Source organism: Aulostomus chinensis, chromosome 10, assembly GCF_037954235.1.
Source record: "Aulostomus chinensis isolate RoL2024-O1b breed Wild chromosome 10, RoL_Achi_v1.0, whole genome shotgun sequence".
In the NCBI taxonomy this organism is placed as follows: Eukaryota; Metazoa; Chordata; class Actinopteri; order Syngnathiformes; family Aulostomidae; genus Aulostomus; species Aulostomus chinensis.
Window position 1 is genome coordinate 107,213 of NC_141329.1, and position 72,089 is coordinate 179,301.

The 72,089-nt window shown below is 43.2% G+C and overlaps 1 protein-coding gene and 2 pseudogenes across 2 annotated transcripts; 1 reads left to right on the top strand and 2 right to left on the bottom strand.

Moving 5' to 3' along the window:
* Positions 1–1,284: 1,284 nt before the first annotated feature.
* LOC147253966 (D(2)-like dopamine receptor) lies at positions 1,285–57,976 on the bottom strand. The gene is made up of 8 exons (XM_086215310.1): positions 57,695–57,976; positions 46,483–46,791; positions 17,882–17,991; positions 9,325–9,461; positions 7,835–8,043; positions 4,539–4,625; positions 2,705–3,089; positions 1,285–2,315 (listed from the first exon to the last, which is right to left on the bottom strand). The coding sequence occupies exons 1-8, from the start codon at positions 57,815–57,817 to the stop codon at positions 2,119–2,121; spliced, it is 1,557 nt and encodes a 518-aa protein (XP_086071436.1). The 5' UTR covers positions 57,818–57,976; the 3' UTR covers positions 1,285–2,118.
* Positions 21,573–22,726, top strand: LOC147253967 (uncharacterized; annotated as a pseudogene).
* LOC147253968 (uncharacterized) lies at positions 22,224–28,132 on the bottom strand (annotated as a pseudogene). Its single transcript, XR_015118092.1, has 6 exons — positions 27,992–28,132; positions 26,213–26,906; positions 25,925–25,985; positions 25,728–25,813; positions 25,229–25,348; positions 22,224–25,025 (listed from the first exon to the last, which is right to left on the bottom strand). The product of XR_015118092.1 is annotated as an uncharacterized LOC147253968 (transcript).
* Positions 57,977–72,089: the final 14,113 nt, after the last annotated feature.

Genomic DNA, 72,089 nt, shown 5'->3' on the forward strand with positions numbered 1-72,089 from the left:
AAGAAGAGAAAGAGAATAGAAGAAAAGGATAGAGGGAGGACATTGGATGGAAATAATTAAACCAAATTAAACTCAAATAAGAGATAAATAAAAGTAAATTAAGAAAAATCCTCCCAAATAGGTAGAGGTCCAATAAATCCTCCCAAGTAGGTAGAGGTTGGTAAATAAATATAAAAGAAAAAGAAAGAAGAAAAATATAAATATATAAACTCAAACAAGAGACCAAATTAAACTCAAATAAGAGAGAAGGGAAAGAGGTTAAGAACAGTAAAGGGAAAGTATAAGAAGGGAAAAGGAAAGCAAGAGGGACAGCCAAGGGATATAAGTGTGTGAAGCCAAGTAGGAGCACCGCACTTACCCACTGGCAGCCACCTGATGAAGGCCAAGCTTGGCCGAAACATTGTGGCATAGGCCAGTCACCACAGACCTATAAGGTCCAATTTTTTGAACCCCCACCACCTACGGGTGGTGGGACCCTGCCTCCAGGAAGGACCGTGCACTTTTTCCTTCCCACTTAGGTGGGAAGGAACTCTATTATCTAACCTAACCCTACTCTTACCTTATACCTAACCTTACCTTAACCCTTCTCTAGTTCCTATTCCTAACCCTTAATAAATAAATAAATATATATAAATAACATAAATATACAAATAACCAATAATAAAGATCATTATAATTATTATTCAAATTCATGATTATTAAAAGTTATTAAAAACAAACTAAGATAACATCAAAGTTAATATAATTCATAGTAATATTGTAAATATCGTTGGTTTAATTCATTACATTTTATTTGGTTAATTTATATGGGATTGTAAGGGTAATATATGATTTCATGGAAGGACATTGATAGTCAAGGGTTTACAAAGCCTTTTTCTTTTGGATGAAAGTTTGCCCCCAGGAAGGACCGTGCACTTCCCCTTCCCACTAAGGTGGGATAGGGCATAAACCCTAAAACCTAACCCTAACCCTTGTTTGCTCCTTTACCTCTTTACTTGAAGTCAATCAGTCTAACCCTAATTCAATCAAAACTTACTTTATATAAGGCAGATGAGCAATGACATTGAGACTCCTTATAAACATAATTTAAATAGTGAAAAATTACAGCAAATAATTCTTAAGTTATTCTTAAGTAATTTATGGATAATCGACATACACAAAAATGATATTCATGTGGAACTCAACATTGTCACTAACTTTATTGGGAATCTTTTATTATTTTTTGCATAAAAAGCAGAGTAGAGGAGCAGTGTAACATGCAAACCTTTGCCATTGTAGGCATATAATCACAGTTGTGTTTACAAAAATTAAATACATTCAACAACAATAATTACAAGATTGATTTGTTTTCTTTTTCAATTCATAAAATTGTAAATATGTGGCAAAGGCCACATTATACAGCAAGTTGGCTACCTTCAACTTTTGCCATTAACACACATTCCAATTCAGTTCACAGTTCGGTTCAGTTCACAATCTTTATTTGTCACAAAGGGGCAAATTAGGTCCCACACCTAATTACTTTACACAGATATAAAAAATAATCACAATTATTACTGGTTGAACATAATAATGGCATAATTATACAAAGCACATATACATTTGATTGTGTATGTACACTAAACTTGAGCAGTCCGTTGTCCAAATAGAGGCAGAGTGAGTGCGGGGCTTTAGGGTTAGCCACCGAACCTGGGGTGAAGGGAGGAGGGTAGGCTATTTAGTGAAAGATTGAGATTATGAGCTCTTGTCAGTTTCAACACAGCAATTGACACTGATTTCATATCTACAGGAAGTGTCCATATTCAAACCATAAAATACACACAAACACACACACTGAATATGATGAATGAAGAAAACATTACATTTCTCTTCCCTCCATAAAACAAGTAATTCTTACAGACATTACTTGTTTTACATTCAGTTATTTAGAGAACATGATTCAGAAAACAATTCATATGTACAACCAAAATGGCGTCTTAAATTCAGATTTTCCAGTCTCAGCAACACAACTTTAAAGAGTAGCCTCCAATGTGTTTCCTTTATGGGACAAAGTATTTTCTAGAAAATCTGAATATATTCATAAACCCCCTCAGTCTGACCCAGACCAGTGAGACTGGCCTTTTAGCAGTGCAAGATCTTAATAAAGGCCTTTCTAAATTCAACATTAAAGGTTGTGTATATGATTGGATTTACTGCACTATTCACATAGCCTAGCCAAGTGAAAGCATCATACATCTCTGCAGGAACCTTGCATTTTGTGCAGTGGGTGTTCAGAATATGCGTAATGAAAAATGGCAGCCAGCATATGATGAATACTCCTGTGGAGAAAGAGGGAGAAGGACAGATATTCAACAATGTGGAGAGAAAGGAGGATCTTTAATTAGACATCCAAATGCAGGTGACATATGAAGGACTTACATCTAAAATGTATTAGTAAAGTTTCTTGTCATCGAATTACTGCCACCATTGTTTTAGGTCACATGTGTTTTACATAGGAATAAGAAAAAACAAACAAACAATGGTAACTTGAAATAACATGTAAGAGAAGGAAATATTCCTTTTCATTTTACATTGTCAATTACACCACAACAAATATTTAATATAGGATAAGTTGTATACAATCTCCCACTGGTTAGATATCATCAATGTTTTACAATACACATTAAATTCATGGAACAGGTTGCACTCAAGTAAAAAGTGAACCAACCTAGGACAATGGCCAACATCTGAGTGGCCTTCTTCTCCTTCTGCTGGGAGAGCTTCCTCTTGCTCATGGTTTTCACAGATGTCAGACTCTTGCCATTGGGTAAGGCCTGTGTCTGGAAGGCTTTTGCTACAGTGTGTCCTGGATCCCGCAAGACGTTTTTTGTTGGGTCTCCATTCTTTTCTGCTGTCAGCGTCTCCTCAGGTGGTGTTAGTGGTGAGGTGCTGGGGTTACCATTGGCCTTGATGGGCATCAATAGCTGGTGGCTGGTGGCTGGAGTGCCTCCAAGAGTACACTGTGTCTGCTTCTTACGTTTATGGCTGCTGCAGCTGTTAAGCTCATCCAGCTCCAGGTCCTCCCTCTCACTGGTGACATCTTTTATAAGTATCTAAGCAATGTCAGGAGGAGCAGAAAACAATGGATTTACATCAGAAGTTTAGAGTCAGGTTTTTGGAAAATACTTATTATGAACACCTTAAAAAACACTTCAAAGATTACCATGCCTTCATTATTAATGCTGGGTTTGCTGGGTTCAAAGAGGCACACATGTACCATGACAAGCTTTAGTTCCCCTTGATGAAGGAAAACACACAAAGTGATACCTCACATTTAATGTGCCAAAAAACTACGTTCTTTACAATCATTGTGATTTTAAGCTCTTTTGTCATTTTTAGACAACACAGGGCTCACAAATGGCAAACAAACACTGACTGCCCAGGATGTACACATAAACATCACAAACCACGTTCCAGCCAATCACCAACAAAATGGTTGGGGATGGGAGGTTAGTGTGTGTGCATGCATTGGGGAATAAGCAGAGTTAGGGTTAGGGTTAGTGTTTATTGAGTAAGGTAGTAACAATGACACTTGTAAGCCATTTTTCAATGTAATACTTTGTTATTCCTAGCCTAGTCTATAAGTCCTACCTAGCACTAGCATTGTTTCCAGGAAGAGTAAATTCTACAAGAAGTGTGTCTTTCGCAGAAGCTCATCCAATAATTGTCAATATATTAGCAGTAACTCATAACCTAACAAATTTGTTTAAAATATATCAGCTGTAATTCATAACTTACAATATAAATCTACTCACAAAAATTAGAGTTGGTCACTCATTCTAGCGACGTTGGCACAGCACAGGTCCATTTTCCATGTCGATGCGCGTTCATGACATTTACAGAATCACAAGGGGGAGGAGCGACTTTGTTCTGTTTTTGTTTGGTATGCAACAAACGTTAATGGAAGTGTCATCAGGCAACAACACTTAGTGCACCTTAAACTAGGCTGTTCATAATTGGCTTTTTATCATCTATCCCTCCCCTGCACTCCACCTTGTTGCAACGAATACTTTGAGTAACACAATAGGAGGGATTTTAATTTGGTTGTGATGTTACAGGTTCACTTAAATTTTTTTTGTCAAGCCTCAAGTAATGCATTTCTGTCACATTCAGGCCAATCAACATCCTTTCACAAGACAGGAGCTAGGTTTAGATGTGGCAATAATGGGACAATTAATTCAAAACAATAATGGTGGCTCCTGAAGAGTTAAGTATAGTTGTTGCTAAAACATTTCTTTTATCAAAACTGGAGAGAGAGGCAGCAATGAAGTATTTTCTCATTTGAAACAATGTCTCCATTTTTCTACAGTCTGGCTTCTGCTTCTATGTCAGTTTGCTGAGCTGATTGGTTGAAGACAGTGATAGTCAGTTCATCCAATTGCCTGCACTAAGCAGGTAATTGGATCTTCATCCATGGGTTACTTCCCACATGTACATATGAAACAATTAGACAAAAAATAAAAGCATGAGGAAAATATAGCAAACCAAATATTACAACCCACCACTTTCTTCTTGTTGACAGGAAATCTCCCACCAGATTTCACAATCATGGTACATAACCTCACCTCCTTTGGATGAGTGCCCTTATCCTGAAATGAAAACAGCTGTGTTAAGCAAGGAGATGCCAAACTGTCAACACACAACTGTAAATTTGCCTGCTAAAGCTCTACTCCTGCATTATGGCACAGAAAGACTTGAGCAAGAATTTGATCAGCAGTTTCAACTGCTACTAAAAGTCACATTTATTAACATGATAGGCTAATTAACTACTGGCTTGGATAGTTTTAATTGGATAGAATCAACATTGTTCAATCACCATTAATACCAGCATCTAGAAATGTTAATGGACTCCATTTGTAATTTATCAACATGCTACCACATAATGACTTTACATATATCTGAATTCTATGTAGGTTTAGGGTTCTCTGTGACAACAAAAAAGCCATGTATTAACATGTGTTATGTAAACAGTGCTTGAGCTCTCCTACAGAACCCAGTGAGTCCCAATATTACAGTGGAATTTATCAACAAAAGGTCACATTCTGGTCATCATAATTGTTGTTGAAAGATGTCTTTTGACACTAATGCGATAAATGTAACATTAAGATTAAATTAGTGTCATGGATGGAACCAGTTGTGGAATCATTTCATTTATATACTGGTGCAAAAAGATATGATGTCAAGGGCAGGAAAGCTTATCACTGCTGTGGTCACTGGGTGACTGCCGAGTAGACAAGTTGAATAAATGCACCTAAGCAGTAGCTAGGCAAGGCAAGGCAAGGCAATTTTATTTGTAGAGCCCATTTTCACAAACAGTTTGTCTCCAGGCTTCATGGCATCATAACAACATCCTCGGCCCTCAGAGCCTCACATCGACTGAGGAGAAACTCCATAGAAAACATTTAACAGGGAAAAATCTGAGAAACCTCAGGGTGAGCAACAGAGGAGGATCCCTCACCAGGAGGGACAGACGTGCAGGAGATGTTGGTACAGACAAGAAAACAGTTTATAACACAGAATGTAGGAAACATGGAAATGTTAATAACAGTTGAAGAAGGAAGCTTCTGGAAGGGGAGGCGGGGAGAGCAAGCCAGCTTGATGGGGGACTGGATGGTAGACTGGTTCATTGGAGGGGAGGCAGGGAGAGCAAGCCAGCTTGATGGGGGACTGGATGGTAGACTGGTTCATGGAAGGGAAGCGCAGGCCGGTGTAACAGTAGGGAATAAGAGGGGGGGGGGGGCGATGCAGGCAGCGGTTGGAGGAGAGAGATGGAGCTCCGGTGGATCTGTGGAAACACAGAGAGTCTGAGAGACACCAAGGCCAAACTACAAAGTGCAACAAGTAGTGGTAGTGACAGTTCCAAAAATGTGCGGGGAGGAGAGGAGGAGGGGAGAGGAGAGGAGAGGAGAGCAGGGGAGGGCTCCATGTAACCTGATGTCTCCCCCAGCAGTCTAAGCCTGTAGCAGCATAGCTATCAATGGTTCAGAGCTACCTGAACCAGTCCTAACTGAAGGCTCTGTCATAGAGGAAGGTCTTAAGCCTGGACTTAAACGTAGTTAAAGTGTCTGCCTCTCTGACCCATGGAGAGATGCTGGTTCCACAGTAGAGGAACCGGAACCTGAAGGCTCTACCTCCCAGTCTGTTTTAGAGATACTGGGAGTCACTAACAGACCTGCATTCTGGGAGCGGAGTGCTCTGGTAGGACAGGAGGGACTAATGAGTTCTTTCAGAGAGGATGGAGCTTCATCATTGAGAGCCTGATGAGTCAGCAGAAGGATTTTGAAGTGGATTCTAGATCCTACAGGAAGGAGAGAAGCTAAAGTGGAGAGATGTGTTCTCTCTTCTAACTCCTGTCAGAACCCTGGCTGCAGCGTTCTGGACCAGCTGGAGACTCTTTAGAGAGTTGTTGGGACATCCTGACAGGAGAGAGTTGCAGTGGTCCAGCCTAGAAGTGATAAATGCATGCACCAGTTTCTCAGCATCACTCTGACAAAGGATGTTCCTAATCTTAGTGATACTGCAGGTGGAAGAAGGCGGTCCTAGTCACATGCTTTATGTGGGAGCTGAAGGAAAGGTCCTGGTCAAAAATGACTCCAAGGTTCCTTGCAGCTGTCCTCAGGGTCAGGGTGAGGCCATCTAGAGTAGTGATCTGGTTAGAGAGGTGTCCCTGAGGGGTTCAGGTCCAAACATGATGACCTCAGTTTGATCTGAATTTAGCAGTAAGAAGTTAGAGGACATCCAGGATTTAATGTCTTTTAGGCAGTCTTGCAGATTAGTAAACTGGCTTGTGTCGTCTGGCTCCATCGACAAGCAACAGGGGAGTTGTCTCCCACATCCAATTGGACCAATTCAGCACAACAGAAGAAGAGAGTTGCTCATTAACTTTTCCCACACACTAAAGGAGATCGAAAGTGCAGGGGGGGGGGGGGTTGTATATTATATATATACGCTAGCATCAAGAAAACAATGAGTGAAACTGTTGACACACTGCAAGTAACATCATTTGTGGTTGCATTGAGAATAATAAATCACAGTCCACTGTACTATTAATCATGCTTTTAATTCCTTCACTATATAGTGCTGTTAGCTTTATTCTCAAATCCATATTGCTTTCAGGGAGAAAAAGGACGTTTTTAAACTGTGGTGAGGTCTCGTACCACTGATTTAAATGGTGTCTACTTCAAGAAACATCTGTATTACCCCACTTTAATACAAAAATCCAACCTCTTCACTTGAAAAACTGTTTGTTCTTCTACTATCATTTAAACCATCTCTAGCTGAACCATGCTATGTGTCAGATCTGTTCAGAGACTAATATTACTGACTAATATTACTGAACCACAGAGAGCAGACTACAGACTACAGAGAGCATAGAATAGAATGTCCAGGAATACACAACAAGGAGGCTCCAGCCCCCGCAACCTTTCACAGATAAGCGGCATAGAAAATGGATGGATGGATGGATGGATACATACCATGGACACAAATACAAAGTTATCTGTATAACAATTAGCCCACATTTTGGTTCTTTCACCGTCATCAAGCAGATCTTAGGTGAGACCTGCTCTGTTTTTTTTATTCTTTTTTTTTCTTGAGAAAATCAATCCTCTGCTTGTCTAGGTTATTTCTATTCACAGCATGATTCTCCATAATAAAACACCAGTCCATAAAATAGGTTTGGGAGATGTTTTTTTTCAGCTTATTAAAACAAAACATTATATCAGGTGTTGTTTAGCGTTTACCCTAACAGTGACAAGTGTTAGTTGTAAACAGAAAACATATTGCTACCAGAGCTCACCTTCAGTGAAGTGGCCATGTCAGGCTCAGCAGCCTGACAGACACTCTGCTTTGGTTTTGTGTTGACTCGTTTTCTGCGCTTCCTTAGGACCACATAAATTTGCACATAAACCAGCAGAGTGATGATGAACGGAACATAGAAGGACACAATGGAAGAGTACACCACAAAGGCTGGATTGGCGATCACACAAAGAGACTCATCACGAGTAGCTGTGGAGATAGGCAGAAGGGGAATAAATGCTGCAGAATGCACATCATGTTGTAGCAAACTGTAACTCCTGAAAATCTTGCTTCAGCATGTAGCTGAAGGTTGTCAGTCATCCAGTTCAAGGTACAGTATATCTAATACAAGGTATCTTGACTTGCTTTGAGGTTCTAAAACAGCTTTCATATTTCAGGTGTCCATTTCTATCATATGAAAACTCATCCAAAGTCACTCCCAAAATGTCTCCTTCATTCCTACAATTCTACAATTTAATTTAGCAGATGATTATGTTCAAAGTGACAAACAGCACAGGCAACAATTAAGACTGGAGGGAAAAACCTTAGTAATTACAACAAAGTGCTTCAAGTTTGATTGGGTGCAGGTGCCGCCATCTAGTGGCAGAAAAAGTGCAGGTTATTTGTTAGTATAATGTAACCACAACTGACCACAACAAATAATTCAACATCAACAATGTCAGTGCTGAGTATCCAAGAAGAGCCAGGTTTTTAACCTTTGGACTCATTCTACCCCTGAGGACAAAGAGGAGAAGTTGTGTCTTCTGGTGGAAAAGACAGGAAGAGCTGAGTGTCGTCAGCATATAAGTGGTAAGAGAAGCCGTGTGAGCAGATTATAGCACTGAGTGCATTGGTGTATCAGGAGAAGTGTAGGTGACTGAGCACTGACCCCTGATGTACCCGTCAATAAGCCATGTGATTGAGACACTTCTCCTTGCAATGAAACTCTGAAGGATCTACCTGTGACGTAGGACTTGAGCCACAACAGTACAGATCCTGAGATGCTGATTTCAGAGAGTGAGGAGAGAATTAACCTACCTTCCCATTCACTTTGAACACAACAATTTTTTAAATTCCCTTCACACCTTTGGCTTCAAACAGACAACTGAAAAGTGGTAAAAAAAAAAAAAATAATTAATTAATTTAAAAGTCTAAATTTGGCCAATTTAAGTGTCAGATTACGACACTTAAATTGGCCAAATTTATAGCAGTTGTGAATAGCTTCTTATTTTATAGGTGAGTGCCACAAAACTTCAGCTTCTGTGGTTCCTGCTGACAACATCTCTACTTATATTTTATGGATTCCCCATCCCATTTATCTGAAGTCACTGCTCTCTTTAAAAGCTCCAAGTCTGAATCCCAGCTGAATTGATATTACATCTAGGCAGTACATTAGTTCAAAGGGACAAAAAGGGAGCAGAAGAGGAGTCAGTCAGCATCAAACCAATAAAATCATAACACTGAATTGTAGAAGGGTATGGTCTGTCTTACCTGTGTTGTTCAGGCCAAACAACAGAGGACATGATATGGCAAAAGACAGAACCCACACCACGGAGATCATTACTGTGACACGTCTCCTGGAGCTGTAGTGAGTGTTGTACAGCATTGGCATTGCAACTGCTGTATAACTGAGAGGGAAGAAAAGAAAGAGTTTCTTAGTTGGAATATAAGAATTTAGGAGTTCTGCTAAACTCTGTGGTATGCTTTTATGATGCTAGTATGAACATTTGATGGATGGGCGAAGGTTTTTCTGCTTGCATGTTTTGTTACTTATCAGCTGACAGATTTAACATAGAAGGGGGAAAGATGTAGAAATCTTGTCATCAAAAAATTAGATACTTTTTGATTATGAACTGGAGAAAATACTAGGTAAGCTGTTTTTTTTTTCTTCAAGCCTTAAAGGAAAGACCTTATGTCAGATCAGTAAATCTGGTTACTTTATGAGTCAGGCTGCTGTAATGAACAGGAAATACATGGCTTTCACGAGGATTAAGGTTAGCACTTTGCTAGTCAAAGATCAAGGGTTAGGGTTTAGGGTTAGGATTAGAATTAGTAATTAAAGCTGCAAGCAGCGTTGTGAGGGCCTGAGCCCTGGCCTGAACCCCAGGGTGTCCTGGTCCAGGGTGGAGGCCTTGTAGTTGAGGAGTTAGAAGCCTGAGTCTGATCAGAGAGTGAGAGCAGAGCTGAGAGCTGGCCCTTTAAGAACCCCTCCCCCACTGCTCTGTCTTTGATCTGTGCTAGAGTGAGAGCAGAGCTGAGAGCTGGCCCTTTAAGAACCCCTCCCCCACTGCTCTGTCTCTGATCTGTGCTAGAGTGAGAGCAGAGCTGAGAGCTGGCCCTTTAAGAACCCCTCCCCCACTGCTCTGTCTTTGATCTGAGCTAGAGTGAGAGCAGAGCTGAGAGCTGGCCCTTTAAGAACCCCTCCCCCACTGCTCTGTCTCTGATCTGTGCTAGAGTGAGAGCAGAGCTGAGAGCTGGCCCTTTAAGAAGCCCTCCCCCACTGCTCTGTCTTTGATCTGTGCTAGAGTGAGAGCAGAGCTGAGAGCTGGCCCTTTAAGAAGCCCTCCCCCACTGCTCTGTCTCTGATCTGTGCTAGAGTGAGAGCAGAGCTGAGAGCTGGCCCTTTAAGAAGCCCTCCTCCACTGCTCTGTCTTTGATCTGTGCTAGAGTGAGAGCAGAGCTGAGAGCTGGCCCTTTAAGAACCCCTCCCCCACTGCTCTGTCTTTGATCTGTGCTAGAGTGAGAGCAGAGCTGAGAGCTGGCCCTTTAAGAACCCCTCCCCCACTGCTCTGTCTCTGATCTGTGCTAGAGTGAGAGCAGAGCTGAGAGCTGGCCCTTTAAGAAGCCCTCCCCCACTGCTCTGTCTTTGATCTGTGCTAGAGCTGAGAGCAGAGCTGAGAGCTGGCCCTTTAAGAACCCCTCCCCCACTGCTCTGTCTTTGATCTGTGCTAGAGTGAGAGCAGAGCTGAGAGCTGGCCCTTTAAGAACCCCTCCCCCACTGCTCTGTCTCTGATCTGTGCTAGAGTGAGAGCAGAGCTGAGAGCTGGCCCTTTAAGAAGCCCTCCCCCACTGCTCTGTCTTTGATCTGTGCTAGAGTGGAGAGAGAGGAGGAGCACCAGGACTGGAGTGGGACAAGAGGAAGAAGTCAGCATACGCTGGTCAAGAGGGACACAGAACACCATGTTCTTGGAGGGGTTTTTGTCAGAAATGCAGTGGTGTGGTTGGTAGAGCTGTGGGATGGATGGTGTAGACGTGAGAAGCGTTTGTTTGACAGTATGTACCCTGAGAGGACACCGTCTCCCCATAGACTTCCATTGGAAGCGTAAAATGTGTCTCCTCAACTTTGATGGCTTGTAAAATGGACAGCGAGTGACTTATGACAACAAAAATTTATATTGTTTAATCAACACATTTGGGAGAGTAATCTGTCAAAGTTTGGAGGCAATACCATCAATGGCTTAGGAGGAGATAAATTTTGTCTGGGGGCCAAAAAAAAGTATTCATTTTGACAGTTTTGTCCAAATTGTGGACATTCTGTTGTAGACAGGTGAGGGGTCAGAGTGTATGATTTTTTTGTCTTCATGAGACGAGTCCAACGGTGTTGGTCCCATGTTTGTGGGACATTCGTGGGAGGAGTTATAGCGCTTCAAATTATCTTTAAATTATCTTTTAGTTGTGTGGCTCGGTGGGTGGCGCGATAGAGTTTTTGGGTTTTGTTTGTTTTTTTCCATTAGTGGGTTTGTCGGACAATTGTGGCGAATTTCATGCATGTTCAGGGGGTGAAATTAGATTATTGACATTGACTCATTGACAGCAAGAACAGTCCAGGACCAGGTTTTGAATGGGTGTGTATGTGAAAACCAGATCCAGGCCGTTTGGCTAAGCTGCCTCATGGGTGTTGGGGGGGCTGGGACACTGTTTAGTGTGTGTTTGTACTGTTTTTAGTGCTGCTAATGTGTTGATCTGCCGAGCAAACATAATAGGGTCTCCGCCTGAAGTACCTTCAGGCTCAGGACCTAATTAGCTATTAATGTAGCTAAAACTACTGTAGCTATATTTTAAATTGGCATCTTCTGGCCAGAGATAAGAAGAACAGGGTCACTGCATTGCAAGCCATGCCCACTGTTTTCCAGTTGGACTTGTAGTCAGAGTGCAAATTGTGAGTATAAACTAATGCTGATCGTCCATGACTAATTCACACACTGCATAGGCTCTACAATGTCTCCAGTTACTTGGTGCTACACTGTAAATATTTTTTTTGTTTTAGAGTCCCTTTTATCTCTTTGTCATGTTCATATATCGAACAGTTAACATTTTAGTAACATCTCCTTGTATGCCACCTTGTTTTATTTCGTAATGAACTTGATGGCACAAGATTTTTCTTTATGAAGAATATAGTTGTGATAAAGGTTAACCTCCCAGTTGACTCCTATCTGCACCATCACAGATCTAGAGGTGGGAGGATTAACTGCAGTAATTACTGGTTTTACAGTATGAGATTACTTTTTGGGTAAATGATATTGAAGTACAAGTCTTATAGGGAGTTAAAATCAGTTGTGGGTCAGGTAGTGTCAGCATACAACCATCATCATCAAAGGCAACACAATAGAATCACAGGAAACTGAATCTGGAATCTGGTAAAGACAGTAATTCAGTATTTCAACCCCCTCCCCCAATAGAAATCAGTATTTCTCTAACACAGTATAAAGTATGCAATAGTGGGGAAAAAAAACTCTGCAACATAAATTTAGAGTTTTCCATCCAATCGTCCATTTTCTTCCGCTTATCATGTTAAGGGTCATGGGGGTGGAGCCTATCCTAGCAGCCTTCACCCTGGATGGGTCTCCAGTCCATGGCAGGGCCAACACATAGAGACAGACAACCATTGGCTCTCCCAGCCACGCCTACGGTCAATTTAGAGTCTGGATTAACCTGGTCCCCTCTTGATGTCTTTGGACTGTGGGAGGAAGCTGGAGTACCGGAGAGAACCCAGCAGGAACAGGGAGAACATGGAGACTCACCCAGAAAGACCCCGTGCTGCAGCCGGGGCTCCACCCACAACCTTCTTGCTGTGAGGCAACAGTGCTAACCACTGCACCACCGTGCCACCAATTTAGAGCTTTAATCTTAAAAAATACAAACAATTGACCAAAAAAAAATGTGTAGTGTGCTGGCTCAGGTGAAACTGGTCACAATGCATCTTCAGCATCTACAGTCTCCCATCAGGGAGCTCTGATGGCCTGGAAAACATGGGCTGGCAATACAAGGCTGTAAGATCCATGCCATGAAATAACATGAGGGCGTTTGGTAACGTCGTCTACAAAACAATGAGCACAACATTAGTGGTGCAAGCTAATTCATCCCTGCAGTAGCCTCTCCAGCACAAAATGTGAAATGAACTCAAATGGGTACAAACATTGTCCCCATTGAGCACTTACAAACTGAACTAACTTTAGGACTCTGGGGCCTCATGTATCAACGCTGTTTACGCAAGAAAAACTTAGGTACACCAGGATCGACACTCACGTTCAGATGTATCAACGCGAAAAGTTCGTCGATTCTTGTGCTGTTTCAAGCTAACTCCAGAGGGGCTATAGAAGTTGGTGGAAAGCCGATTCTTGCGTTGACTGCACTTTGGTCCGTTGGCGACACCCTGTGGTGTTTGGTGACTGACATTATTTGACAACCGCACATACATCTGGCACAAAAAAAACCATCAACACAAACACAGACACAAACACCTGTTGGCATTACTTAAGGGGCTATAAAAGAGCCTTCACGATTGTGCTGAATGTGCAACTTTCAACAATGGCAGGACTTGCACTGTTGGAAGACCTGGCAAATAGTGCAATAAGATGGGACCAACATTTCAGGGAGCGGGAGGATCTGCTCCACAATTCTGAAGAGTGGCTGATGAGCTGGTTCCAGCTACCACAAGCCATCCTCCTGCAAATTTGTGTAAAGCTGTGACCAGCACTCCAGCGCAGAACCACCAGGAGCCGAGGAGTCCTTCACAATGTGGCCAACCTGCATGGCAACCCCCCAGGCCGAGCAGCATGTCCCTCCACGAGATGACCCAGAGGCTGGAGGGATGGACGCCGATCCTGGCCGGGCAGCCGTCCTCGCATGCCAGAATTTCATTTCCACAACGTGAATGGGTAAGAAGCGATTACGCGATTCATGAAGCCAGATTAATTAATATTGTCCACTAAACGTTCCAGAACATTTATCAGGCGGTTGGCCGGGGGATGCGCCGCTGGTTTCGGGTGGGCTGGAGGACCGTCCGCCGCTTGTCGGCCTGGTGCTGGGGCCAGGGGATGGGCTGGGGTGCTGCACATCGGCGGCATTCAGATTCAGATTCAGATTCAGATTACTTTATTTATCCCCGAGGGGCAATTAAAGTACGGTACAACTGAGCAGCATGACATTAAAAAACAATAAAAAAATACAAAAAAAAACACAAAAAACAAAACAAAAAATAAAACAAAACAAAAACAAAAAAACAAAAAACAGGGACATGACAGTGGGAATAAATAAGAGAATAAAAATAAGATTAAAGATAAAAATACAATAAATATACTACATACAGTATGTACACAATGTAAAATGAAGAGTAAGGTGACTGGAGTGAGTGAATAAAGTGCAGACAATGTAAACAGTATAAACAGTGTAACAGTGAAGACAGGATATTGAGTAGTCCGGGGAGAGTATGTAGGTGTGTGTGTGTGTAGGGTGTTGGTGTGGGGAAGGTGTTAGCAGCTGGAGTTAAAGAAAAGAATGGCTTTGGGGACAAAGGTGGCTTCCCTCCTCTCAGTTCTGCAGGCCACACAGCGGAGGCGTCGCCCAGAGGGGAGCCATTCAAATGCAGAGTGGAGTATGTGTGAGGGGTCTTTGATGATCTTGGCTGCCTGTCTCAGGGCCTGTTGGCTGTAAACGTGTGAAAGAGTTCTGACAGGCAGGCCGATGATTTTGGAGCACACTGATGCAGTGCGCTGCAGTCTGTTCTGGTTCTGGAGGCTGTGATGATGCTTTCCACAAAGGCGTAGTAGAAAGTCATCATGATGGGCGCGCTGACTCCAAAGGAATTGAGTTTCCTGAGGAGGAACAGTCGTTGGTGACACCTCCTGAGAATCTCCTCTGTGTTGGCAGAAAAGTTCAGGAGGTTGTCAAAGATTGTGCCCAGGTATTTGTACTCCTCGTCCACCTCCACTGGCTTCCCGTGGATGGTGGTGATGACAGCAGAAGCCAGATCCCTCTGCTTGCTGGAGAAGGTCACCACCATCTCTTTGGTCTTGCTGACGTTCAGTTCTAGTTTGGAGCTGTCACACCACTCTACAAACTCCTGAAGAGCGGGTCCATGATGTTATGCTGGGCCTGACAGCAGTGACAGGAGAACTGTGTCGTCAGCATATTTCACCAGGTGGCAGTTGGGCTGTGTGGATCGGCAGTCATCTGTGTAGAGGATGAAGAGCAGGGGGGAGAGCACACAGCCTTGGGGGGAGCCAGTTGAGGTGAAGCGGAGGTCCGAAAGGGAGTTGTTAACCCGAACTTTCTGAGTCCTGTTGGTCAGAAAGTCCAGAATCCACAGTATAAGCTGGTCGTCCAGATGGAAGTAGGAGGAGAGTTTGGTGGCCAGGATGTGGGGCTGCAGTGTGTTAAATGCTGATGAGAAATCAGCGAACAGAAGTCTGGCAGAGGAGTTAGGAAGCTCCAGGTGCTTGTGGATGGAGTCCAAGATGAAGATTTTTGCATCCTCGACGCCTCTGCGTGCGTGATAAGCAAACTGGAGTGGGTCCATCAGGGGGTCGGTTGCTCTGATGATGTGCTGTTTTATGATCTTCTCCATGGCCTTCATCACCAGGGAGGTGAGGGCCACGGGGCGGAGATCGTTCAGAGACTTAGGGTTGGTTTTTTTGGGGATGGGGATGACTGTGGAGTGTTTCCACAGCTGGGGAACTGTGTGTCTGTCCATGGAGTGTTGAAATAGAGTCCGGAAAACACTGCCTAGTTGCCCCGCACAGTGCCTCAGGACTCTGCTGCTGATGTTGTCGGGGCCGGGTGAGCTCCTTTCCCTGGTCCTCCTGAGGGCTCTCACCACGTCCTCCGTCGTGAAGGTGAGTGTGGAGCTGCCAGGTTTGAATGAAGATGGCTGACAGATCAATTTCTGTTTAACATTAAACATATTGGTTCATTTAAATGTCTGATTGTGTGTATTTGTTGCATTTACATCTGTGGCAAAGCATGTGGAAATGTTGCGTAAGGAATGGAGTAGGCACTTACCCCCCAAGCTCTACGAGCCATTGTGGGTGGTGGTGGCGACAATGCCCCCCCACAGAGGTGCTGCCCATGACTACCGCCACCCGCTGCTCAAATTCCGTCAGGTGCCCCTCTCCCTGACCCCCAGCTGTCTTGCTGGCACTCCTCCACAGGGCAACTGTACACCCCTTGACCTCCACCTTGAGGTCCGACCACTTTTTTATCATCTCCGCGAGGGGTGCGTTGCTCCGAAACCACCGCGTTCATCCTCTCGCACACCTTATCCCACTCACAACGGGGTTTTTCTGTACTGACACTCCTGAACAGGTTGCCAAACAAAATCTGCTGTCTCTCCTCCACCTCCCCGACCAGCACCTCCAGCTCACACGCTGGAAAACTCTGTCTTTGACATTGTTTTGCGAGTGCGGACAGCGGAGACCCTATTTAAATACATTTTTGTATTTATAGGTGGGCATAATAGGGGAGGGCCCGGTCAATCCAACATCTGCCCTCAATTCCACGCTGATTGGGATGTATCAAGGAAACGTGCATGGATTCCGGCGCTCGCACAGATTGATACATCCAGATTTTTTTCTGCGTGCACAACTTATGGGATTCTTGCGACCGCTGTTTTTTTAGTATGAGATCCACGCAATTATTGATACATGAGGCCCCAGAACTGTGTTTTGCAATTCACTTGAAAATGACTACAGTGGTAACAAAAAAAACCTTACTCTAAGCTCAGACATATGGATCTCCCAGAAGTCATTGGTTGGCATTACAAAAATTGCCCCTTCCACAGCAGATTCAATGGTTTCTCCTAGCAGAAGTTGACATTCCGGAAATTTACTGCAGCACAGGGACTCAATTTCTGTTTCCATCGATGAATAATGCAAGCATTGGTACTACCACGCACATGTCATGCCACCTCAAGCCTTGAATGATGCTCTTCATCCTCACCAATTGGCAGGTCTTGCCTCTCAGCTCTTCCTCACTTCATTCCTGTCCGTACAGGGGGCCATGTACATCCAATTTCAGCAGAAGACTTTCAAATTCCATTTCTTGCATATGAGCCTGAAAGCTGTCCTCTGTCATGGTTGTATGCATGAAAGCTTCTCAGGTTTCTCTGCTCAGCAATGAAGTTGGTAGGCATTCTGTTTTCATTCTAGGGAGGGAGGTCCTGCCCCTTTTCTCTTTCCTAATTGGTGGGCTTAGAAAAAGCACAACTACTAATCTGTAGTTTTCAGCCTTAGCAACCAGGCAAAAATCTCCTCTGATGACATCAAATGATGTGTTTCACATCAGAGGAGATGTTCTCTCTGAAGAAGAAAGAAGATATTGGATAACTGGGCCCGGGAAAGACTGAGGGAATAAAAAATGCATACATTGTATTATACTGACAATTTTGTAACACTAAAAAACCTGGTTGATATTCAGTGGAGTAGGCCTTTAGTAAGTGCATGTGTATGACTTTGCTTTATCTTTCATTCGAATTTTCATTCATTTGAATAGAGATTTTGCTGTATTCATATATTCACTTATGTAACCTAGAACTTATCTGATATCTAGCAATTAGTACTGGTATGACTTCTGCACAAACATAAATAAAATACAGTGTTGTGGTGTCACACTTTGAGAATTAGAAAAAGCATCCAGTATTTAAATAGATGTTTAGACTTTGATGGTCATGCTCTTTAGAATGTACCACTTCACTTCTGTTATTCAGAAGCTTATGATTTTATTTGCAAAACTGTCAAGCAGGACCAAACTGTCTCTGAGGTGGCAAACTCACCGGTCAATACTGATGGCACAGAGATTGAGGATGCTGGCTGTACACATCATCACATCCAGAGTAACAAAGATGTCACAGTGGATCTTGCTAAAACGCCACTCTCCCACAACCTGGAAGACAAAATATTAGCAAGTGGAAGTTCAAAGCAACAGTCAACAGAACAAATCCAGTCCATTCATCTAGGAAACAGCTCCACGGCAGAAATTACATGTTTGCCTTCTGCAACAAGCGGTAATCTTCATGTTGTCTGAACTCCCATTTTGGAGATGTCGCAGCGAAAGACACTGTAGCTGCATTTCAAAGCCCATTATGTAATACACTGCATTTACGATTTTCTGTTGTGAATCTCACTGCTCCCACTGTGTGTCTGGTTCTAAAACAGACACACAGTAGTAAATATTTTATTTGATAAGAATTTCAGACTAGTTTGAATGCTCATCACAGTGTTGTCAATGAACAACACACCTGAGCAATTCACACAACCTTACACTATCACCATTAAAGCTTTCTGCCATATACATTAAAATCACTATTTCCATTGAGAATTTTTTTATGCCATAATTTATATGTTGTGATGTTTGCACCCCCATGTCTAGACAGCTGCCAATATCAATACCAAGTAAATACTTACAATAGAAATACAAAATGCTGGTCACATTGGTCTGTGCTTGGACCAGTCCTCTTCACCCTGTACCTGCTTCCTCTACATCACATGATTAGGAAACACTCAATTAATTTTCACTATTATGCAGACGATACGCAGCTGTACTTATCAATGATCCACATGAAACAACTAAGTCAGCTGACTAAACTGGAGGCCTGTCTAAAGGATATAAAAACTTGGAGGACCCATAATTTCCTTTTATTAAACTCTGACAAAACTGAAGTTATTGTGCTGGGCCCAAAACACCTTAGAGACCCCTATCTAAGAGATACACTGTAATAAAAGGCTATAATTATAAAGGTACAAATTACCGTATTCTTGTCAAGTAATTTTCTGTAATATCATTTTACGGATGCTTTACCTGTACTTTGGAGGGCGCAATGCATTGTGGGAGAAACAGATCTACTGTTAGGAACACCACCCGCTGCTCTCTCTCTCTGCTGCCAGGCATCAAAGTCGCATAAAAGTCTTGAGTTGGATGGGAATTGCACTTTTGTGGTAAATGCTATAATTAATAACACAGTTTTTCTTAATTAATCAGTTCTCAGTTAATCGAATTGTCTTTGTATATAGTTTATTTTAATCAGTAGCATGTATTAAGTTTTAGCAGTTTTGTATACACAGCGACATGTTCACTGAAAATTAGCATGAGAAGCTAGGCTGGGCATTGGTGAGAGAGAGTCTTGCTAACTCGTATTACCTGGCTATGACAAATGGCTAAATTTCGGGCGACACCTTGTGGCTGCTAATTAAGTGACTACAGAATATGACAACCAATTCAAGGAAATATAAACAAAAATACAACATATGATATAACTCAACACAAAGTTGATAACCTACATTTACTCCAATTTACTAAAATTACTATGATTATGAAATTAGTATTCTTGGCAGCTCTGGTTGTCACAGTCACAGCGGTGAGGTTGTCTTGTCTGGGTTTATTGTCTTGTGTTTAGCATAAAGATTGTGGAAGAAAGTTTTCTTTATTCAACTGCCTTGCTGATCATATGTCACAAACACATCCAGACAGAGGGATCAGGCAAACCTGGAACCAAAAGGTGCCCGTGCAGTTAAAGTGTTCCTTCAATTTTCACAGCAGAGAATACGTAAATTTGAAACAGCTCGTGTCTCACTTAAGTGACTACATACAGGAGGGTCTGACTTTAACGTGTCCCTTTGATGGATGTGGCAAGCGTTTTAATGTAAAGACATTTCTGTCGTCTCACATTTCCAGATACCACCGAGGGTGGAGTGCAACTCAAACAGCACCTGTTCATCTATGTACAGATCAGTCATTTGCAGACAACAGTTCACATATTGATGTAGATCAAGGTAACACAGGTGAAAATGACAAAGTGCAAGATGGCTTCCTTGAAAATCTAGCTCTTTTTTGCTTGGGTTTGCAAACCAAGTATTTAGTCCCAGCCTCCACAATTATAGACATAGTAAATGAGATAAAAACTCTGCAAGATATCCAACAAGAGTACACAATGGATGTTTTAGGGCAAAAAATTGAACAGTATGGTGTCCCACCTGATACATTAAGATGTCTGGGACAGAATGTATATCAGCACAGCCCTATGCATGAGGCCTTACAGGCAAGTGGGCCTTTAACTACATACCACTGCAGGCTGCAGTATTTCAAGTCACACTTTAATTATGTTCAGCTTATCGAAGTGACACTTGGCTACGATGAAAGAGGGTAGAGGTGGCACTATCATTAATGATCCATTACTGGACAGCCTCAGGGCAATGCTCAAAAATCAGCACAGTCTTAACCTCCTTGTTGAAACTGGTAGGCCTATTCATTGTGATTTCACTGATGGGCATGTCATCGGAATAAACTGCAATGTTTGTCGCAGACCCAGATGCTTCGAAGTAGCTAATTCTCTTGGATAGATCTGCCAAGCAAAAGCACAAAGTTTTAGCCGTGTATTTCACTCTTGGAAATTTCATCCACATCTCAAATCAACAGTTGATCAAATCCAGTTGGTTTTGCTTGGTACAGAGTGACTAAATATTTTGGAGTGGATAAAGTTTTTGGTGAGCTTGTGTCAGATTTGTGTGAACTGGAGGAAAAGGGCATTTCTTTTGAGGATAGGTATTGAAAGGCACTGTTGCATGCATAGTGGGAGATAATCTGGGCTCCCACATGATTGGAGGTTTTAATGAAAATTTCAGTTGTGCGGAGTATTTCTGTAGGTACTGTCTAGTCATGAGACCTGCATTTCTGTCCAATCCTCTAAAAGTTTTCACTCCTAGAGATCCTACTTATTATAATGAGTCTGTGCAGTTTCTGGAGAGTCATCCTGAAGTGACCACACATCAGGGCATTAAAGGCAACAGTGTTTTCAACAAACTGTCACATTTTCATGTCTGCCAGCTTGGACTGCCACCCTGTTTAATGCATGACTTGTTCGAGGGTGTTGTGGACTATGCCCTGGGAATGTATTTGCAGTGCTTAATTAAGAACGACAAGTGGCTTAGTTACAAGACACTACATGACAGACTCATTAATTTTAATATCAGAGGTAGGGATTTGATATTCTGTAATTTCTTCAGTCAAAGCTTTTTTAGCAGCACTACCTGCTTTCTCATTGCCACTCTACGGAGCCCCTGAGGGGACATAGGGGAGGGGAAAAAATCGGACGAAATTTTGCGGGATCTCGCAAAAAGATTGCGAGATCCCGCAAAAAAACGTTGCGAGATCTCGCAACGTTTTCTACTTGATAACAGCGTACATCCGGGTCAGTGAACTGGAACTAAAACAGAGACATAACAATGGAGTATACGTATCATCCGTGGGAGAAGTTTATTGAGTTTTATTTTGGTGTTGGCCTCACATATAAAGACATTAAATCAGTTCTTGGCAGTAGGCACGGCTTTGACATAAGCGAGAGACATCTGAAAAGATTACTCAGCGCGAGGGGACTTTCTCGTCGTACAGGGTACTCTGATCTTGCGGTCCTGGTTGAATTCATCAGCAACCAGCTACAGTACTCTGGCCAGCTTCACGGGTACCGGTGGATGTATGCAAAATGTAGAGAACATGGACTTCGAGCGAGGAAAGAGGATGTGCGGTTGGTGTTGAAGGAGCTGGATCCGAGAGGAGTGTCACTAAGGCAAATAAGACGCTTAAGACGACGGAGCTACTTTTCGAGAGGGTCGGACTTCATTTGGCACATTGACACCTATGATAAACTGAAGCCCTATGGCTTTTGTATAAACGGAAGCATCGACGGGTTTTCCAGGAAAATCATCTGGCTTAATGCCTACACCACGAATAGTGACCCAAAGTTAATTTGAGGCTATTACGTAGAAGCGGTGCAGCGTTTAGGAGGGTGTCCGAGGATTGTGAGAGGCGATCTTGGGACAGAAAATGGCTACGTTCGAGGCTTTCAGCGGCTCCTCGTCCCCATTCATCCAGGCGGCTCTGTGGATAGTTACTTGGAGGGAGCGAGCACCGCCAATCAACGAATCGAATATTGGTGGGGTTTTCTACGCAGCCAGTGTGTTGAGTTCTGGCTGTCCCTATTTCAGACATCAGAGACAATGGGTTCTTTGACAGCGGGTATCTGGACAAGGCCATCCTTCAGTTTTGTTGCATGGGACTCATCCAGGTGAGTTATTGCGTGTGTGAAGAAAAAAAGTCTGAGAGGAAAAAAGGGACGGAGAGGAGAATTGTATACACATGTATTATGCTCTATTTAAGTGTATGTATGTACAGTTCTTCCTAAATGCTTTTGTATTCTTTATTACAGGATGAGTTGGATGACACTGCACAGGTCTGGAATGCACATACCATCAGACCTTCAAAAAACATCAATGTCCCCAGTGGTCAGCCCAATGTGATGTACATATTACCTCAACTGTATGGGACCAGAGACTTCATTTCCCCTGTTGAAGATGAACATATTCAACTGTGCAAAGAGGAATGTGTCTTTCGCAAGGTGATACCATGCGATTTAGATGTGTATGAACTATGCAACATCATAATGGCGGAGTCCCATCTGACTCTACCCACAGATCCCTATCAGGCTGTGAACTTATATAGACACCTGAGAGAGGCCATCACTGCATCTCTGTAAGTCAGAGGCATCTTATTGTGTCCTGTAGGGGCCAATGTGTCAAGCTGTGGAGTAAAATGGTGTTTCTTTACTTACTATACTCTGATTTGGAGTTATGCCCTTTTTCGTATCATTTTCATAATGACAGCATGATCAACATCTTTTGTGTCAGTACATTCAATGCCTTGGTGTGGATTAGCTAAGCACAGTTCATTGCATTCTTTTCTTTTACTCTGTAAAACTGAACAAAACAAACCTTACAGAAACCCTGAAGCTGGTGTTTTTGCACTTGCATTTAAAATAAAGATTTTAAACGATAAATTGAAAAACGAGTCCTTAGTTGTTTGATACATAAAACTATAGTGTACTGTAATGTACTGTACCTGTAGCAAACACAGAAGACCCACTCAATTTACATGTATCAGACTTTTTTCTCAGTGAGCAGCAAACTAATGACAAATAAATAAATGAAATTCCACCTGTGATGGTCAACTCTGTCAATTAAATAACAGTAATCTTTGAAACCGAAAAAAAGAATGCTGCAGTAATTTTAAAAAATAAATTCAAAATATAAAATCCATGTGAAAACAATGGTGGTATACTATTGCAGTAATATTAAAAATATATAATTACAGGCAATGAAATGAAAGACTGAATACCACACAGTTCAGAGCATCAGATGTTTCAATGACAAAAAAAACCACATGAAAATAAAAATTAAATAAAATAGAATCAACTATACAATGAGGCCTGTTACTATTTTACCTTTTCTTTTACTCTGTAAAACTGAACAAAACAAACCTTACAGAAACCCTGAAGCTGGTGTTTTTGCACTTGCATTTAAAATAAACATTTTTAAATGTTAATTGAAAAACTAGTCCTTAGTTGTTTGATACATAAAACTGTAGTGTACTGTACTGTACCTGTAGCAAACACGGAAGACACTATTTACATGTATTAGACTTCTTTCTGAGTGAGCAGCAAACTGTCATGACAACAATTAACAATTTATAAATGAAATTCCACCTGTGATGGTCAACTCTGTAAATTAAATAACAGTAAACTTTGAATCTGAAAAAAAAGAATGCTGCAGTAATTTTCAAAGTTAAATTAAAAATATAAAATCCATGTGGTGGTATACTATTGCAGTAATATTAAAAAATATATATTTGCAGGCTGTATATAAAATGAAATGAAAGACTGCTCACCACACAGTTCAGTGCATCAGATGTTTCAATGACAAAATAAAATAAATGAAAATAAAAATAATTAAATAAAATCGAACCAACTGTACAATGAGGCCTGTTACTATTTGACCTGACCAGGATTGCACTCAAGTTCAGAGAATGTCCATTTCTAAGAAGTTGCTGGACAGGATATTGTCAAACTCTGTGCAAAACTCCAGATAAGAACTGTAAGTACATGGCACTTCGAGTGTAGCTCCACAAGTATGAGCAACAGGCCTTCTGTTGAGCCCAGTTTCAACATTAAAACAAATTATAATTTTGTCCACACATATAACAGAGGAACCTGTGCAGAAGCGCAGGATTTTCTCAGCTTTGGCTTGATCGGCATTTTTCACGTAGCGTTGGAGATGGTTAAAAGTCGCTTGTTCTCTTTGAGACAGCACCACCTGTGTTGTTTCAAGCAGCTGCACCACTCTTTTGCCTGTGGCTTTCTTTGACTCATACAGACTCAACACACTTTCCTTGTCTGGTAGTTTCAGCTTCACAAGTGACATGGGTGTGGAGAAGCAATCGATTATATACTTTGGCTCTTGAAGAATGGCTTTGTAAGCCACTGTTTCTATGGCAGACTTCATGGTGCTCCTTGGAGGTAGGAAATGGGAACCCATCCGTGTAAAAAGGTCGAGCAAGTCCTCTTCATCACTTTCCTCCATTGTGCCCTGGAGAGCCTTCTCAACAGCTGATCTCTCAATGGGAGGTAGGTCGTTGAGAAATGATGTCATCAAGATGTCTGTATCAACAGAGTCAATTCCACTGATGCATGCTAAAATGAAAGCCATTGATAGCTTCACTGGCATGACACCATGGTCAACAAATCCTTTCACCCAGATGTGCCCAACCGCTTGCCATTCAATCTCTGAAAAATCTGGCCTAAGCCTTGGAACTCGCTCTGTTTCCCCTTCACATTGTTCAAGAAATTGCTCCCAAAAGGCTGTGTACACCTCCCTTGAAACTCCGGCATCATCGATGGCTTTTTCATTAACAAAGTCCATCTTTAAAGTTACATTCATGATGCTGCTGTCCATAAATACAGTCAAAAGATCATCTACAACCTTTATCCTTGTAACTGAAGCACGTTGTGTGCTCTGTGGATTTCCTGGGTTGCTGGCTGATGATGAAAGCTGGCTGCTTGAATCTGAGGGCAAATCGAAATTCAGCCCACTGTCCTGCCAAAAGAACAAACGACACACATGACAAAAACAGTAGTCAGTGAAAAAAGCTAAGGTCAAAGTATCCTTTGTTTGTGCCAAGGTCAAAATAGTACTGGATCCTATGTTTCTCATAAAGCAGCTCTCAACTCAAGCATCTTTTCATGAAGCCCCTAGTTAACCCTGACAACATTAGAGTTGCTTGCAGTGGTGTGTCTTACCTGTGTAGTTTGCACTGCCTCCTTATGTATGGACTGCTGCTCATCCAGTGTAGGCAGGCCATCATATGAAGGCAATAAGAGCTGTACATCCTGCATAGGTGCTCCACTCACCTCCACGCTCTTAAGAATAAAATAAGTTTAAACATTAGCTGACAGACACAGTGACGCTAAAATCTATGATGCGATTGCAGGCTATTATTTATAAAAGTATTTCTAAAAGAATTTTCTAATTAGCCTGACTAGGCAAAATCGGGAACACTCCAGAGATAGTGTATAAAAAGCCCACTTAGGTTTTGAGAAATGTAAAAAATAAATAAAAAAACAGGAATTAGGTCAAAAGAACTCCACAATCACCACACTCCACAACTATTCTGCACCTTGCTAAACCTAACAATTGCTATTTGTCTTAAACACAAACTGTGCATGACACAACACTATACATTGTAAATTGAAGTTCAAGAAAAGTATTTTTATATAGAACCTCAAAATAAAATGTTACCTCTGTGACATCCTCGACATAATTCCATTTTATAACCACTGTCTCCTCCTCACCAAGGTCTTCATCTGGATCCCATACAACTGTGTCTGCGTCGTCAAACAAGTAGTCTGGTAAACTATCCTCACTTGTGTTCTGCCTTTGGCCAATGTGACTATTTATAATGTTTGTTGGGGTTGAATGAAAAGGATGTGATGGACCTGGACCTTGTGATGTCTCAGACTTGGATATTTCCCTTTTCTTTTTTGCTATTGGTTGCATCTGAAATTTAAAAAAAAGGACAAAAGGCTTTAATGTTGCTGTCAGCAGTAACAGAAGAACCCTTGTTGCCTTGTACAGACAAACTGATCCAAAAATGTAAAAAAAAAAAAAGTATTAAGCTGCAACACACAAAGTTTATTACCTGAAGAGTAATCTTTGCGCAAATAATTTACATCTGTCCCTGTTAGTCTCTTTATTTCATTTATTACAAATATACTTCTACAAACCTGGGTGCTTTTGTCGCTGTCAGATGAATGTGAGTTATCCGGCAGATCTGTAATCAAATCATCTGAGTCACTGTGTGATCCATCTTCAAGCAGATCATTTTCTTCAGATGAGGAGTGATCTGTTAAAATTCCCTCTTTTGTGCAAATGTAAAATCTGAGTAGCTTCAGTTTGGTTTGTTCATACATTTGGCCAATAGTGCTATCCATGGGGATCTTGTTTCTTTTAAAATCACAGACATCAAATATGAAGTTATCAGCTGGCCCTTTCGTGGAGTGCCCATCTGGAAAAAATAGGTTCTTTCCTAATTCCATGACCTGAGCAACAGTTGTTGTTTTTTTCCAATGTGGCATGTCTTGTTCCACCACCATTGCTGGTCCGTACTTGACTGTATCCATTACTGCCAAAATGAAGCCATCCAATTTCAACCTTTCTTGAAGTCTTCTCGCCTGCAGTATTTCTTTGTCTGGCCATAGTCTTTTGGGGTTCATCTGGGGTACCACGCAGCGCTCCTTTTGTCTTCGATTTCATTTTCCGAGCCCCTATTTTATCTTTTAGTCTCTGTAAAAGAGTGTCTTTATTGGTGCTGCACTGTGTTTGTTGACAGAAAGATAGGACAGCTACTCGGTCACCATATGACATAATGTATTTTGCCATTTGCTCATCAGTCATGATGCGCAACACTGCCATGTCAACCTGCAAATGAGAACGAGAGAAAGATATATGTAGTGTCAATGTAGTGTTTCAGTGGTAACCAACCCCACTGGACATAGCTGGTCTTACAGTATGTACAGTAAGCAATTATACATAGAGATGCCAGATAGAAAGCTGGTCTACTTTACACAAATTCCATTATGTCCATTTTTATGAAGCTAAAATCTAGTTTAGCCTTGTAAGTGACATCCCATTTATTTATTCACATATATATTTATTTATGTATCAGAAAAGCGTTCATGCTAATACTTCACTAAAAGACAGTGCTCTGTCAGAGATCTTTATCCAGTTGATATTTTTAAGTAGTTTTAGTTTAGGTCATTAATTAAATAATCTGCAAATGAAGATCAGATTGTGGTACAAGGTCTCTGTTCACTGGACCCATTTAACTGTACACACTGACAAGAGTTGCTTCTCTATATTACACTTTATGCAAAGCTCACTGGCTCTTTAAGCCACCTGTACCACAAAACGTGTTTATTATTTTCTCTTTACTATGATCACTGGCACAGACAGGGGTCTCCAATCATGTGTCATGGAGGGCCTAGTATGCAGGTTTTCACTTCAACCACTCACTACACCAGCTGATTTCCCCAGTTCCCTGGTCTCTGGGTGATGGTGTGATGATTAGTGAAATCAGCTGGAGTAGTGAGTGGTTGGAATGAAAACCCGCATGAATATTTATTTAGCCTTTACAGTACAACCAGCCATGACGTCAGCTATTACCATTGCAGCCAGTTTTTTTCTTCATTCAAAATTCATGGTATTGTCATCACTCACTTTTATTAGGCTATCAACTCAGCTTTCTGGACCGTTTCGAACTCTACATAGAGTACAATTCATCACCTGTGACCATAACGACGTAACGCAAATGTTGGCTGCCAGAGCCAACATTTGTCGCCCATTGCACCATCTGCTAGTAAAAAAAAAACCAGCAGGCTACTAGCATGACATGACGTTAGAGAAGGGACGCGGACGCGATGAGCGCTAACATTAGCTTAATGCTAGCGCAAAGCCACGCATCCTATGTTACTACATTAAGTTATTGAATAATTGTTTATATCCACCTTGTCTCTCTTCATCCGAATAATGTCTTCTTTTGGGACCTCTCTTGAGTGCAGGAACCGCTCCAAATCGTCCTCCATGACTGTAGCTTTCGCAGGTGATGTAGGTGCAGGTGATGGACATCGTTATGTTTTCTGCTTTACTTCCGGTTCACTGACCAGGATGTACGCTTAAGTAGAAAACTTTGCGAGATCTCGCAAAGTTTTTTTGCGGGAGGGCTCCGTACCACTCAGACCCACATGGCCAGGATGCAGCAAAAAAACACATTCAAACTCAGATTTTTTTAAATGTTCCAATTTTTCAAGTATTCTTATAGTCAAAGGATGATCAGTTTTTAAAAACTCCAGTGCTTGAAGACATGATCCAGAATCTGTGCAAATCAAAGAATACTGCTGATTGGTCTTTTCTATGTATTCAAGACTTAACAGCAAGGCTTGAGCCTCAGCTGTAAAAATAGAGCATAGTTCTGGAATGCGTAGGCCACACTGATTTGAACCAACTACTATTGCTGATGCCACACAGTTGTCCATTTTTGATCCATCAGTATAAATAAGAGTGTGGAAAGGGAAACGCTGCCGTACATCAAAAAAGCAGCTCTGATATTCATTTGGATGGGTTCTAAATTTCTTTCTGTGACTTAAATCCTTTGTAATATCAGGCTGTTTCAGAATCCAAGGGGGAATGGGGCAAAGTTGAGTAGATGTATGACTGTCCACATTAATATGCAGGTCCTCAAAAAAAGGTTTTATTTGAGTTCCAAAAGGTCTAATAGATTTTGGTCTGGTCTCATAAAATTGTAAAAATTGAGGTTGAAAAAGAGTAGAATAGGCAGGGTTGTCTTTGTTTCCTTTAAGTTTGATTGCATATTGTAAAGTCAGCTTCAGGCGTCGTAACTGAAGGGGAGGTTCATTTGCTTCCACATAAAGCCTTAGAATTAGGGAGGTTCTAAAAGCTCCAGAGATCAGCCTTAGTCCTTGGTGGTAAACAGTATCCAACATCTGAATATATGATTTTCTTGCAGATCCATAGACAATGCTCCCATCGTCCAAACAGGACCTCACAAGTGCTCTGTAAAGACATAACAGCACAGTGCTCTCAGCTCCCCACTTTGTTTTTGCCAGTACTTTTTTAATATCCAGCATTTTAAAACATCTTTTCTTAAGACATTTCATGTGTGCAATAAAAGATAATTTATTATCCAAAGTAAGGCCAAGGAATTTAACCTCCTTCACCACTTGAATTACTTCACCATCCATGTAGAGTAATGGATCATGATGTAATGGCCTTAATTGACAAAAATGTGTACAGGAAGTTTTTGATTTAGAAAACTTGACACCATTCTGAAACAACAATGTACTAATCTTGTTTATACATAACTGGAGTTGTCTTTCAATAACCCTCATACTTTTCCCTCTATAGCAGATGCAGAGATCATCGACATAAAGGCTGCAAAAAAGGTTTGGGCTAATCACCTTTACAATATTGTTGATTTTGACACTAAAAAGGGTGACAGAAAGTATGCTTCCCTGGGGAACTCCTTGCTCTTTTAAGAGTGGGATAAAAAAAAAAAGTAGTTCCAACTTGGACTTGAAAAAAACAGTTAAACAAAAAATTTGAGACAAATATGAGCAGATGTCCTCTGAACCCCATGTAATATAGTTCCTTGAAAATACCATATCTCCATGTTGTATCATAAGCCTTTTCAAGATAAAAAAAACTGTAATTACATGTTCTTTTCTGATAAATCCATCACATATGTAGGATTCCAGTCTGATAAGATGATCCAGTGTAGTCTTTCCTTTTCTGAAGCCACACTGATACTTATTCAAATGTCCTTCTGATTCAAGCATCCAATCAAGTCTATTATTCACCATTCTTTCCGTAGTTGTACATAAACAACTTGTCAAGGTGATTGGACGATAATTGTTGGGATCAGTATGGTGTTTTCCTGGTTTTGGAATGGGAATTATCAAAGCTTTTTGCCAGGACTTTGGTATATTTCCTGATTCCCTGATTACATTAAATATTTGCAAGGAGATGTAATAATGTACTAAATGGTAAACGTTTCAGAAATTGATAATTGAATTGCATCAGGGACCACTGCAGTATCATGGGAATTTCTTATAGAAGAGAGAAATTTGTCCATTGAAAAGGGTTGATTGTATGGTTCTGTATTTCCTGATAGGAAATCCAATTCTTTGAGCTCCTCTTTTCTGCGCAAAGCTTGAAATTCAGGATGACAGTTTTCCACAGATGAGTTCTTTTTAAATGTCTCTGCAAGTTTATTTGCTATGTCTTGCTTTGTTGTTAGAAAGCCATCTCTGGGATTTTAAGTGTTGAACTGGTGGGGTTCCTCCTTTGCTCTTCATCTTTTTAATCAAACTCCATACCTTTTTTGAAGATGCATTAGATGTAAGACTTGATACACACTTTCTCCAACTTTGTGTCTTGGTCTCATTTATGGTCCTACGTGCTTGAGCTTGGCAGATTTTCAATTTACAAAGATTTTCAGTTGTTGGATGCCTGTTAAAGACTCTCTCTGCTTTTTTCCAGGCTTCAATGGCCTTTTTATAGGCATCATCACACCATGGATTGGACCTATGATAAGGCTTTCCTGAGGTCTTAGGAGCAGTTTCCTCAGCAATTGTGATCAATGTTTTTGTGAAGTTTTCAACAGGATTTTCAATATTCTGAGGTATTTGACCAAGTTGGACATCACAAAGATCTTGAAAAAGATTCCAGTTTGGTTTTTGAGTTTCCATATTGGAGGTCTTAACTGTATGTCTGCTTCTGTAGATGATACTATCAGGGGGAAATGATCACTCCCACAGAGATCATCCAAGATTCGCCAAGAAAAATCAAGCAGAATATCAGGATCACATATGGATATATCAATTGCTGAATAGGATCCATGACTTGGATGTAAATAGGTGAAAGATCCATCATTCCACAAGCATAAGTCATTTTTAATAATAAAATCCTCTAGAGTCTTGCCCTTAGTATCTAAATGATTCCCTCCCCATACAGTATTATGTGCATTAAAATCCCCTAATAGAATGTATGGGGGAGGCAGTTGTTCAACTAGATTATCCAGGTCTTTTAGTGTTGCAGTTACGTTTGGTGGAATATAGACAGATAGATAGCTACCGGACTGAGGCTCAGGAGTGGACAGGAAGAGAGAACAGGGACAGGACAGCGAAGACAAGGGGGAGGGGGGAGACAAAAACAACAACAGCAATAGAAGAAAACAACAACAACAACAATAAAAAAATTGAATATTTTTTCAAGGACACATTATTTGATGATAGGTGAGTCTCTTGAAGACAAAAGGCAAGAGGATTAAACAAGGCAGCAAGATGCTGTAATTCAGAAAAATAATGTTTAAAACCACGGCAGGGCCACTGAATATTATGGCTAGTTATTGTCAGCTAGGTAAGACTGGAACAGGGCCTTTGCTCCTACTTTTGGGGGAGGGGCTTAGACTATAAGAGGTTGAGGTTTCCTTCATTTCAACATCCTTAGAATTTCCATTCTTGTTTTCTTGACTTGATTTAGATTGAGAAGTGGTACAAGTTGATTTCTTCCTCCCTTTTGATAGTTGGGAGAGATCAAGCATAGCTGAAGCTTGGCTGGCAGAAGACTGAGTGCCCTCGATTTTGCTTTTATTGGAAGTTGATAAATTTTTATTTCCACTAATTAATTGTGGTTTATCTTTGCTCATCCAAGTCAAGTCTGTTTGACAATTAGTTCTCTTCATAGCACGTTTAAAAACAGATGCAAAAGATTTTTGAAACTTATACGCAGGGAAGCCTTCCACCTGTTTCCTTGCTTCTGGATAGTTTATCTTCTTAGTGGCCCTAATTCTTTGAATTTCCTTTTCCTTGATCCAAACAGGGCAGTCTTTTGATGAAGCTGCATGGTTCCCTTGGCAGTTGCAGCATATTGGTGATCTTGTACAGGTAAGTTCATGTTCTTCTTCTCCACAGTTACAGCAGACTGGCTTATTTTTACAGCCAGCAGAGCCATGGCTGAATTTCTGGCAACTGAAACATCACAAAGGGTTAGGGATGTATTTATTGACAGGCACACTTAGGTAACCAATTAGGATTTTTCCTGGGTGGTCATGTAGGTTGAAAGTCAAGATATAGGTGCCATTTTTGATGATTTTATCTTCTCTTTTCAAAGTTATTCTCTTCACATGAGTCACTCCTTGTTTTTTCAATTCTTATACTATTTCAGCTTCTTCCATATCATGGAGATCTCTAGTACAGATTACACCTTTACAACTATTCAGATGAGGATGAAGCAAAGTCCGCACTGAGATCCCTGCTTACGCATTACAGTGCAGTAGATTATCTGCATGAGATTTTTTGGGGCATTCAACCAAGATCTGGCCAGATCTCAGTTTTTTCAACGTCTTTAACTGCCCCTGCTATTTCTGATATTCCTTTCTGTATTGCAAAAGAGGACAGCTTAGTAAGAGACATGTCTGATAACATGGATTCAAGAGCTATAAATTTCTGCCAGTTATTTTTAGAGGGAAAGATCAGTGGCATTTCCAAAATGTCATCCAAGTCTATTGGATTGATTATTAGCCATATTAATAGAGAGAGACAGAGCTGCAATTCTCCTCCAGGTATGCATCAAGGATACAGGGATGGTATACTCGAGCAATTTAAACAAAAATGTTCATATCACTCGATTGACCCTCAGCCAAAGCCTTCAATCAAAATAAAAGCATGGTTCCACAGAAATCCAGAGAAAACTTTGACTAGCTGATTGATTGGATATGGCCCTTCCAATCTCCGATCTAAGTGAAGTAGGAGCCAAAGCACTGTGTTGGACTTGTGCCAGCCGCAGAAAGACACACCTCAAGAGCCAGGAATTCTTCCTTCACTGACAGAGGTAGCAACTTATGGCAAACAAGTCGCCCTATTTGTCGCCTTTTACAATCAGGAAGGGGGTGCTGGGGACCTATTCTACCCCAGGTCCCCACGGGGCATGATGATGTGAGATGCTAATTGGTGTTTAAAGAAAAAGTTGGATCACAAAATGGGAATTTCAATTTGTGATTTGTTCTGATTTTGATAAATAAGTTCTGGTACCAAAAAAATTAATGTAACAATTTGCATGGATTTTCTCAGTAGAATGAAATGAAAAGAAATAAGTTGGCATATCGAAAATGTGTATTTTTAACACAATTGAAATTAAGTTGGTCTAACTTAAATAAGTTTGTGGAGGACAAGGCAAAACATGTTGCTTGTGCTAAAGTAATTGAGATGGCCTAACTAGAGAAGTCTTGTGGTATTTATTCAATACTAGCAAAGTTGAAATAACTTAAAAATATCCATGCAAAATGTTACATCAATTTTCTACATTGAGCCAGCACATCATTTGTTAGCATGTTGAACACCAATCCCAATTCTATTGCCCGTCTATGTTGTGGCAAATGCACACAAGTCCCAGGTTTCATCTTTCATACTTCAAGTCTGCTTCCTTCCAGTCCTTTGAATTAGGACTCATCATTGCTTCCTTAAGTGCACTTGGTTCTTTTACACTACAGACATTGACAAAGTGTTCAACAGTCACAATGTCAGCAAACTCATCATATCCATACCACCTTGGAGGCTTTCTGATCCTGACGCCTTCTCTTAAGGTGATTACTCGTTTTTGCCTACTACATACACCGTAGATGGATAGTTGGTGGTTTCTGATCCCGTGAGAGTCTGATTCATTGAAAATGACAACTCCTTCATTGAAGAGGAAATCCTGACAAATTAGAAACTTCCTTTTCTCCTTAACAAACAGGCATTGGCATTGGCTTGTTTGCATATCCCACAAAATAAAGCTTCATAGCATTCTAGTTCAGCTTTCTCCTCTCCATGTCTGGAACATGTGCATAGGCTATACAGCCAAACACTCTCATGTGATTGACGTTCGGCTTTTTGCCACACCATCTCTGGTAGGATGTCTCTTGGTCTCTTTTTTTTCAGCTACACCATTTTGCTGAGGTAAATGGGGTACAGACATTTGGTAGTGGATGCCTTGACACGTCTTCAAGAGCACTTCAACACTTATTTAACAGAGGGAGTGAGGGAATCCATTTCACAATGATGGAGGTGCAGTGGGCATTCCTCTCACCGCAGTTCAACAGCTGATTGATCTTTCACATGACAAAACGCATCAGCAATTACATTCCTGAGTGCCAGTTGAGGGATTCTGGTTGATGATTACCCAAGTGATCTAATTTTATGCTAATTCCTGCATACCAGCCCTTGCTCACCAGAGGAAAGCCCACTGTGAAGAAGGTGAGAGTATGGCCTGAGGGAGCCATGTCTGCATTGCAAGACTGTTTTGACTGCACCAACTGGAGCATGTTCAGAGAGGCTGCAACAGACAATCAACACACCAATGTTGGGGAGTACGCAGCATCTGTGACGGGCTACATACAATGGTGCATGGAAGAGGTTACAGTCACCAAGACTTTCATCACCCGGGCTAACCAGAAACCTTGGATGACCAAGGAGGTGCATTACAACTGAGGGAACGCAATGCTGCGTTCAAATCTGGTGATGTGATGGCACTCAGATCAGCAAGGGCAAGTCTGAATCGTGCCATCAGAGTAGCAAAGCGCACCCACAGTCAGAAGATCCAAGGATTCTTCCAGGACCCCGGCAACACCAGACAACTGTGGCAGGGCATCCAGACTGTCACTAACTACAAAGGCACACCCACACCCCACCAGGATGACATTGGCTTCCTCAATGAGCTAAATAACTTCTTCAGAAGGTTTGAAACTCTAAATAACAACACTGCGAGGAAAGCTTCCCCCCACCCCGATGAACAGGCACTCAGGCTTGAAACCCCTGCAGTGCGGAAAGCCCTGAGGAAGGTCAACACACGGAAAGCTGGAGGCCCTGACAACATTCCAGGACGGCTGATCAAGGAATGTGCAGACCAGCTGGCCCATGTGCACACAGACATCTTCAACACCTCACTGAATCAGGCCGTCGTCCCCCCGTGTTTCAAGTCAGCCACAATAATTCCAGTGCCCAAGAAACCAGCCATCACATGCCTTAACGACTTTCATCCCATTGCACTCACATCCCCCATCATGAAGTGCTTCGAGAGGGTGGTTAAGGACCACATCATCTCCATACTCCCCCCATCATTCGACCGGTTCCAGTTCGCATACCAGCCAAACCGCTCCACTGAGGATGCTATCTCCACTGCTCTCCACCTGATCCTGGAGCACCTGGAGGAGAAGAACACCCACATATGAATGCTGTTCCTGGACTTCAGCTCAGCTTTCAATACGATCATCCCCCAGGACCTGGTATGCAAATTGGAGCCCCTGGGCTTCAAGACCTCCCTGTGCAACTGGCTGCTGGACTTCCTCACCGACAGAACCCAGTCTGTCCGAGTGGGTAACAACGCATCCAGTGTCGTCTCCCTGAACACCGGCTCCTGGCAGGGATGTGCTCTGAGCCCACTGTTGTTCACCCTGATGACCCACGACTGTCGCCCCAGGTACAGCAGCAACCACATCCTGAAGTACGCGGGCGACACAACAGTTGTGGGCCTCACTCAGGACAACAATGAACTGGCTTACAGGGAGGAAGTGCAACATCTTGTAGACTGGTGTAAGGTGAACAACCTGGCCCTGAATGTCGACAAAAATAAAAGGAGATCATCGTAGACTTCAGGAGATCCAGACCCAGCCACATGCCCCTCCGCATCAATGGTACAGACGTGGAAGTCGTGAGCACAACCAAGTACCTGGGGGTGCACATCACCAACAACCTCAGTTGGTCACTCCACACCTCCTCCCTGGCGAAGAAGGCACAGCAGCGCCTGCACTTCCTGCGGCGGATGAGAAGAGCCTCCCTCCCCCCTCCCATCCAAACCACCTTCTACATAGGGACCATCGAGAGCCTGCTGACCAGCTGCATGTCCGTCTGGTCTGGTCTGGGAACTGCAGGGCCTCAGACCAGACGTCTCTGCAGAGAGTGGTGAGGACGGCGGAAAAGATCATCTGGACTAAATCTTCTTTAAACTTAACTGTGCTGCACATGGGTCCTTTCTGGAAGCGTGATAAGGGTATAAGAAAATGCCCCAAAAAAAAGACATGTATTATGGATGTGACTGGAAAAATACTACTTTTTTGGGTGACTACACATTTTCATCACACCGTTAACTTGTAATCCTAATATCAAAATGCAGATGTGCATTTGATAAAGGGGTCCCAGTTGAACATAAAAAAGCTTTGTTTTAAATATTTTCTATTTCATGCAGAGTCTGGGAAGGAAAAATCAGCGTTATGGATGTGACTTAATTCTGTTATGGGTGTGACGTGTCTGCAATGCACATGACGTCTGTTCGGGAAATCAACAATTTTAACCATGATAGCCCTTTGATCATGGAAAAAAAAAACTCTCAATCAGTTAAAACTATCTTTAAGTTCTTAGATAAGATTTAGGATGGCTGGTGTTTTGCTGTTGTATGGATTTCAGCATAGCCCAAATGTCAGCTGTCACAGTTAATTTTAGCTTTTCTTGATTGCAAAAGCTAAAGTAGTGAGAGCAGAGGGATCCATGTATGACATACAGGTTCAACTTATTTACCGCTGTAAAATCAATGCCTTTATTTTTGAAGTGCCTTTTTTATATTACATTACTTAATTGTTGCATGTTGAGGTTGACAGTTACATGGAATTGCCCTGCTGTCGTTGTTACCATAGCGGTGGACTTTGTGATTGCACTCTGTAATGGCATATTTATGCAGTTGGCCCTGGTTAAATTTTATATTCTTGGGTAATTTTACTTATTATGTAATATTTATTCTTATTTTAAAATTTCACATTGCATTGAAAACTGTTGTTCAGATGTTTTCCATAACATGAATAATTGTGATTACAGTTTTGATCAAAATAATCGTGATTATTAGCTTGTTTCCTCACAAATTTTTTTTTTTTTTTTTGCATGCTGCCCCCACATGGACATGAAATTACACCCAATATTTGACGTGGGACATTTATATGAATTGTTTGTTGCCTACCTTTGAAAATAAAAAGAAAGATACACAAGATATTTTGGGCAAATCACCTCATTATTATGTAAAAAGTAAAGCAATGCATAAGTATGAGATATACACATAATTTGGCCCTTATATCTCTATCGTCATTGATTTCTATCAGCATTTCCACATGATTGTGCATTGTGTTCACCCAAGTACATCAATGTGTGCTGTCTAATCATAACGATATTTTGCAACTGTTCTAAAAATACTGTAATTCTTTTAAACTTTTTTGCTTTATTTAGAAGTCCGATTTTGTGTTTTTAGGTAACCATACACACAGTCACTAGTCAGCAGATCTAGCTTTTTCAATGGACCTTTACTGTGTGTGTGTGTGTGTGGGGGGGGGGGGGTGTAACAATGTTCATTTTATTAATTTTTGGTAATGTATTATCCATAGACTTGCAAGCTGCACTTGGCCCAATATCTCTGCAACAGAATGTCGATCTGCCTGAAATTCCATCTCCAACACTTGGTCCCATAGAGGATTCTCCATCCCGGGAGACTGCTGTACCATGGCACAAAATGCCTCCAAACCTAATGCTTGCTTTACGTGAAAAGAAGAGACCAAAGCCTAAAGAGAGACAAGAGATGATCCTTATAGTTATTGACGATGTACGAGCTAAAGCACGTGGAAGGCCTAGAAGAGCAAAACTGTGGGAGATTGCCAAGAAGATTGTACAATAATATCCCTGCTCTTTTCAAGATAGAGAGATCAACGGAACCACAGTCATTGGAACAGGATACGATTCTGTCTTCATACAGCTAGAAAACAGACTTGAAAACATTAGTAGGCCATTTACCTTCAGTTCAACCAAGAGGCCAGCAGAAAGTGAAGATACAACAAGGAACAAGGAAACAAGGAAAAAGTCCACCCACTCAGATCGTCATGGATGCATGGAGTAGCAACCTGCTGTTGAGAATATACCAGAACTAGAGTCTAAAAAAGATGACTTGCTGAAGTGATTTCAAGACCCGCCAGCTTCAGTAGTCGGTTGTTCGCAAATTGATGACTGAAACATATTCCATCCAGCATGCTGCAATCAACAAAGGAAGCACTGTTACAACTCAACTGGAAGAGTGGCCCTTCATTTTTGAAGCTGTTTACATGTTTGACCACACGTGCACCCTCCTTGGCTTACCAGTGCAAACAAAGCTGGCAGAGGAAATGTCCAAAAAGTGAAAGGGCATCAAAGACTTCCTTGTCTCTAAGGGGATGAAGATGCCACCAGGTGAAGATCCAGTACAGCTGATCTCAGGCATGACAAAATTCTTCAAAGAAAAGCCTGATCTTCCTTTCTACCAAAGTGAGGTAGATTTGTGTTATTTTTGTTCCCCAAATATTAGACCTATGTCATTTATAATGCAACTATTTGTATGTATACTGTATAGGTTGGAAACATAGTTTATGACGTATGATATTTCTTTGATATTTTATTTCCCAACAACAGGAATCTACTGCTGCTGGACTGAGCATCCCAAGCACCCCTTGCATCCTTATCATGGCTATGTAGTCTGTATATTACAACATGTATGATATGGATTTCACTATAGTTTGTACTCTTTATTCTTACTCCTTATTTCAACGTCGTTCCATCGAGTCGCTAAAGAATATCATTACCTCTTACATTGTCCCTGTCATTATGTTTATTTTCCTCATCTTATCTTTCTTTGCTTCTTTCTCCATTCCTGTTTTTATCTTTTTCCTCCTTTATCCTTTTTCCTCTCATTGTTCTTCCATCTCCTGCTAACCATCGTCACACCTTCTAATTTTTTTCTCCTCTCATTCCTCACCTGCTTCTTTCTCTCTGCTTTGACCTTCTGACCTTTTCTTTACCTTCCACACCCTCTTCCTCCTAGAGTTCTTCTCTCCTTGTTTTCAGCTTTTTTTCTTGTCTTTCCCTCCTGCTCTTCTCTCCCTTCTTTGTCTCTTCCCCTTCCCCCCTTTTCTTCATCTTTCCTGTCTGTTCTGTTTTCAGAAACTCACTCTGCTACTGGAGAAATTACTGTACTGTCTACAGCGGTCATATTCATGTTTACAGTGGATTTTTATGCCTCTGCCTACCAAAGGTGCTGGGCTGGAGGCATACTGTTCTCCAGTTGTCCTGCCATACATGAGTCCTTGCATCCATCTGTCCGCCAGAGATTTTTTTGTGTTGTTTGCGTGATAACTTTTGAACAGGTGGATGGATTTACACCAAATCTTTTGTGCCAACACTCTACTATAGGTACATGAAGAAATTGCATTTTGGATGCCAATGCTTTCAAGATGGCCGACTTTATGTTTGTGCCAAAGCTTGTGTGCTAACACTTTGGAGGCCAACACTTACAATATGCTTTGGTGTCGAGTTCCACCTGTTTTCATTTGTTGACATATTGTCTTATAACATTGATATGTTTAAGGTGACAATCTTTTCAAGATCACTGTGGACCAGCAAGCAGTCAACGACCACATTACCTCATTGATTGTGGCCCTGAGCTACACTTACAGTCTGTTTTATGTGTTGAACATAAAATATCCCAAAGAGCTGGCTCTCACTCTGGAGTTTGTACAAATGAAAGCAACTCTTAATGTTTGTTTATTTTTGGTCCAAGCAGCTTTGTTGTGAAGGCACCTATTCACCTTATTCTGTCCCGCCCACTTTCAAGATTTATGCTTTTGTGTTTACATTTCCAGTCGACTAGCTGTCATAATACAATGACACAGCAGCCCATCTCAAACGGCATACACATCTTTAGGGTTTTAAAGGAATTTGCCACCCCCAGGTCAGATTGAGCCACTCCCCGCAGTCCCTGGAGTTAGATAAGTGAGCAGAAGCATTTTTGCAGGTGACACAGCCATTGTCTGAATCTGGCAGCACTGACTTTAGCGCAGTTTAAGTAATGTCAGTGTTGTTATAAAAGTCATAGCCATTCCATTTTTACAAAAAAATGTTCTGAATAAGAGTGAATAAAAGTAATTTTAGCTATTTAAAGCATTTGTCAGTACTGGTCATAATTGGGATTTCAACCCAGTTCACTCAGTTTTCTTCAAAAATGTTGAAATCATTGGGTTTAACGTTGTCTTCAGTTGTCTTGTTAGGGTTCGTTGTCTGTTATGTGTTTATAGCAAACAAAAACATATCAGATCATACACTAGAATGTACTTGATATGGACTTTGTATGATTGTTCTTATATTGATCTGTTGATGTTTTAAAAGTGAAGTCTTTTTTTAAAAGTGTATTGCATATTGATAAAATATTCTGAAAATGTTCAGTGCTCAAGACATTTCTGTCCAAGTGTAGAAGGAAATAAATTTTAAATTCATGGGATTATTTTTTGGGGCTAACAGAAGTATCTGTGAAAGAACAGAATTTACTGTAAATACAAAGAATTGTTTTTTTTATAATCAACAGAAGTACACGTGAATGAACAATAATTTACTGTAAATCTACAGAATCATCCGTTTTAGAATAAACCTAGGAGAACGTAACATAAACAGATAAATTACTGGTAATTTTCTGCCAGGACTTTTTTTTTTTACAGATTTTTTTTTCTTACAGCGTAGGTACCCTGGATGGCAACACCGTGGCCCCCCAGCACCACCGTAAGGAACCTAGGAGTTCTCTTTGACCAGGACCCTTCAACTCCCACATTCAACAAATCTCCAGGACGCCTTCTTCCATCTACGTAACATCGCTAAGATCAGACACATCCTGGCTCAAGAAGATGCAGAAAAACTAGTCCCTGCTTTTGTCACTTCCAGGCTGGATCATTGCAACTCCCTCCTACCAGGCTGGACTAATAAGTCCCTAAAGACTCTCCAGCTGGTCCAGAACGCTGCTGCCGTGTGTTGGCTAGAACTGGTAGCAGAGACCAGGTCTCTCCTGGACTGCTTCTCTGCATGGCTCCCTGTCAAATTCAGAACAGAATTTAAAATTCTCCTTCTAACATACAAAGTCTGTCTTTCCCCATGATCTGTCTTTGTCTCTGCCCTGCTCTCCTGCTCTCTTTCCCCCACACTGGTCGAAGCAGAAGGCCGTCCCCACTGATCCTGGATCTGCTTGACGTTCCTGCCTGTTAAAAGGAAGGTTTTCGTCGCCACTGTTGCAGGATGTGCTGCTGATGGAGAATTGTTGGGTGTAAATTCATTGAAGGAGTGTGGTACTGGACCTGCTCTACTTTTAAAGTGTCATGAGATAACTTTTGTTGTGATTTGGTTCTATATAAATAAAACTGACTTGACATACCTCACAAGTTCACAAAATTCAGTCATAATTGGAACCATAACTTTAACGTGCTCTAGAATGATAGTTTAAAAGTATGACTATTAATGTAAGAATTCAGGAAGGTTAGTTCCCTTTTAATGTTCGATTGCCTTTCTCTTTTTAAGGCAGCATGACCCACAGCCAGATGGCCAGAAGTGACCTCAGGACCACGCAGACAGATGGAAAAAAAAAAAGGAAAAGTAGAGACACTGGACAGTGTTTCTGGAGGGGAGACTCCATCCAGCTTTTTACTGATTTCCTAGATTGCACAAGCTCTTATGGTCAATCCATGTTCAGTTTTAGGTTGCACTGAAAGGCAGGAATTTTTTTGGTACCACAGCAGCATTATCCCGTACAGCTGAAATTATGAGATCGGGCCTACATAGGAAGAAATATTGATTGATCAATCAATCTTTATTTATATAGCACCTTTCATACATTAAAAATGCTACACAAAGTGCTTCACAAGTATAAAAACATACAACAAAAATCAAAACCGGATAGACTCAACACATGGTGCAGAGCCCCCCGGTGCCAAGAGATCTCCAGGACGACATCCTTGTGGACAGACAGGGCACAACTCCCAGTGTGGAGGGGGCCCATGAGCAAACACTGGAGCTAAAAACTGACATATTAAAAGACAGTAGGATAGGGTAAAAACAGGCATGAGATAAAATAATGATAAAATACTTAAAATATAAAGATTTAGAAAAATTCAAGATTTAAAGACTTAAAAAATAAAGATCTAAAGATTTAATAATAATAAAATGCATAAAAGATTCAAGAATAAGTCATTAAAAACATTACACCTTAAAAGTAAGTAAAATAAAATTAAAGGAGAAAAAGAAATCAGTTAAAAGCCAAACTAAAAAGATGAGTGTTGAGCCTCCTTCTAAAAACACCAACAGTCTCTGCAGCCCTGATGTTCTCTGGCAGGCTTTTCCACGATCGTGGACCATAATTGTTGAATGCAGCCTCCCCATGGGTTTTAGTTCTAACTTTGGGGATGACTAAAAGGCCGGTGCCAGAGGACCTCAGGGTCCGTGAGGGTTGATATGATAAAAGCAGTCAGATAAACATGACGGTCCAAGACCGTTGAGACATTTAAAAAATAATAAAAGAACCTTCAAATCGATCCTGAAATGCACGGGGAGCCAATGCAGTGATTCTAAAACCGGTTTAGGGTGCACCCGCCCTCTGGTCCTCGTTAGCACACATGCAGCTGAGTTCTGAAGCAAATGAAGATTAGAGATAGTCTTTTTGGGAAGACCAGAGAGCAGAACATGACAATAGTCCAGACGAGAGGACATAAAAGCATGCATCAGCACCTCCGTGTTGACCCGAGAGAGAAACGGGCGACTCTGGCTATGTTCTTAAGATGATAAAAACCTATATTTGTTATATTTCTAATGTGAGGAATAAAAGATAGCTCAGAGTCAAAAATGACACCCAGGTTCTTTACATATTGTGAAGGTTTAAAATCTTGTAGTTTTGGTAAAAGTTTCTCTCTCTTGCCTTCAGGACCAATAACTAAGACCTCTGTTTCGTCCTGGTTAAGCTGCAGGAAATTCTCTGCCATCCATGCCTTGATATCTAAAATACAGTTAAAAAGAGCATCAGTTGGCCCCGTGTCATCAGGAGATATTTACATCTTTGATGTGAACCCATTCACAGTCACCCTCATTTCACATTGTGCTTTTAAAACACCTGTACAGGAATTCCAGAGATAACAAGTTTACTTTAGACTCCCATGTCCTCCCACCAGACAAGCATATGCAGTTGTGTGCATGGACTTCATACAGTATGCACATGCAATGACATGACGCTAAAAAGGCAACAAAACAAAGGAGAATTTTTAGATACCACTAACTGTGGGTATATTGCTTGACAAAAGCCCCGGAACCATTTTTTTTCCCCATTTGTGCAAGAATTCACATCCTTGTCCAATTAATTATGGTTACTGATTTCTGTCTTTTAAGTTGATTGTTAACAATAAAAAACTGTAGCTAAATGCTTTCAGATGCTTTATTAACAGTAAATGCACAATTATACAGTGTTAAGAGAAGTCTAACTATGTTGAATTTAAACATTTAATCTACCTTAAAAAAAATTCTCACACCATTCCATCGACATAAGATAGAAGTCAGATGTGCATTCATTAAACCTGTTTAACTCTGTGCAGCATTATATATATATATATATACACACACACACATATATTCATTCTGAAAAATTGATTACAAATATCCATAGATGAGGAAAAAAATGAAATATCTTGACCTCTTGGGTAAAATTGATTTATTCTATAATTGAGAGCTGCTGCAACATCTTCATGCTCACAGGAAACTGGTCACATCATTAATCGTTTTCACACTGAAAGACCTACAAGTTGCCGTAGCGGAGTATCTGGCTTTTTGGCTGGATAGATAATGTGAACGTGAGCCTTAGGTTCTCCCCAGGGGCCTGTAGCCGGCAACAGAAAGTGTAGTCTAGTGGCACATCCTGGTAACATGTCACATGTTGTGCTAGGCATGTCCAAAATCATCAATTCATGAATAACCTGTGCCTTGTTGCAAGGGAAGCTTCTTTCATTCCCGAAATGATGATGATGAATGACATCCTCTGCAAGGAGGCTGAGGAGCTTGCAGGTCTAAGTATCTCCGTCTTCCAAAGTGTTCTATGCATCTTGAACTTGCAACTCGAAGGTGAAGTTTTTCTCACCTCTCCTTTGTGTGCTATCATGTTTATTAATGTCCCACTGGATAGGGTATGTCTTCACCATGGCTCAAAACTCTGTGTCGGAGTGGGCAGACTGGTCAGATCAAACTCACTCCGGCCAAAAGACTACAGTTGGAGAAGGGTAAATTGTCATGCCGTTTTCTTGAGAAACAAGATCGCGAATAAAAGCGGCTGAAATAGGTTTCCTCCACAGGTCGGCTTGCCTCTTCCTTTGAGATAGGCTGAGAAACTTGGGAGAGACTCTGGGCAGAGCCGCTGCTCCTCCATGTTGAGAGGAGTCAGTTGAGGTGGTTCAGATATCTGGTGAGGACACCTCCTGGACGCCTCCCTAGGGAGGTCTTCCAGCCATGTCCGACTGGGAGGAGGCCTAAGGGCCAACCCAGGACATGCTGGAGGGATTATATCTCTCGGCTGACCTGGGAACGCCTTGGGATTCCCCAGGAAGAGCCGGTGGAAATGGCTGGGGAAAGGACAGCCTGGGCTTCCTTGCTGAGGCTGCTGCCCCCACGACCCAGACCCAGATAAGCTGAGGATGATGACGACACAATTCTAGGGGTAATGGAAGTGCAGCTTATGTTGATCTGTGACTCCACATATTACAAGTAAGAGTTGCTAAAGATAGAGACATTGTGTAGTGATCTGGAACTAACCAGCAACTACCATCACTAGGCTTCCCTGGTCACCGTGGATTAACATATCAGAAGGAAGATGCAGGAGGTGGCATTCACCCTGCGATACCCAGCATCTTCCTGACCCATGCCAGATTGCTCAGCAACAAAACGTATGAGGTAAAGCTGATCATTGGGACAAATACTGTCAGGGGAACTGGGGAGCGGGACCGGATTGCAAACTGGGAATGGGTTCTCAAAGTAAACCTCTAGGGGTAACTAATGAGAAACATTAGAATAGAGGTAGTAAAACTCTGAAAGGGGAACCCAGCAACTCTCAGAGAAGACACAACTGGCTGCTGAGGACAGAACTGGATAAGAGAGCACTAAGGATGAATAGGCTAACGGTGCACTACAAGCAAGGAAGGACATGAGCCAACTGGGGGGCAAATCATTTGTAATGGTCACAAGGGAACCAAGGTATGAGGGTGCTTTCTGTAGTTCTGTTTGAGACAATGAGTCAGCACTGGCAATGAGTCAGCACTTGCAAACCAGCACTTGCTGGTTTGCAAGACTTTACATAGGCTTCCCACACCTGAACCTGATCCTGGCAATCACACACATGCCTCTAGTCAGGGGTCATCACTTCACAGAGCAAACTGCCATCAGTCTGAACAAGACACAGCTGCCCCTCACACATGCATCTGCCCAGCACTGCTCCATTATGGTTCTCTCCTAAATACTTTGCTTATAAACAATATGATTCGTCTTTCTGTTCACATTTTTTTCTTCTCATCCATTTCAAACAAAATATTATTTCCCATTATAGTAAGAGTATGACTGAATTTTTTACACTGTTTATTTAGATTTTTTTCAAAGTCTGCTCCTATATATAGGTTTGTGGTCTGCAAGGTCTCAACAAGCACATTTACTCAACTCTGCATTTAGTTGTGATGTACATGTCCCTGGCTATGGACTCTTGGTTAAAAAGACAAGGATTCAGCTGAGAGATATCTCTCGAGCTCTGGCCTATGCAAAGGGCAGAATGGTTATCACCTAAATGTTTACATTATCAGACAAAAGATTCTGCTGAACAAAGTGATATGAATCAATGGTGTGAGCAGTCTCATTGTTGAGCAAGTAACATTATGTGAAAAAAGGAACATTTTTATTTCTAAAAGGTTACATTTTATGGACCTTGGTTTCCCTTCTAGTTTAAATATATATTTTTGTAATGCTTAGAAAACAGTTTGTGTTGCAAGACTCTAAAAAGTATTTATCAACTATAACAGAGCACACGAGGAGGTCTCAGGGCCAACCCAGGACATGCTGGAGCACATGAGTAAACTGCCTGTTGATCATACAAACCAAATGAGAAATTATTGTAGAAACTGTTGGAAGAACTAGCATGCAAACTGGAGACTGTGTTGATTTAATCCCAAAAACTAACATACTCTGATACCTTGTATCCCTCTGAATGGGATGTCCCCACTGAAGCATCTGATTAAATATCCTATTTTGCAAAGTTACCAAAAGCGCAAATCTGTCCAGTGATTCTGGTCTATTCTAAACTTTATTAGGTTAATCCTTGGCTAATGGTCCAGGCCTCCACCAATTTTTGAGAGGCAGCCTTTGTGTAACCCTGCTGACAGAAACTAATAAAAGAAAGGAAAAAACTCCTAGCAGGTTAGGATTAGGGCTATGGGCACGTTATCTATGTAACTGTGCAAGGTGTGTGTGTGTGTGTGTGTGTGTGTGTGTGTGTGTGTGTGTGTGTGTGTGTGTGTGTGTGTGTGTGTGTGTGTGCATGTTTGCCATCCTACCTCCAAGTAGACAACCCAGGGCATAACCAATGTAGCCACCAGAAGGTCAGCGACAGCCAGACTGACGATCAGGTAGTTGGTGGTGGTCTGTAGAGCTTTCTCTCTCGACACAGCCATGCACACCAGGATGTTGCCGAAGATGATAACAAAGATGAGCAGTGTAAGCAGCATGGCATAGTAGTTGTAATCATGCCTCTGCCCTTGATCTGTGTCTTTGAAGCCACGTGATCCATTATCTTTGAAACTGTCATTGTAGGCATACTGGGCAAAGACATCCATTAGCTGAGTGATGAAGGCAAGGAACAGGCCCTGTTAGAACATACAAAGAAAAAAGCATTCAGATTTCCAGTTGCAGTGACCACTTCCAATTGCTCCAGTTTCAAATGCCATTTGTGCCCTGAGCCTGTGTTTCCATCAGAGGGTGGCTTGACTACAGAGCACTGTGCTCAAGATAGCAAAGCACAAGATCACAGCTTGATTGGGCCTTTATCTTCATTCTCCCCACCTTTCAGCAGACACACCTGACAGTTTGTGTTGCTGCCACATTGTTACTATGGTGAAATACTCTGCTATCAAGGCATTCCCCATAACAGGACAGACAATTTTAAGTTAAGTCTTAAGTTATCTAGCTAATCCTCCAATACTTACCCTAACCTGCAGTACAGGAGTTGATGGTGTTTGTCAGGTGGAATTGGATGTGTTGAGGGACTTTTTTTTTTTAGAGATAGGGCTGCAAAGGGCTTGTACAGTGTTTGTTCAAGAGTGAATGGTATTGGTATTCCGTCTGTTGTCTTTTTTGTTGTTTCTTGTGTTTATTGATTGTGTATTGTGTTGTATTTCTGTCTTTTGTATTGGACCACACTAGTTGCTGCCCTGGAAGCAATAAATGGAGATCTAACTCTAACACAAATTAATCATTAGTATGAATGAATCAAGTGTTCAACTGATACCAGTGGAATTGCAATGTTTAGAAGGCATATTGCAGACAGCCAATAATGCTGGAAAGAGGACTGAAGGGCATGTGTCTGATGAAGTATGAATTAACCATGATACCATCTAGTTGGGGCATTTGTGTTTGGGCAATGCGAGGTAAATGGAGGACAGCCCATGCCAAGCAGCTGGTGAAAATGGTCAAGGTTTCTGCACCAACAGCAAAGTGGGGTAGAGATCAGACCATCATTACCCAAGTGAGGTGCTGGTAACCATTATGGAATCCTAAGAGAGGACAGATCTCGGATCAATATCGACTGGGTCACCAGCCAGTCTGGTCGCAGAAGGCAGTTAAGACCATTGGGTGGCAATCGCTTGGCACTAGAGACCACCATGGCCACCACATTCAGCTCGATGTCAGGCCACTACAAGCCAAAAGGAACAGTTGTAGTATCCAAGTAGTGCGTCTGTGATCAATGGGCTTTTAAAAGAAGGCACCAGAAAGCAGAGGGCTAAAATGTCAATCTGGGGACTGCTTTGGGCAGTCAGAGGACCAAAGGATGCCTAATATTGAATGGAATCAGAAGAGTGGTAATGCCCAAAAGAGGGCTATGATACAGAGACAGTCTTTGTCAGAGGAGTTGTCACGACAATTAAAGACTACACAACATGAACTGAGACCATGACGTGTATATCCCGTTTTCATAATTAGGGCCTGAGCCCAAAGGGGTGAAGACCCTATTGTATCTGTTCCGTTTCTTTCTTTCGCTTTCTTTCTTTTTCTTTCTTATTCTACCATTTCAGACCTCAATATGACCCCCTAATCATGGTCAAAAATTCACCAAATTTGGCATACACATCAGATCTGGTGAAATTTTTTTTTAAATTAACCTACAAAGTGCCACAATATACTCCGGAGCACCACCTATGTAGCTAAAAAGGGGCACCACGGCCTGTAGGAATGTCATAGAGACATTGAACCAAAACTCAATTATTTGTCTCATCAAGACCTTAAAATCATACACTGACACCCCTGACCTAAACAAACAATAAGCCCATAACATGCATCATTTTTGGACCCTGAACAAACATTATTTCTTCCTAGGGCATTAATGGTATTGCCTCCATAATACATGACTTATGATTCTGTGCTGAACAAAAGTCGTTAAAAACTTTGTAATAACTCAAACAGTTTGGATTCTGTAAGCCCCAAAAGTTACTGTGCCACATTGCACCTTACAATGTAAACCAATGGGGAGGCTGTCTCTGAACATATACTTTGTGTCAAACTGAGGCTTCTGACATCCAAGCTATGAGTCTGACCACTTTCCAATCTGTATCACTAGATTAGGAACAAATTTTCCAACTAAAATGTGAATATTAATGGAAGATTTGGCCTAAGACTGCCCTCTACCTGTGTTGCGGTAAGCGTGTGACCTCACTTCCTGTTTCTGTGTTGCTGAATGTAGTGCCTTGCTTCATTGTGCTAGCTAAAGTGTGATCATCCCTGCAAATTCCTGATTTCGTTGAGTAATTACCTGCCAAAACTACATACCTAATTTTCATCTGTCTTGTAGTGACAGTCTCTTTCTTGCAAACTCTCCACTTGGAAGCTAACTATGGCTTCTTCCTCTCACTCTCCTCTCTCCTGCTCAGTGTGCCACATGGTTAGTTACTCCTCTGCTTCCTTTAGGGATACTGATGTGTGTTAAATATAGTTTGTTTGTAGTGTTTGAGGCGAGGCTTCATGAGGTTGAAGTGGACCTGTGGTGGCTCTGCACCAATGGATCCAATCGATTAGTTGCAAGAGCTAGCCAGCCCCGTTAGCTGGTGTGGACCGCCTTAGCTTAGCTCCTAGCTTAGCCCTGACTAGCGCTCCCCTGACAGCTCCCGAGCAACTGGGAAACCAGGGCGGCTGGGTGACTGTCTGAAGGAAGTATAGTCCTAAGCAGAAGCCTGCTGTCAGTGACCAACCACCGCTTCACGTTTCTAATGGGTGCTCCCCACTCGGCGACACATCCACTGAGAAAACAACTCTGGTAATCCATTCTGAGAAACATGAAATTAGCAACACTTGCGACCATAGTGAAGTGTATTCCAGGAGCCAGAGTGTGGGACAGTGAGTCATATTTAAAACTGCTGGCTAAAAGTAAATGTAAATATGATGAAATCATTATCCACGTCGGCGGTTATGATATGCGACAACACCAGTTGGAGTACACAAAAAATTAATATTGAGTCTGTGTGTACATTTGCAAAGACGATGTCAGATTCTGTAATGTCTCTGGACCCCTGCCTAATCGGACCAGTGACCACATGTTTAGCTGCATGTCGTAGTTCAACTGCTGGCTGTCAAGGTGGTGTCCAGCAAACCAAGTGGGCTTCGGAGGTTGCCCACTAGCCCACTAGCATCTGAGTGGTCGGTGAAACTCCCTAACGACCACCCCTGAAACTCCCTGACACCGCACAACGACTGTCGTTTGGTGAGGCCAGGTGAGTCTCGGGAGGGTCGTTTCCACCACATTAGCACTGACCACTCCCACATAGGTTTATAAGCTGGAGCTTCCACACTCTTCACTAGAACTGAAGAAGCCTCTCGGATGAGAGGTGAAACGTCTTCAAGATAAACTTACGTCCAGTTGACCAGATTTTACTTCGCTTCGATCCAAGTGGGCTTCATTAATAATTGGAAAACTTCCTGGGGGAGACTTTGTCTGATTAGGAGAGATGGCATCCATCCCACATTGGACAGAGCTGCTCTCCTTTCTAGAAATATGACCCAGTTTATAATAGAATCAGAACCCTGACAACCCAGAGTTCAGACCAGGGGGCAGAGCTGCAGACTTACACGCTTCTCTGCGCATCCACTAGGTGGCAGTTTGCCCCGGCCACGTCAATTTATTCACTCCAGTTCTACTGTAGAGGAGTCAATCAGTAAAACCTAATCAAAATTAACACAACCACTAAATTAACTCAACAGAATATCAGAATTTGATGTGGACGATTAAATATCAGACCTCTGATGCCAAAAACTGAACCAATGAATGAAGTGATACCTGACAGTTGTGTTGACCTGCTGTGTCTCACTGAAGCCTGGCTGATGACGATGAGGATGTTGGTCTGAATGAATCCACTCCTCCAGTCACATGAACACACAGTTTATATCAGTTTAGTTCTAAATCAGATCAAGTCATGATTGGAGGAGACTTCAGTATTCATGAGGATGTTGATAACCACAGTCTGGTACTGCATTTCTCTCTCTTCTAGACTCAACTAGTGTCCATCAGTCTGTCCATGAACCCTCTCACTGTCACAACCACACCTCCACCTCCTCCTCCTAATATGTGGAACTGAAGCTGAACATCTAGTTAGATTTCCAAAGAGCGCGCTTTTATCTGACCATCAATAATCAATTTTGAATTTGTACTGATCAACTACAGTCCACTCAGGAAAACTGTAGTTTCTTTTTTTATATACAAACCTGTCCTGTTCAGCAGCAGTATCTATGTTCCTGGTGCCTTGTTGTACTGAAGCAGTTTTACACTGTAAAGGAGGAATCTGATAAACTCCTCCTATCACCATTTGTGTTTAACTTTATTTGGAATGGTATTGGTTCATTGATAAAGCTCCCGGACTGAGGACAGGGAGAGAGAACAGGGACAGGATAGGGAAGACAGGAGGGGGTGGGGGGCACAAAAAGAACAATAACAAAAAAAAACAACAGTAACAATAATAACAACCGGAAAAAAGAAAACATTGGTTACAGAATTTCCAGTGCAAATTTACCATTTGGTTTAAGATAATTTAAAATAAGTGTCTGAGTGTGCGGTGCAATGTGGCTTGGGTGGCAGTCCAAGTCGGGGGCCTCGGCTGTCTGAACCCCAGGCATGGAAGCTGGCTTTTGGGACTATGGAACGTTACCTCTCTGGCGGGGAAGGAGCTGGAGCTGGAAGAAGAGGTTGAGCGTTTCCGGCTAGATACAGTCGACCTCACCTCAACACATAGCTCTGGGTCCAGAACCCGAGTCCTTGAGAGGGGTTGGACTTTCTCTTTTGCTGGAGTTGTTCCAGGTGAGAGGCAGAGGGCGGGGGTGGACTTTTTGGTTGCCCCTAGACTCTCTGCCTGTACGTTGGGATTTACCCCAGTGGACGAAAGGGTTAAGGTGGAGGAACGGGTCCTGACGGTGGTCTGCGCTTATGCGCCGAACACCAGTTCAGAGTATCCACCCTTTTTGGAGTCCTTGGGAAGGGTACTGGATGGTGCCCCGGCTGGGGACTCCATTGTCCTACTGGGAGACTTCAACGCTCACGTGGGCAATGACAGCGTGGCCTGGAAGGGCGTGATTGGAAGGAACGGCAGGCCCGACCTGAACCCGAGTGGTGTTCAGTTATTGGACATCTGTGAAAGTCGCAGTTTGTCCATAACGAACACCATGTTCGAACAAAAGGATGCCCACCAGTGCATGTGGCACCAGGACATCCAGGTCGCAGGTCTATGATCTATTTTATAGTCGTATCATTTGACCTGCGACAGCATATTCTGGACACTCGAGTGAAGAGAGGAGCTGAGCTGTCAACTGATCACCATCTGGTGGTGAATTGGATCAGGTGGCAGGGGAAGACGCCACGCAGACCCGGCAGGCCCAAAATGAGTAGTGAGGGTTTCAGATTCAGATTCAGATTCAGATAACTTTATTTATCCCCGAGGGGCAATTAAAGATCACAGTTTGTTGGGAACGCCTGGCGGAAGAACCAGTCAGAACGATCTTTAATTCCCACCTCTGGCAGAGCTTTGACCACATCCCGGGGGCAGTGGGGGACATTGAGTCCGAATGGGCCATGTTCCGCTCTGCCATTGTCGAGGCAGCTGCTGTGAGCTGTGGCCGCAAGGATGCGGGGGCCGGTTGTGACTGTAATCCTCGAACCCGCTGGTGGACACCAGAGGTGAGGGGAGCTGTCAGGCTGAAGAAGGAGGCTTACAGGGCATGGCTGGCCTGTGGGTCTCCAGAGGCAGCCGACCAGTACCGGCAGGCCAAACAGTGTGCAGCCATGGCAGTCGCCAAGGCAAAAACTCGGGCGTGGGAGGAGTTCGGTGAGGCCATGGAGAACGACTGTCGGTCGGCTCTGAAAAGTTTCTGGCAAACCGTCCGTTGCCTCAGGGGGGTAAGGCGGCAACTATCCCACATTGTTTACAGTGGGCACAGGAGGCTGTTGACGTCAACTGGGGAGATAATTGGAAGGAAAGTGGAAGGAAAACTTTGAGGAACTCCTCAATCCCACCAATACGCACTCCATGGAGGAGACAGAGTTTGGAGAGTGCTTGGGGGTGGTCGTCCAATCTCCGGGGCAGAAGTCGCTGAGGCAGTTAAGCAACTCCACGGTGGCAGAGCTCCGGGGGTGGATGAGATCCGCCCTGGGTATCTCAAGGCTCTGGATGTTGTGGGGCTGTCCTGGCTGACACGTCTCTGCAACACTGTGTGGACATTGGGGGCGGTGCCTTTGGAGTGGCAGACCGGGGTGGTGGTCCCCGTCTTTAAGAAAGGGGACCAGAGGGTGTGTTCCAACTATCGGGGGATCCCACTCCTCAGCCTCCCTGGTAAGGTCTACGCCAGGGTACTGGAGAGGAGGGTCAGGCGATAGTCGAACCTTAGATTGAGGAGGAGCAGTGTGGTTTTTGTCCCCAGCCGTGGAACCATAGATCAGCTCTTCACCCTCGCTAGGGTGCTGGAGGGGGCATGGGAGTTTGCCCAACCAGTCCACATGTGTTTTGTGGACCTGGAGAAGGCTTACGACCATGTTCCCAGGAGCACCCTGTGGGGGGTACTCCGGGAGTATGGGGTGGATGGCCCTTTACGAAGGGCCATTCAGTCATTCTACTGGAGGAGCGAGAGTCTGGTCCATGTTGCCGGCAGTAAGTCAGACTTGATCCCAGTGAAGGTTGGACTCCGCCAAGGCTGCCCTTTGTCACCGGTTCTGTTCATAACTTTTATGGACAGAATTTCTAGGTGCAGCCGGGTGGTGGAGGGGGTCGAGTTCGGTGGCGGGAGGGTGTCGTCTCTGCTTTTTGCAGATGACGTAGTCCTCTTAGCTCCATCACGCCATGACCTTCAGCTCTTGCTGGGACAGTTTGCAGCCGAATGCGAAGCGGCTGGGATGAGAATCAGCACCTCCAAGTCTGAAGCCATGGTCCACAGCCGGAAAAGGGTGGTTTGCCCACTCCGGGTCGGGGGGGAGGTCTTACCTCAGGTGGAGGAGTTTAAGTATCTCGGGGTCTTGTTCACAAGTGAGAGAAAGATGGAGCGGGAGATTGACAGGTGGATTGGGGCAGCATCCGCAGTGATGCGGGTGCTAAACCCGTCTGTTGTGGTGAGGAGGGAGCTTCGCCAAAAGGCGAGGCTCTTGATTTACGGGTCAGTCTACGTTCCAACCGTCACCTGTGGTCATGAGCTTTGGGTAATGACCGAAAGAACAAGATCGCGAATACAAGCGGCCGAAATGAGTTTCCTCCTCAGAGTGGCTGGGCTCTTTCTTACAGACAGGGTGAGAAGTCATTCTGGAGGGGCTCAGAGTAGAGCTGCTGCTCCTCCATGTAGAGGAGTCAGTGGAGGTGGTTCAGGCATCTGGTGAGGACGCCTCCTGGACGCCTCCCTCTGGAGGTTTTCCAGACATGCCCAATCGGGAGGAGGCCCCGAGGCTGACCCAGGACACGCTGGAGGGTTTATATCTCTCGGCTGGCCTGGGAACGCCTCGGGATTCCCCCGGAAGAGCTGGTTGATGGGGCTGGGGAGAGGACAGTCTGGGCTTCCTTGTTGAGGCTGCTGCCCCCGCGACCCGGACCAACCAGATAAACCGGACAACGACGTCTGAGTGTGTGATTATGGATCAGTTGTGCACTGCATGTGTGTATGCGCGTGTGTATGTGTGTGTGTATGCGTGTGTGTATGTGTATGGGGAAAACTGTAGTTTCCAGATGTTTGTCTGATCAGGCCACACCTGGATTTAAGGAAGTGGTTCCATTGGTGCTAAATTTAGTGTCATGTCCCACTGTTACAGAGGATGCTGTTGTCCACCTTAGTCCCTCCCAAACTGATCATTTTATCCATAGAGCAGCAGGCACCTTAGGAACAACTCTGGACTCTACTGCCCCACTAAAGAAGAAAAGAACACACGAACAACCCCAGGTTCCTCTTCAGTACTGGAGCCAGACTGACAGAGAGCCACAGCTCTACTGAACCAAGTAGTCCTGTTTCCCTGAGCAGCAAAGAGCTCATGGGCTTCTTTAATGACAAAATTCTCCTGATTAGAGAGAAACTTCTTCTCCTCCTGCCATCAGCTGACAACATGGCACCTAGAACCCAGAACCTTTAGAGGCAGCTGGAGAACCAGACACACACTTTGATAGTTTTTCTACCGTTAGCCTTCATGAGCTCAGTTCAATAATGTCCTCCTCTAAACCTCCACCTGTCTCCTAGACCCCATCCCAACTAAGCTGCTCCAAGACTCTCTACCCTCGTTAGCCCCTCCCTCTTAGATATGATCAATGTGGCGCTGGTATCTGGTTCCGTTCCTCAGTCCTTTAAAGTAGCAGGAATTAAACCCTCCTCAAAAAACAAGCCTGAATCCAGAAGTTCTACCAACTACAGACCAACATCACATCTTCCTTTTCTCTCCAAGGTTCTGGAGAAAGCAGTTGCTAAACAGCTCTGTGACTTCTCCACAGCAACAGCTGATTGGAGGATTCAGTCAGGTTCCAGGTTCATCCTAGCACAGACACAGAACTAGTCAAAGGTACCAGTGACCTCCTACTGGTACCAGATGAGGGACTGGTCTCTGTGCTGGTCTGATTAGATCTCAGTGCAGCTTTGATACCATTGGCCACCATATCCTTCTAGACTGGAAGCTGTCACTGGTATTAAAGGAACCACATTAAACTGGTTCAGGTCATATTTACTAGCTCCATCTCAGTTGGTACCAGTTAATGATGGTTCCTCTGAGATCACAACAGTGAGTTTTGGTGTTCCACAAGGGTCTGAGCTTGGACCAGTCCTCTTCACCCTGTACCTGCTTCCTCTAGATCACATGATCAGGAAACACTTCATTAATGTTCACTGCTATGCAGACGACACACAGCTGAACTCATCAATGATCCACATGGAACAAACCAGCTGACTGAACTGGAGGCCTGTCTGAAGGACAGAAAAACATGGAGGACCCATCGTTTCCTTTATTAAACTCTGATAAACTGAAGAGACCATGTCTCTCCTGGACTGCTTCTCTGCATGGCTCCCTGTCAGATTCAGAACAGAATTTAAAATTCTTCTTCTACCATCAAAGTCCTCAACAATCAGGCTCCTTCATCCCTGACAGAGCTCCTAGTCCCCTATGATCCAGCAAGAACCCTTCACTCCCAGGATGCAGGGTTCCTGCTGGTTCCTAGACTTCTAACAGTAGAATGGAGCCAGAGCCTTCAGCTATCAGGCTCCCCTCCTGTGGAACCATCTCCCAGTTTCAGTCCAGGACCCAGACCCCCTCTCTAGGTTTAAGAGCAGACTTAAGACCTTCCTTGTTGATCAGGCTTTTAGTCAGGTTCGCTTAGGCTGGCCCTTAGATCTGCTGCTATAGGCTCAGACTGCTGGGATCTCCCATGATGCACTGGGCTTCCCTGTCCTCAGACGTGTTACTAACTCCTCTTCTTCTCCCCTCATCCCAGATCCTGGTGCTGCTGGAGGAGGCTCCAGACCTGAAGAGGCTCCAGCTGCCACCCGTAGCTCCACCTGCTCACGTCCCCATCTATCCATCAGTCTCTCCTCCTTTCTCTCCCTCTTTTTCTCTGTCCCTCTCTTTCCTTCTGTCTCTCTGTCTTCCTCCATTCTCTGTCTTTGTCTCTGTCCATCAGTCTCTCCTCCTTTCTCTCCCTCTTTATCTCTGTCCCTCTCTTTCCTTCTGTCTCTCTGTCCTCCTCCTTTCTCTGTCTTTGTCTCTGTCCTGCTCTCCTGCTCTCTCTCCGTCCCCACTGATCCTGGATCTGCTCCACCTTCCTGCTGGTAAAGGAAGGTTCTGGTGGCTGCTGTTGCAGGATGTGCTTGCTGATGGAGAATTGTTGGGTGGAGGTTCATTGAAGGAGGGAGGTGCTGGACCTGCTCTACTTGGAAAGAGTCAGGACAGAACTTTGGTTGGGGTTTGGCGCCGTATAAATAAACCTGACTTGACTTGACGTGTGTTTTCCCACATTAAATGTGTTCCAGAGGTAGACTCTCAACACTGAAATTCCTTCTAAAAAAGGCAGTGAAAGGAAAGTCGCAGCATCATTAATCTTTAACTTAAATTGCACACTTGAACTCTTGGTGACTGAGGCTTTCCCACAGGTTTAATTCAGTAAAAGGGTTTCTCTAAAACAACATTTTAGAAAACAGTGATTGTTCATTCTGGACAATCATTATATTTATGATGATTTGAGTTGATACTACAAAAGAAAATCCAACTTTGTGAAGTTGGAAGGTTTCTTCATACTGGTTAGGGTTATTCAGTATTTCTTCTGAATGCAATATTGTGTTCCTAATTTCATTGAGGGTTTCCAAATTTGTGGAAGTTGATTTCAGTGGTTTTGCAAACGGCATTTAATTTTTCCGTTTCCCTGTGTAAAACTCATAATATTTCTACAATAAAAGACTGTAAATTATATCAGATATAGGAAAAACGTGAATATATCAATAGTAATCTTTAAGTCAGTGACGTATCAGAACAGTTGCTGAATAGGTGTCCAGGAGCATTGTGATTGTCACACTCATGAGGGAATGAACACCGCTAAATGTCACAATTACAATAAAGGACCCATTTCGACAGAGCAGGGTTATCAAGCCAGCTGCAGACAAATCCCGCCTGTTCACTGACAAATAACTGTAACCAGCACGTCTTGAATCGGGAAGGTACACCGGCACGTCCCAGGACAGGCGCTGCAGCCCCAGCACTTTTCCATTGATGGACTACGGCGGAGAGCGCGTGTGCTTTCAGTTGGAGCTGATTGAAACCGGATCAAGACTGTAACAATCGACCGGATTTCACACACTCATTCACTCTTTTACTCACTGCAGCAGTTTCCAAACGTGTAAAATGCGCTTAAATGTTCCGAAAACAGTAGCGATTAAACATTCAAAGTTAAAGTTTAAAAGGATTTGATCCCGTCTCAGCCAGACAGAAAGACACCTGCCGCCCTGCTTGGGTTGTTCACTTCCTTTACAAGTGTAGCGCAAAGACAAATAAATGAATAACATTATCAATCTTACCTTCACGCCATTTAGTGGATTTTTGTCTTTACAGGCACCCAGATACGCGCGGTTCGTTCCCTCGATATTTTTCAATTGCTTTGCACGTTTTTCTCTCTTCAAATCTGCTCGGGTGCGAGACATGAGGGGACACGGCAATGAATTACAGAATCTTAAAAACAAGAATGTTTCGGTTAACTGTAACTCATTGTAAGCCTCTCGGGAATGATTTAAGTCTCAGCAAGTGAAGCCGGAGCCGGAGGAGCGCACAGTCGTTTTGCATCCAGGATCTCAATGCGCGGAGTCGCTATCGCGACTGACGGAGGACGCGAGGAACTCGAGGCGGGGTCAGTTCAGTTTCAGCCCGGGCACAGACCACGGTCGGAAGTATGCTTTTAATCTCACATTAACAACCTTGATATTTCGTCCTGCACTCTCCCTTGCGCTTCATTATCAGGTTATAGGTAATATTGGACACGAATTAATTTGGTGAAATCTGCATTTGGCACATAGTGGACAGACTGATGACAAATGTAATATACTAAAACTTCATACCACAATATTGGTAATAATTTCAATAATTAGCATCTGTTCAGTGTTTTTCAGATTTCTACAGGCTGGAGCTTCAGTGATCAGTGCGTTTTTAATGTAACCACATGACAAACACAGCAGCTCTTCTTCTCTCATGTCACTGAGATATGATTTCTAAAAACAACACAGTTCCTTCAACAGAGGAGGGGAATTCGCCCATAGACATAATAAAGAGTAGACGCCGCTCAGAGTGCTGCGCCGCGAGAAATACGGCCGCCATCTTGGTCCGGTCAAGCTCCCATCGGCTCCAGTCATTCGTATGGTGATTAGGCGACTCCGGAGCACTGTGCGGCGTGTTCCAGTGCCAATATGCGGACGGTAGTGAGCAGGGCTCAAGGGTTAACTTTTCACAAATAGGATTAAACGTTTTTTCAACATGACACCTGACTGTAGAGTCATTTGCAAACAGCTCGCTTATTCACAATTATAGAAACTTAGGTTTATTATCAGCAGATTAGCATTAGATTGAAAAACTTTTGTTTGGGAGAGGTTCTAAGAAACTTTAAGGAATAAAATAGAAGAAGGAGGAAAGTGAGCTCTTTAAGATTTTTTTGTGGGGATCTCCTGTTTTATTTTGAAGATTTCCTAAAGACAGAATTGTGAGGAAGAAGTGGGAGATAGCTTTAAGGAGGGAGAAATTCACAGCAAGTGACTCATCTGTGCTGTGTAGTGAAGACTTCAAAGAGCAAGATTTGGACAGGACAGGACAGGTTGTCCTCCTTAGAGATGGCGTTATTCCATCCATTTTCGAGTTTCCAGATCGCCTCCAAAGAGTAGGTGCATCACAATAAGGCTGTTAGCATTGTTGAAGGGGAATATTCTATTGACTGCAGGGCATCAATTACTTATCATTGTGATTCTCTCTCCATCCATCCATCCATCCATCCATCCATCCATCTATGTCTTTCTGTCTTGTCTTCGTTTTAGCCAGAAAAAAGCAGGAACACATCTGCCTCCAGAAGATCTGAGGAGAGCCTGTCTGAGACTCCTCAGGATGACCCGGCGGCCACAAAAATAATGCTTTTGCTGTTACAGTACTTGTTTGTTCACAGTTTATAGTACTATGACAACAAATTGAATATCATCTCATATGTTCTTGTGTTTAACTTGAAATTGTGCAATTTTTTGATATGTAGGCTATATATTTGTGTGTATTTCTTCATTTTTCCAATTATTAAAATAGACAGTCTGCTTCTATATGACATTTTTTTGTGTGTGTATACAAATAGATATAAAAAATTAAACTAAATAAAATATAATCAAATAAATATATATTAAATCAGCCAATTAAAATTACCAGTTAATAATTACTGAGACATAGCAGGAACCAGCTCTAAACTTAGTTATCCTTGATTAATTATGATACTATGGCATCTACAGCCACTGCCGGCATCTTCTAAAATATTATTTGATTCATTATGAGTGTTTGAAAACGCCAAAAATGATGGCCTCTATCATGCCTCTTTGAATGACTCTTGTAGAGGAAAAAAATTGCGTAGTATTGAGCGAACTATGATTCATTTAATGCACTGAGACTTCATTGCGCCGGTTAAAAAGCGGTGCAGAGTGAGGCGGACGACCGGACCAAGATGGCGGCCACATTTCTCGACAGCACCCAGGTAGCTGCCGATGCGGGGTCTACTCTCTACTATGTCTATGAATTTGCCACCCAGGTTATCATGATAAACATGTATTCTACAGGTGAACGTTTCCTATCAGAGCGGGAGAAATCTGTCATTTCCAAGTAGCCAGGCAGGCAGTGTTGTAAGTTGCTTTCTGGTTCAGACCTGCAAAGATGCTTAGCAGCACTGCAGCATCACTCATAGTGATGCCATACTGCAATGATGTCACTCACCTGATCCTGAGATTGTTTTACATTGATATTGTAACAGTCTAAATCAAGGTGAGGAGAAGTTCTGGTTGCCATCAGTCTGTGTCGTCCCTCAGCCTCCGACACTACTCAGGGTCAACGTGGTGATTAAAGACTCACTACCCTCTAAGAAACATTCTTATGGTCCCTTGTAATACTACCACAATATTTACACCAAATTTGATGTGAAACCATCCATTAGTTTTTGAAATATTCTGCTACCAAATAAAGACATTTAAGTGATTAAAAGAATAATCGGTTAGCCATTTAATCAGATCATGACCCTTGGCCCATGCCCCCTTCTCATTCCATCAGGATGGGTTGGTGTCAGTTTGTTGTGATGTCTTGCATCAAGTAGAAAGTTCCTTCTCCAAATTGCGGGAGCAAAGCTGGCCTGCATGTGGGAGCATTGCTGGCAGCAGGACACGGGAGGATATGCCCCATTGACTTTGTCTGTTGCTGGTCTCCATTTCAGAGAGCCACCTCTGTATCTTCAGATCAACCCTTGAGAAGGAATTGGTACCAAATTTGCGAAAGATGTCCATGTTTCCTAGAAACTCTATTTTCCTGTCACATCACCAGCAGGTGGATTTTGTCCAAAAGCCAGCTACATAACATTAATGTTGCTGGTATCATATTGTGCTGTTTGCTGGTTTTAAGCAAGACTCACAAAAGGCAGGGAGGTTGGAGAGAAGGCCCAGAAATAGGGTTACACAGAACTGTAAAATGGTTACTTTAAGATGAATGCAGATTATAGAAAAACAAATGCATTAGTGAGGAAAACTCACAATTGAATGCAGAGCGGATTAATGATGTTAAACCTGGAAAAGTGTGGTGAGAGAAAACAAAGGGAAGAAAAGGAAAAAGGATAAACTGAACAAATGTGAGATACATTTTTTTTTTAAGATTCAATGGATAACTGCCTTCCTTTGAGATACAAAGCTAATAAGTTTATCTTCATGTACCAGATATTTAGTTTGCTTGTCCATGAAAGGAGTGTATGCATTTTAGAGGATGTTATGCTGGAAAGATGTAGACAATATCAAGTGTCTGTCTGCCAGGACCTATAATGATGCAGGCAGGGAGGAAGCCAGAGAGAACATCTGGAGTGAAATGTAAGTGTAGGAGAACGAAGATGTGTTCGGTAAATAATAGATGCTAGAAGTTTTAAAATCTTATCTTACCCCATTTCATTTTCTGAGGCCAGGCTTCTTTGTCCAAGCAGAGACTCAGAGGCAACCTGGGCCATTTTCAGAAAAGCAAGATAGATGAGTGTTTAACCAGAGAGCATCAACATCAAGGTCAGCGATGCTGGAGCTGTCAAACCCAGCACCCTGTGGACATCATGATGGGGCAGTTGCCTTCACATACAAGCGCGCTAACCGAATGCTCATCTGTGAGTGAGTACAAAGATTGTGTTCCTGCCATGAATTTGCTAAGAGGCTTTTATCTCCCTGTGCTTGGAACTGCTTGCAGACTGATCTAAAATGAAAAAAGCTTCTTTTTTTCCCCCACAATGAGTGATTACATGTATTCTGGAGGCCAATAAAAAAAAAAGAACTTTGACTGAATCAAAAATAAAACCCAGTTTGCTGCAGTTTGCACAGCAAGGTAAAAAACAAACAAACAAACAACAACATCCTGTTGCTGTTAATGGCACCTTATGGACTTTATTGGCTCAGCTGCAATGCAGATTGATCCGCCCGCCATCGGAGGCTTTAATCAGCTGGGGTACTAAAACCTCAGCAGGAAACATGGCACGTCTAGTTTAAGAATTTAGGTCCCATCATTTTCAAATCTATCTTGAATTAATTTAATTTATGCCTGCTACAACTATTAAGTGTAAAAACCAAAAGCAACCAGGACGGTTTCATGTTTCACAGATATTTTTTCTGCTGTCTTCATCACGCTATGAATCAGAGGGGGAAAAACCAGTTTGTCACATTTTTCAGCAGATTCATTTTTCACAATGTTTTGTGTGAGTGAACCAACGTTTTTACACATTGATGTGCAGTTGCAGAGGACAGTCATGTATTGAATTAAAGACTTCAGGAAAAATCATTGACAGTCACATTTACACAGAAAAAAAATCAACAAATTGATATTTTTTCAATTAAACATGAGTAATCAAATTCCATTACAAATGCAAAAAGATTCAAAAATAGACCATTAGGGAATGGATGGGAATCCATCCATCCATCGTCATCTTCCGCTTATTCCTACACACATTAAGGGTCGCGGGGGGGGTGGAGCCTATCCCAGCGTCAACGGGCGAGAGGCAGGGTTCACCCTGGAAAGGTCGCCAGTCCATCGCAGGGCCAACATAGAGAGACGAACAACCATTCACACTCCCATTCATACCTATGGTCAATTTAGAGAATCCAATCAGCCTCGTCCCCAAATTGCATGTCTTTGGATGGAGGGAGGAAGCCGGAGTACCCAGAGAGAACCCACGCAGACACAGGGAGAACATGCAAACTCCACACAGAAAGATCCCGTGCCCGAACCGGGACTTGAACGCGGAACCTTCTTGCTGTGAGGCCACAGTGATAACCACTGCACCACCATGCAGCCTGGATGGGAATCATTATCATTATTATAAATAACGTTAATAATAATAATTATTATTATCATTATAGAGTCTGTAGTACTGTTCTGATGTTATTAGCTCTTTTCTGTACTTTAAAAAGTTTTGGTGTAATTAAACATCACTCTGCTGCCTCTTGTCTCCTCTCACTGTTGAGGGAAAGTTTAATCACTTTCATGAGGCATGCTCCAGAGTTGGGTTGGATGTTTCACTCCTGCAAAAATGGTTTGGATTAAAGTCCGGAGAAAAATCGCGCAGGTTGGAAAGGTCCTTGTTTATTTGTTTATCCTTTGAAGGCTGGACGTGGTAAATAAGACACTAAAAAATGTGTCAGGTTAGTCAACACGTCGAAACATAACTTGCACTAAACTGTTACATTCTTTTGTGGTCCTGGAGCCCTAAACCAGGCATTGCTGCTATTTTATAACCACATCCACCCAGTAACACCGCATGTATGCCCTCACCTTCCCCCCTTCGAGTTTGGTTTGGTCTTTTCTGTCAAGACAACACAACAACCAATAGAACTGAATTGAATTGAATTGAATTGAATTGTCTTCATTGTCATTGTACCAGTACAACGAAATTTGCAGTACAATCCCTTAAAGTGCAGAAATAATTTAACATTAAAAGCATAAGATAGAATAGACCATTAAAAGACACATTTAAAACGACACACACACACACACACACAAATAGCAGCTTAAGGAGACAAAACACAACCCCGTTGCACTCACATCCCCCATCATGAAGTGCTTCGAGAGGGTGGTTAAGGACCACATCATCTCCATACTCCCCCCATCATTCGACCCGTTCCAGTTCGCACACCAGCCAAACCGCTCCACTGAGGATGCTATCTCCACTGCTCTCCACCTGAGCCTGGAGCACCTGGAGGAGAAGAACACCCACGTATGGATGCTGTTCCTGGACTTCAGCTCAGCTTTCAATACGATCATCCCCCAGGACCTGGTATGCAAATTTGAGCCCCTGGGCTTCAAGACCTCCCTGTGCAACTGGCTGCTGGACACCGACAGAACCCAGTCTGTCCGAGTGGGTAACAACGCATCCAGTGTCATCTCCCTGAACACCGGTTCCCCGCAGGGATGTGTTCTGAGCCCCCTGCTGTTCACCCTGATGACCCACGACTGTCGCCCCAGGTACAGCAGCAACCACATCCTGAAGTACGCGGACGACACAACAGTTGTGGGCCTCATTCAGGACAACAACGAACTGGCTTAAAGGGAGGAAGTGCAACATCTCGTGGACTGGCGTAAGGTGCACACCCTGGCCCTGAATGTCAACAAAACTAAAGAGATCATCGTAGACTTCAGGAGATCCAGACCCAGCCACACGCCCCTCCGCATCAACGGCACAGACGTGGAAGTTGTGAGCACAACCAAGTACCTGGGGGTGCACATCACCGACAACCTCAGTTGGTCACTCCACACCTCCTCCCTGGCGAAGAAGGCACAGCAGCGCCTGCACTTCCTGCAGCGGATGAGAAGAGCCTCCCTCCCCCCTCCCGTCCTAACCACCTTCTACAGAGGGACCATCGAGAGCCTGCTGACCAGCTGCATGTCCGTCTGGTCTGGGAACTGCAGAGCCTCAGACTTGAAGTCTCTGCAGAGGCTGATTGTCTGTCACTGCCCCGGATACCCGACTCGCCTTCTGTCCTCGACAACGAGCTACAGCCGAGAGCTTCTCTGGCAGCCGGTCAGGTTGCTCGGCGCTCCTCCACCTGGGCCCAGCTTCATTGCTAGCTCCAGGCCTACTAGCGTGTTGCTATTTGAGACTGTACACTGGACACAATAAACTCTCCTTTACTTCTACCTCTGTGCTGCTCGTGTGTCCTTTCCAGAAACCTGACAGTACAATCTGGCCAACGATGGACCCAGCGCACAGTCCTTCCCCTATCGGCCACTTGGAGAAAGTTGAGGAGCTTCTCCAGCACCATGCAGCCTTGATGACCGCTTCTGCAGCAGAGGCTAAACTAGCCACCGTGGCTAATGAGCAGGCCATAGCCGCGCTGGCTGAGCAGATGCAGCAACTCCCCGTGGCAATGGCAGCTGTTCCTGCATTAACTCCTGCTACTGCAATCCCTGCGCCCATTCCAGTTCCAGAGCGAACCAAGGATTGGGGCACCAGAATGTTACCAGGGAGACCCAGAAACCTGTAACGCATTTCTCACAAATTGTTCCCTGCTATTCTCTCTGCAGCCCTGTACGAAGAAGCAGCTAAAGTATCCTTCACCATTACACACCTGCAGAGCTCGCCTGTGGGGAACAGCAGAACGGGAACGCCAGACTGTAGCCTGCTCCTCGTTCACAGCCTTCGCTGAGGAGCTGCGCAAGGTCTTCGGATCTGGTGGTGCCCACACCAGACAGTCGGAGACGCTGATGGCTCTGCACTAAGGCCATAGGACAGTGGCAGACTACTCCAGCCAGCCAGAGTGGTTGTAATATGGCAGCTCTTATCGACACCTTTCTCCATGGGTTAGCGGATTACATTAAGGATGCGGTGGTGGCCTCTGAGCTTCCTCGGACTCTGGACGGCGTCATAGAGCTAGCCACCAGAGTGGATCTTCGAATCCAGGCTCGGCGTCGAGAGGTGCCAGGGGGCGCTCTCCTCCAGCACCAGAGGTCCCACAGAGGATCGACTGCCGTCACTGTCTCCAGGGGAGCCGGAGGCGGAGCCGATGCTGTTGGGATGCACAGCGCTAACTCTGGAGGAACAGAGGTGACGCCAGCGGGAGAATCTGTGCCTCTACGGTGGAGGCAAGGGACACTTCGTGGCTTCCTGTCCAGTACAAGACAGGACTCACCAGTAATCAGGGAGATACAGGTGAGTCCAACCTCCCTTCCTCCCCAACCTCAACGAGCTCTTCTCTGGGCTCGGCTACGCACGAGTTGGCCATGCCAGTGGACTCAGGGGCTAACGCCAACATTATTGGGGGGGAGGTGGCCCGTCAGCTTGGCCTGAGCCAAGAGCTTCTGTCTGTTCCTGTCCCTGCTCGAGCTCTCGATGGCCATTGTCTTCGAACAGTTACTCACCAGACCAGCCCTGTTTCCATGTTGTTGTCAGGAAACCACCATGAGACTATTCAGTTCCACATACTGGAGCAGCCGAATCTGCCTTTGATTCTGGGGTTTCCCTGGCTTCAGCTTCATAATCCCCACATTGACTGGAGGGCTGGAATTATCTTGGAGGGGGGGGGAGTCATGTCATGCATCTTGTCTCCGCCATGCTGCTCCCTCTCTCCAGGTGTCAGCCCCTGTTCCAGCGCCACCTGACCTGACTAGGGTTCCGCACGTCTACCAAGACCTGGGTCAGGTGTTCAGCAAGGCCCGAGCCACGTCTCTGCCTCCGCACCGCCCGTATGATTGTTTCATCAACCTGCTGCAGGGGAACAACACCTCCTAAGGGTCAACTCTACTCCCTGTCTAAACCTGAACGTAAGTCTGTGGAGACTTACATTAACAGTTCTTTTGCCGCAGGGATCATCCGTCCATCTTCCTCGCCTGCTGGAGCCTGGTTCTTCTTCGTGGAGAAGAAGGACAAATCCCTCAGACCCTGCATCGACTACTGGGGGCTAAATGCCATCACGGTAAAGAACCGATACCCTCTGCCTCTCATCTCCTCTGCCTTCGAGCTTCTTCAGGGGGCCAAAGTGTTCAGCAAACTAGATCTTAGGAATGCCTACCATCTGGACCGCATCAGGGAGGAAGATGAATGGAAGACTGCCTTCAACACGCCCACTGGGCACTATGAGTATCTGGTGATGCCTTTTGGATTGACTACCGCCCCGGCTGTGTTGCAAGCGCTGGTAAATGATGTAGTGCAAGACATGCTCAACCAGTTTGTTTTTGTATATCTGGATGATATACTAATTTTTTCCAAAGACAGACAGGAGCACATCAGCCATGTTAGGGCGGTGTTGCAATGACTTCTGGAAAACTCACTGTTTGTCAAGGCCGAGAAGTGCGAGTTTCATTCTGACTCTGTATCATTCTTAGGATTTATTATTTCACAGGACAGCATGAAAATGGATGCGGCCAAGGTGTCAGCAGTGACAGAGTGGCTGGTTCCTGAGAATAGGAAGCAGTTGCAACGGTTTTTGGGATTCGCTAACTTTTATCAACGTTTCATTAGGAATTATGGTCTTGGGTTGGGACTTGGCGAGAGCAGTCACACTCCTCCTCTTCTTTCCTTTCTGACTGTCATTCTTTGTCTCAACTTCTATCCAACGCAGCTGTGAGCTCTCCACCTAAAACTAATCATGGAATTGATCAGCTGGTCTCTCAACGCTATTGACACCATATTTTCGACAAGGAAATCAGGATCAGGGGAACCTGCCTGTCCACATGGAACCGACCCTGCGGGCTACATTCTCGATTCCTGGGGGAGATGGCGTATCGCGTACTTGACGCCACTCTCCGTGGAGGACATAGAGGACCTCTGCTTATTTGGATTCATGGTTGTGGGGCTTCTCCTCATCGGACTTGGAGGTGCCCTCACATACCGCAAAATTGGCAAGACGACGGCTGCCACCAGCTCTGGATCTCCACAACTGACCGTCATTTACAACGCAATTACTGAGGTTGGCAGAGCGGGGCAACAACAGACTCTTGAACTGAAACGCAGGATGGATACCATCTCAGAGCAGTTGACCGCTCTGCGAAGAGGAGAGTGATGTTGAAGACCAGAAAATTTTAAATTTACAATTTGGATTGGACTGAAAGAGAAGACGGATTGGAATGTGTGCTCCTCTGCCCAAACCCAAACACAGCTTCATTATCGGCTACTGAAGGTCGGCCTCCCCATTGTTTATCCTCCAGGAGAACTCCTTCTGCCTTGGTGACGTAAATGGCGCTTACTATCTTCCCCTCCCCCGTGTGTTCCTGACCCCTGCTTCTGCCCTCTCCACCTCCCTTGGGGTGGAAGCGCCTGACCTTGGCTGCAGCCTGCCTCGCCCAGGGATTGGCGGCGCTGCTGAGAGCAATGCCTCACTCTCACTTGCCTCCATTGGGACAACGGACTGTCCAAGTTTAACGTACATACACAACAAACGTATACGTGCTGTTGTTAAATTCTGAAGTGTACCATTACTACTTTCAATGCGTAATAATTGTGACTGTTTGTGAGAGCTGTTTCAGGCATTTGAGTTGTAATTGCAAATTTCGCCCTGGGCTCGATCCCTTGGTGACAATAAAATCTGGTTCTTCTTCTTATAGCATGGTGGCCGCCCCTCTCACCTCTCTCACCAGCGTCAAGAGGACGTTCAAGTGGACAGCGGAGGCCGCAGAGGCGTTCCAACGTCTGAAAGACAGGTTCACCTCTGCCCCTATCCTCCAGGTGCTACTTTGAAGGACTGAGGGACGGAACCAGATACCAGCACCACACTGATCATATCTAAGAGGGAGGGGCTAACGAGGGTAGAGAGTCTTTGAGCAGCTTAGTTGGGATGGGGTCTAGGAGACAGGTGGAGGTTTAGAGGAGGACATTATTGAACTGAGCTCATGAAGGCTGATGGGAGAAAAACTATCAAAGTGTGTGTCTGGTCCTCCAGCTGCCTCTAAAGGTTCTAGGTGCCATGTTGTCAGCTGATGGCAGGAGAAGTTTCTCCAATTACTTGATGAAGTTGGCAAAGTTTGGATCAAGACTCTTCCTCATTAAAGTTAAAGAATTGAAGAGTTCTTTTTATAAAAACAGATAAAAGATTCTTAAATGAATGAACCAGTTGATACCTGTTGGTTGATACTCCTTGCGCCCACACAAAGCATGCAAGTAAATAAAATGGGAAATCTGTTGAAAAAACAATTAAAGACAAGAAAAACAAAAAAATGGTCAAGTATTGAAAGAACAAAGGTTGGGTGAGAGCCTGAAGGCTCACAGTCCACTAACTTTTTTATTTTTATGAAGAAGCAAACTCTTGATTATAATTGGAAAGCAGTGAGAGCAAAGATGGGTGTATCAAGCTTTGAGAGATGATAGGAAAGACAAAATCACAAGGCTCTGGATGGAGGACTGAAACATTCACCAGGAATAATGGGATTCACCCAGGACACCCACTAACTGCACCAACACAGCCGTGAGGAGAAAGGGTAGCGTGCTGCAATTCATCTCTGTCAGAGAGCACTCTTGGGAGCGTCTTGTGCTGGATTATATGGCCCAGTGAGAAACTGAGTAAGAGAGTGAGGTTGGCACAATAACAGGCTCAATAAATAACAGGTTCGAGCTGAGGTTTTGTGAAAAATTTTGGAAATTACAAATAATTTCCAAACCTCAAAAAAGGAGATTAAGATTTCACCTGTCCCTTGAAGGAAACAGGTTTTGTCATATACCTTAACAAGTCACCTGGATGCCCTAACCCCTGGAAGTAGGGTTCTTGGTGCTACACCAGTGCTGAAAGCAGTTGCTGGGTACCTCTTGTCAAGTGTCTTCAATGGCTTCCATCAGAGAGAGGTGCTCTCAGAATGTGCCACCTGCATTTGTTGGATGAGTGATGTTGAAACCATTGCTTGTCACATGAAATTAAATGCCTCATTAGTACTTGATGCATCAAGTGCTTTTTCTCCTCAAAGTCAACATGCAGCCTGGCACATCCAAGCAGTCAAGGGAAACAGATGGATAATTCCCTGGAAATATATTTAAATCACATGTTTGAATTGCAATATGGAAAGACAAAGGCACAGAAAATCCTGGGAGAAAACCTGGTCCATTGATTAATTTTCATTTCCTTCCTTGTGAACATCCTTTGACCTTTACCACAGGGCAAAACCAGAAAATACATCTTGCCACCTGACCACAGTTCCCTTCTCTAATTAGTTACAACTGCTCCAGCTAAATATTTCATTTGCCACAGAAGGTCACAGCAAAGCTCTCTATAGAAGGGTTGTTTTTTTTTTTAATCTTTTAATTTATGCTTGCGATAGCCAAAGTCAGGCACTGTGACCAAAACAGGCTTCATTTTGCATTCTCAAGGAAAAATAATGATGGGAAAGAGCTGGGAGCACAGACCTCTGTGAATGTGTCAGCAAACAGCAAACGCTTGAAGGCTGGAGAAACAAACCATGTCTAAAACATGGTCCCGCAGAGACTATTGCCCCTGCACATTCCACCTACATCACAGTGAGTGGAACTGAAGTGCATGCAGCCCCAGTCAAAAGGCCACGCAGTGATTTTCATATCAACATAATGGCTGCTCACGCCAGTTTAGACGTACCCGCTTACATTACAACATTGCTCCTTCCATGTTGGAGGGGGGGTTGTTGTTTTTCTTTCTCAAATCAAGGAGAGTTTACTCTGGGCACACGATCAGCATCAGCATCTCTCAGATTATTGTCACCCAAAACTCTAAGAGGCTGTCATCTGTATTTACATAAGGAGTCTGGACCAGGCACAGGGTCTCCTTGCCCCGGGTGTGTTGGTGTTCTGTCTTCTCTGTATCTAGACACAAATCCCTAGGCAACCAATGTACTGCTTGTATTTTTACATGGAGCCTGTCAACTTCAAAACTGTCATGCAGCCTCCCTCTCTCTCCTCCTCTTTCTCCAGCTCTCTCTCCCTCCACCATGTGACACCTCCACTGGAATTGTCATCTTCAAGCAGGTCACCCTTATACATCTCTTTCTGCTCACTCTCTCTTCCAATCACCCCCCTTCATGCCACCACTGCAGAATCGAGTTGCCTATGTCCATTGAATCTTTTTGCTTTTAGAATTTTTTTAAAAATTTACTTTAATGTACCACTGAAGTCAGCAAATCCATCAGAATTCAGACTCAGAGCCCATCAACAGCTGTACTTGTCATTTGCTTGTGTCAGAAAAATGTCTTTCTCTTTGAACTTGTGTGTGTGTGTGTGTGTGTGTGTGTGTGTGTGTTCAAATTCTTTTTGATTGAAGTGCAAAAGCACTCAATAGCCACAGTTCTGAAGCTGCTCTATGAATGCTGCGAGGCAGGAGAATATGGGGAAATGATGCAGAAATTGGATTCAAAGACATCAGAAAAGAGAAAAGTTGAGATAAGAAGGAGGCCAAGGGAGAAATGAAAAGAGACACGTAGATGCTGGCAGGATGGCATGAATAATATGGAACGACAACACAAAGAAAAGATCTGAAGTGCCCTGCATGTCTAAATGGTTATGGGGGGTACAGCTTTATTCAGACATATATTCACAAGTAATTAAGTACCATGACTCAGTGCAGAGAATTCCTTTGTGGCTACAACCACAATAGCCAACTGTAAGTGTGTGTGTTTTACAGCAGATTCCCTGAAGCCCTGGGCACCAAATATTTAGTGGTGCAGTGTTTTAGGGAGATGTGCGATGCAGCTATTGCAGCCCCACTGGTCTGCATGGCATCCTGAGAGCTGGAGTGTCCCCCCCCGATCCCTGCTACATGTAACTTGCTTCTATATAACTTACTTCATTGACAGTTGATTTTTCATACACAAAATGTGCCTTCAGATAGAAAAAACATATACATATCAACAACAAAAAACCCTCAAGGATCCTTTAAGGACATTGAATTCAAAGTAGATACTGAAGATGTCTACCTTCCATAATGACGATTCATCAGTAGGCTATCCTACTCCCCTTGTGCCATGACATGGAGTATTGCATAAAACAGGTTCTCCAACTAATGAATGGAGGTGCCAGGTTTTAAGTTACTTTAAACGCTCACCTTTTTAAATCCCATGTTAGTTTTCTAAAAGAATCCTGTGTGAGAGGGAAACATTGTTTAGGAGTGATGTAGTTTCATGATGAAACTTTACTTTCTGAGAAAGTAGGCTGCGAGATAATGGCTGAGTAAAAGTAAATCATATATTTTGACCCTTAGGGACCCATTCACGCAAAGTGCATGACTTTAAACACATTCTTTGCGCTCAAATATCTCTGGAATGGTTCATCAAAGCTCGATCACACTCATATCACGTGAAACTACACAGCTGCACCTTTACAGTGGAACCTATCAATTATTTTTGCATTCAAGTATTTGTTAGAAAATAATTTCTGAATTTGGCTGAGTTTAATCATAAATACGGTTCCAAAAAGCTGTCTGTTTTTACTCTCATCTAAATAACTCATGAACCCATCATTGGACAGATGAGGGGTTTGGTGATACAAGACACATACATGTGCATCGAAGGTATTGTTTTACAAATAGGCTGATAAAAGTCTGACAAATAATAAGTTTCCTTATTAATTTACTAGAGTATTTCACTCTGACTTGTCAATGACTTCATAGAGAAGAACAACATATCTTACTGGCTACTGGGTTATCATGTTTTACTCCATGACAAATGACATCCATAATCTGGTTTTGATCACTGCAAATTCCTAAAGGGTGTCCAGTATAAGCAGAACATAGCATC

Bases quoted from the DNA above. Each gene is read 5' to 3' on its own strand.
- LOC147253966 (XM_086215310.1), bottom strand. From the start codon at position 57,817: ATGTCTCGCACCCGAGCAGATTTGAAGAGAGAAAAACGTGCAAAGCAA. The intron at 8,044-9,324 runs GTAAGACAGACC...CTATCTCCACAG, and splicing joins GTTTGGCCTGAACAACACAG to CTACTCGTGATGAGTCTCTT. The intron at 3,090-4,538 runs GTGGGTTGTAAT...GACATTGCTTAG, and splicing joins CTGTCAACAAGAAGAAAGTG to ATACTTATAAAAGATGTCAC.